The 72,089-nt window shown below is 41.1% G+C and overlaps 1 protein-coding gene across 1 annotated transcript; it reads left to right on the plus strand.

The window, feature by feature from the left end:
• The first annotated feature begins 16,037 nt into the window (after positions 1–16,037).
• On the plus strand, positions 16,038–43,864 carry LOC124555604 (RNA pseudouridylate synthase domain-containing protein 1-like). The gene is made up of 5 exons (XM_047129573.1): positions 16,038–16,128; positions 16,241–16,761; positions 27,647–27,793; positions 28,180–28,365; positions 42,367–43,864. Coding segments are annotated over exons 1-4 (696 nt in total). The 5' UTR covers positions 16,038–16,101; the 3' UTR covers positions 28,181–28,365; positions 42,367–43,864.
• Positions 43,865–72,089: the final 28,225 nt, after the last annotated feature.

Here is a 72,089-nt window from a genome sequence, read left to right on the forward strand (position 1 = left end):
CTGTGTGCTTCTCAAGAAAGACGAAAAATGGTCTATCGGTTCAAAAAATTGCACTGCTCGTCATAAGTGTTTATGGAATGATCAGCTTCCAGGTTGTGGTGGTTTTGGAACTGTTGTAAAAATGCGAATCCCTTAACGTGATAATTCAATGTATAGTACTACTGTATGTCAGACATACACCTGTTCTGTGAGTTCGAAGTTATAGTAGAAACATAAAATTTATTGTACTAGGTATCATTGAGTTGGTGCATACAACCAAAGATCTACATCGCTAATTGGCTGCTCACTTTTGGAAAGCGTCATATGTCCTTTTTGGAGACAGAGTAATATCATGTATTTCATCTCTTTCAACCTCAAGAGCTTGTCCAGTCCATTTAATCCAGAATGGCGACACTGTATTTGGTATGAAAAGAGGTGGAGAGGTGAACTACACGGCAAATTTCAATGTTGTCAGTACAATATTCGTTTTCAAGGCATAAGGCTACATCTGGAAAGGAATAAACACTTATTTAGGTGGAAACTTCATTGACTTCAATTTGTTATTCATTGATTTCACCATTGTGTAACACAGAATTGATGCGGTAATGTATACCGATATGCTATTCAATAGCTGTTCCCATTTTTGAATAACTCATAGTAAATGTGATATAACTTCCGTAGAAATGATACCACTTTGCTTGCATTACTTCAACGTCCGACTTACAAATCCAGTCTTATGGGACCCTTAGAAAATCTCCTATGTATACTCTGCAAACATTTATTCAGTGGCAACTCATCTTGGGAGCCGCATGCGCGTCCCAGCAGCCAGAGCTCACTGCCCGGTGAGCTCGAGGGCAGCTTCAGTGCTGGCGTGTCCGCCCCGGTAGCTGAGTGGTCAGCGTGACAGACTGTCAATCCTAAGTGCCCGGGTTCGATTCCCGGCTGGGTCGGAAATTTTCTCCGCTCAGGGACTGGGTGTTGTGTTGTCCTAATCATCATCATTTCATCCCCATCGACACGCAGGTCGCCGAAGTGGCGTCAAATCGAAAGACCTGCACCAGGCGAACGGTCTACCCGACGGGAGGCCCTAGCCACACGACATTTCCATTTTTTCAGTGCTGGCGTGCATTAGTCATATGCGATCGCTACAGATTTCACACCCTATTCTTGCCAGCCCTCTGGCTGTACTCCCGAGGCACGTCTTTCATATTCCCTCCACCAGATGGACTTGGTGGCCTGTGCTGCGTCGGAAGCGAGGATACAGTTATGTGCAGTCAGTTGGAGCTGCAGTCTGGTATGAAGGTAGTTCAGTTTTTCTTCTCGAAGTGTCGTGCACATGTATGGTACTGGTTACAGTTCTTGTAGAAAATATCGTACTTTCCCATCATACATATTTGACACGTTTTGATGGCTACGATTCAACTTGTCAGTAAGTATAAGTGCACTTTATTCTCAAACGTTGTTGCTACACATTGTCGGTAATCAGCCACTATCCATTCCACACCAATTTACTTTAGTGGTAAATTTTACAAACATAGCACTTTAACAAATTATATTTATTATATGATTCAGAGACACCGAAGAAGTGTACACCGCACCTTTAGGTTATCAAATTAGTAGTATGCATGTGGTGTCCCTCTCTGCCCGAAGCTTCCACTGATGGACGGTGGGCCGACTACCGACTGTCTGACTCTTACGCCTTAGGGGAGACAGGCAGTTGACATCTCTGACCAACCTTCTGGGCGAGCAGGAGTGGTATGCGATGGCAGGCTTCCCAACCATGGAAAGGGAGCTCTCCATGAAAAGGTTTGTTTAAATAAAGATGCAAGTGTTCATGCTACAAAGCATACAGGTTCGACTTCAACACAGGGAATAAGTCGAGGCAGTGCATCTGGAGGGTCTGTCCCTCCTGGTGTTTGTTTAAATAAAGATGCAGGTGGAAGGACTCAAACTTAGAGTTAGGAGAAGCAGTGATCATACACGTCTTAGTGAATAGTAGCTTACAGTAGGACTCAGCCAGTATCTCAAGTGTGGACCAGTATGCCGGAATTCTTCAGTGTTATAAAAGTAGTCATGTCATAGAGCCACAGGCAGCATTTCAAGTCAGCCAGCATGACAATGCGCCATTTTAAATTTCCTGCCAATTTATACTTAGGACAACCACCCTCTTTCCATAGGAAATACACCAGCGCAGTTGCTCTATTTTTTGAATTTCTCGCGATTTTTTACATAGGGCAATTGGCCTCTTTCAGAAGGGGGCAGGCTGGAGGTAGGGAAAGCCCATGATGTCACTGATGACGTCGTCGGTGACCTACTTTGTCCGCAAGTTCCCCTATACTATTATACTTTCGTAAAGCAAACATCTATCAGCGGAAAAGTGCTCGTATTGGAGTTCAGAAAAGGCGAATATGCTCCTGTTTAAGAGTCTAAGAGAAAAGTGGGGTACTGTCTTCCTCGGCACCTTTAAAAATTCTCCCAAAAATTTTGGCATGTGAACATATGCACACTCTTTTTGAGATGCGGCTCTCACACCCATAAGCTCCCCTAACTGCTCTCTCACACGCGCTAGTCCATCACTGTAAGTCGCTCATACTCACCCACTACTAGTTGTCCTTTCTCTCTCACTCATTCAGAAGAACTCATTGACATTAACTCTTTGTATCTCTCTGTCATTTTCTCCTGTCTCACTGCCACAGTCTCCTTCGTTCTGTCCTACTACTACTACTGTCTCCTCTGTCACTGTCTTCTTCTTACTCTATCTTACTGCCACTATCTCATTCATTCCTTCACACTCCTGCTGTCTCTTCTCACCGACACTATCTCTCTCTTCCTCATTGTCATTGTCGTACAATTTGCCTTTTATTATCACTGGCTGTCACCCACTTCCACTTTCTCCTTCTCTTTATTCCTCTTCCACTGACATTGTCTCCTTCATTCTTTTCCTAGCGCTGTTCTGTCACTGTCAGCTATGTTCCACTGCCACTGTGTCCCTCTCTTTCCCTCACACTGCAAATACCTCCACGTCCAATATTTATTAATTTTCCATCTCTTTACCATTGCCACTGTCTCCTTGTCTCTCAACATATAAAAATGCGAATATGTTCATACGCCAAAATTTTTGGAAACATTTTTAAAGGTTCAGAGGGAGGCAGAATGAGGCAGCTGGTATCCCACTTTTCAGTTAGAGTCTTATAAACCAACAGGAAGATATCCGCATTTTTTGTGCTCCAATAAAAGCATTTTTCTACTGATTCTCTTCCTTCCCCTGCTACACCAGGGCTTGTCACTCAGTAAAATTTTGACAGTTTACTTATCTTACATGATATACTACGAACTATGTATGATGGGCACCAGGCAGATTCCAAAAAAAATGGCTCTGAGCACTATGGGACTCAACTGCTGAGGTCATTAGTCCCCTAGAACTTAGAACTAGTTAAACCTAACTAACCTAAGGACATCACAGGCATCCATGCCCGAGGCAGGATTCGAACCTGCGACCGTAGCGGTCTTGCGGTTCCAGACTGCAGCGCCTTTAACCGCGGCAGATTCCATATTTTTAGATTTCTGGGAAGTGTTGTAGGCTGTTAAAGAAGGTATGAGTATATAGAATGGGTTCACGTAAATGTGAGTAGCTAGAACACTTCTCAAGTTATACAGCTCAGTATGTTGTCTTCGATGAGAAGTGTTCATATGAGACAAGGGTATCGTCAGGAGTGCCACAGGGAAGTGTGACAGGACTGCTGTTTTTCTCCACATACATAAAGGATTTGGCAGACAGGGTGTGCAGAAATCTGAGGTGTACAGTAAGGTATCGAAGCTGAGTGATTGTAGGAGGATACAAGATGACTTAGACAAAATTTGTAGTTGGTGTGATGAATGACAGCTAGCTGTAAATGTAGAAAAATGTAAGTTAATGCAGGTAAGTAGGAAAAACAAACCCCTAATGTTTGGATGCAGCATTAGTAGTGTCATGGTTCACACACTCACATTGTTTAAATACCTGGGCGTAACGTTGTAAACCAATTTGAAATAGAATGAGCATGTGAGGGATGTGGTACAGAAGGCGAGTGGTCGACTTCGGTTTATTGGGAGAATTCTAGGAAAATATGGTTTGTAATGTCGCTAGTCAAAACGCAATAGCATTTATTGCACTACTTTGCAGTACGGCTCGCAGCTTTGTAGCTGTTGTCGGTGACAGAAACAGCCGCTTGTATCTTAGCGTGACGCATTCGCACCTGTCGCTAACCTAGCCGTGGAAAGCGGCACCTGTGTCAATTCGAGCGACAGTATATTCAAGAACCCTAAGAATCTAAATAAACTATATTAAATACTATTCAATGTAGTTAAAAGTCAATATACTGCCCTTCATTATTAAAAAGGAGATCATAAAAAAACTCAGCTTTCTAGCGGGAATACTTTCATAGTTAGAGAAAATGACCTAAAACACCCCAAACCGACACTTGTAAAATTAAAGTCAGTTAGGATTCATAACAGTTTGTCTTTTAGTATCATTTGGAATATTTACTGAAGTACACAAAATGTTAGGTCAATTTGTTTTAATTTTAATAATTAGAAATGTTAAATATTTTTCATTTTCGTAATATAAAATTCAGAAAAGATCAGTATTTATTTAATGTGTTGTTGTGTGAGTAAATGAGAATGAGTGAGAGTGTGTATGTGGGACGTACGAAAAAATTCAATATTATTTCATGTTAAACATTACGTAACTATGTCATGGGAATATGTTAAGCAAGCAAGTTGCAATGAAAAATGTAATTTCCCCACCGTGCTGATGACGTAGCTTTTGTAAAAAGGCAGCTAGAATGGCCATTTGCAGAGTAACAGTTTTCTAAAGTTATTTCAAGATTAGTTTTCTTTTCGTTTGGTTTTCTTAAACATTTTATTAATATTTGCATGATGAAGTGACATAAATGCATCTGTAAATGTTAATTGGCGTAAGAAAGTTTTAGCGCGAAAAAGAACTGGAAGGATTGTTTTGATTTGCTGGTCATTTTGAACAACCAACCAGAGTTAAACAATACCCGCACACTGCTAGGTAATTATACCTGGCGAGAAGCAGACTGAAGAGGAGTCGCTAGTCAGCTATCGGACATGCGGGTCATGATGAACTTTTCCGTCTTCATTATGTGTAAAATGAAGAAATAATTGGCTTCTCGCGTCCAGATTGATGGCCAGAATAGCAGTTGCATTTACGGACTGTGTCATGAAGTTTGGAAGTTTTTGGATTGTTTTTTTTTTTTTTTTTTTGGAAGGAGAACCGCGTGTGAACTTTCGGCCTTATTAAAATTCCACGTGGCATGTTTCATATTCGTTTATGGAATATTTGGCGAGCAGTTTCTGTTTAAGAAATCCTCTGAAAAGGACCGAATGTGAAGCTCATATATAGCAGCAGAGTATTGACTGTGAAATCGCGTATTCAATAGGGTCGGACTTACGTGCATTTCTGGCTGCTTTGTGTGTGAAATGTATGGCATGACTGTGAACTGAGAACAGTGATCTGGTTAGCTAAGTAATTCGGGCTGATGGCATGTGTTTATTTTTGAACCTAAAGAAATAAAACAACTCGTTGCAGAATTTTGCCATTTTTCTAAAGAGATGTAGAAATCACCCTCCACCCGAAATTTGTTATAAGATATTACAGGACAGCTTGCTACCAGAGTTTACGCGGACTTTGCTAACGTTAGTATTGACGGTGGTTTTCTTCAACGCTGCTTTTAACATCGTCTGGACAGTATCTACGTATGCAGAAACACGGGCTGGTGATCAGACGCCGTACTGAGGTAGGCGGAACTTTAGTAGTGCACAGTACGACGAGAGTCAGTGAACATTTACGCCACAATCATAACCCGCCCCGCCGCAGGTTCATCTGCAAGGGAGACCGCATGTAGGACGCTAGTGCAACCTATTCATGTGTACTGCTCGAGTGTTTTGGATCCGTAGCAGACCGGACTGAAGGAAGACATCAAAGCAGTTCAGAAGCGGGCTGCCATATTTGTTACTGGTGGGTTTGAACAACACGCAGATGACTGAAGTTAAGTGCTATCGTGTTTGGAAGGGTGACCATCTGGGCCTGCCGGGAGATGTTGGCAAGTGAGGTGCACTCGCCCCCTTGTGAGGCCCATTGAGCAGCTCCTTAACTCAGAAGTAGCGGCTCCGGTTACGAAAGCTGACAACGGCCGGGAGAGCAGTGTGCTGACCACATGACCCTCTGTATCCGCATCCTGTGAAGGCTGTCGGCGGAGGATGAAACGGCGGCCGGTCGGTACCGTTTGGTCTTCCTAGGCCTGTTCGGACGGAACTTAGTTTCTTTTTCAGGGCTACAACATGGGATTCCCAGAGCCCCTCTGATGATAACGGAGACACTTTATAACATATTTCTCCGTCCTACATCACTTTATAAGCTATGTTTTCGCGTCATATTGGATTTTACGTGCGTGTTTTACGTGTGCAAGTAGAATATCTCTCAAACGGATAACATTCTCCATCTATTTCCTGTGCATAACAGTTTTGGAATCCGCGGCTCGATTGTAGTACCCAGAAACCATGTTTCTCCATAGCAGGCAAAGATTTTTGAAAATGGGGAGATTGCGCTTCTAGATCCACTGCTGCTGGCGAAAAATTGATAAAAAACGCTTTTTTTCGGGTTTTCTCAGGTTTCAGTTATGAACTAAATGGTGGCTTCATAAGTCATAAGCCCCTTAAGGTGCACCGTAGACGACATCTAATGCAAAAGAACCAACCTATTTGCTCCATTTGCCTAAGCTGGGGTAAGTGTGTAATAGTCAAACTTTGACCTTGTACTATAGGATAGTTACACTAAGAAGACCCTTCTGTTAGTTACATAAATGGTGCTTATCCCGAGGGCTATCCAAAGCAGTTGACCATGCTTTTATACCACCTGTAGAACCCTAGGTACAAGCCCCGGAATAATTCCGTTTTCACGCGGAGCGTTTTGGAACTCATTGGTAGCTGTTGTTGTTGCATGCATACCGATGACCATTAACACATCTTACTGTGTTGACTGTTGAGATTGTCTTCGGTTTTTGTTGAGGATTTTTTCTAGCAGTTTGCAGTTCCATTAAATAAAACTGAAAATAAGAACTCGAGTACACTGGACAGCAGCACCCTTATTGACAACACACATTGCTCTTGCACCGCAAGACGTAAAGAACCACTGGGCTAATGAGACACTGCTGAGAGCACGTTTGTCTCTTCGCAGTATTGGTCTCTGAGACTCGTGTGTGTGTGTGTGTGTGTGTGTTTGGGGTTAATGGGCGCTCAACGTCGAGGTTATCAGCGTCGTACAAATTGAAAAAAAAAAGAATGTGAGTAACATGGCTAAAACTGTTGTCACAGTGAGGAGGGATACCGACAAGAAGACTTTCACTGGCTGCCACCTCATTTGTGATGACCCACACAATCATTGTATCTAGCACGTCTTGAGACAACGGAGAAAGTGCGAAAGATGCTATACCTGGGATTCAAACGTAAGTAAAACAAAAGAGGAGCTAAACTATTGCCGCAGTGAAATGTGACTGGCTGGCCACTTCCTTAAACCTCTCACCATATTCGTTCAGCTTAACCTAAAATAGGGGGCAGATTTGTCGGCAAATCTGTAGCTGCCCTCTGAACTGAAAATAAAACGCAGTCTAATAAAATGTGATGCACAGTGATCTGAACGCCTCAGCCACCACACACTGAAGGGTCCTTTCGCCAGAAAAGGGTTGTGGCCTTTGAAAGGAGGATCTCATCCCACCTGCATGGGAGGGATGTATACCTCAGCCATATTGTAGGCTTTACTAGAGGCAGCTTATTGTCTGCCACTGCCAGCCACTCTTCTTCCCATCGAAACATGACTCTGTACGTCAACAGTGACGCGATAGCATGTAGGGGGATGGCACAGTGAAGTATCTGAGGGTCACGACATGTCTCCTTGACTGCTACATCTAGCAATACCCATGTGCCCTGGAACCCAGCGGAAAGGCACCTCCTTCTACATACATACTCTGCAAGCCTCCATACGCTGCGTGGGGGAGGATACCCTGTACCACAACTAGTCGTTTCCTTTCCTGTTCTACACGCAGATAGAGCGAAGGAAAAACGACTGTCTACATGCCTCTGTATGAGCCCTAATTTTTCGCATCTAGTTCATGAAACTGGCGAAAAGGCGGTATAGCATTTTGTGCTGGTGTAGGCGTTGCTTGGACTGCATTAGTAGTTTGGTTCGCCAGGAGCTGTTATACCGTGTTTCGCAGCGAGGCTATTTGCTGGCTCTAAAACTGAAACATCTGCATTGTCTACGTTGCATCTAACGCTGGGATACGTGGGGTGGGCATGTTGGAAGAGACAAATGCAAGAAACAGACAAGGCAAGCAAGAAAATTAAGTACAAAAGCAAAGAAAATTTCTGCAATGCTCACCTGAAAACTCTGATTAGCAAAAACAACATACGCGACTGTTAAAGCAAGTAAACACACTTGCAAAGAAAAGACAAGAGAGAATTAAGGCGCCAGCAAAACACAAAAGAAAATTCCGTGGCCTCGAGACCCGGGGTTCTTGTTACAACTCGTCGCCAATGTAGTATCCTGCCCACTCGTCTAATATGGGTGCCTAGGAAGCTGTTTTCTCGGATCGCTAGACAACAGTTAAAGCAAATCGTATTAATGAAGTTCATTTCGGCAAATTAATTGACAATACTTAACTTTGCGTACTCACAAAGGTGAATGTCCTTCAATATACACAATTTCAATGCAAGCAAATAATACAGTTCATAAGTCACTGCTGTAGGGTTTGTATGACGGCTTGTCTTTTACTGCGGCCGCGACTCGGCGGGACGGCGCTTATATTCTCTTCGTATAGATGCCGCTCCAGTCGTAGTATCGATATAGTCAGCGTACTATTGGCTGACGTCTTCTCCCAGCTCTCTCTACTCTTGCGTTCTTCATCGTCGCTCTGGCGCTTGATGTTACGCCTTTAGCTGTATTTCATTGGCAATAATGTATGGTCTAAAACGTATCTAATAGTAAGTTACCCCCTATCATACCATTCGCTACAATATTTGTAAATCAAGTGCACGTGTTTCACAAATAGCTTTATTTCACAATGACTGTTATGGCTTATAAGGGGGCGAATGGTTTACTAAGAAGCTAAAACGCTACAATACCACATGTACAAAAAGAACAGATTTGTTAAGAGCATACTTCTTCAAAATCGACTGAGAACGTTACGAAACTAAAAATTCATGTGGAACGAAAGTAGGCGTTTTCTTTTCTCACAAGGAAATTAAAGTTTTAAGGAAAAAATAAGTTCATAAAACGATGTTTCGAAGTCTTATACTCTGCCACGAATTTGCACAATGTAAAAATCAGGAAGTGGATTTTACTGCTTTTTCCCGTCCCTGCCCGGTTTGGGTCAGTGCAGTTCTTGCCACAACGGCGTGCAGCGTGAACGCAGCCTCACAGGGGAGGTGCGACCGCGTTTTGTTTTTATGCAGTGTTATTTCCTGACATTTTGTACGTCGCGATCTGTATTTAAGGTAGTCTGTTACCTCTAATCTGGAATTCCTCATTTTGGAAGCTTTGCGGCGTGGAAGAGGGTTGTTAACGGCGCCGGTGTCATAGTTCAATTCTTTTATCTTGGCGGCTCGCGCATGCCCGCCCAGACGCGGGAGATAGCTGCGTTGCCAGTTGCAAACGACGCACGAGACCAAGAGAAGCAGCGCCGTAGTATAGTATAGTTCGCAAACTTACGTTTAGGAGGGAGCGCGCAGTTTATGAAGTAGAAGCCACCACCGCCGCATTAACCCTTTCGCTGCTACAGACGTGCTCCCCGCATTCCGCGCTGTGCGCGATTTTGTCATCACTGCACTGCTCGCCTGTGCTGACACATGGTGTTCCGACTGCTTTGACACGCTTATCATTCGATTTCACAAAAACTATTTAGCCGAAAAATCTGATTTTTACACATCTTCTTGACCGATACCTTCCCCCCATAAATGACTTAATTTTGTTTCTATGTTCAACGCAGTTATTGTGCAGCATTAAATGTAGTAAAACATTGCACGAAATATTGAAGAGTTTGCAGAGGTCCATAGCGTATACTTTCCTTATGGTCGATTTTAGTTACCACAATGTTGAGAATGAAATGTGGACAATATACCTAAATTTCATATAAAATTTACTATATAACAATATCTCATTTAATTTAAGTACCAGATAGGTGTCTATGTAATATTGAGAAATATTCTGTCTTTCGCAACTGTAACAAAAGTTTTATTTATACCAGAGTCGTTTCGCTTTTTTCTAAAAAGTTCTGATTAAAATTGGCGAAGTACACAAAACTGAATTGTGGACGTAATAAAACATAGGAACTAAAATATATTGTCAGTGAGGCGCAATGCGCAAAAAATTTTTGTTTGTCACAACGGACAGCAAATACTTGCCAAAACATAGATCAGTTGACGAAAACATTGAATATGATGATGTTGCCAAAGCAGCGAAGCAAATAATTGCGTCAGCCAATCAAGTAGCTCGGCAACGTACGAGCCGAAATTCTGCTCTAAATAATACTTTTAATACTGTAGAAAGAATATATTTCAATATGAATAGTAAAACAGTGACTGCAGAAGAGAAGATATACAAACAAAACAGATAACATGAATATTGTATGTATGCCTTTTCATTGTTTTTAATTGCTGTGAAAAATATTGGGGGACAAAATTAGAAAAACCGAAAACTCATTATGATTATAATGAAGAGACAAAGAACTAGAAACTTTTAAAAATTACGTTCAAACGAATAAAATTCATGAAGTAAGACCCTTCGATATTGTTTTTAAATAAACAAAATACTGTTCACCTAACAGGGTTTGAACTCAAAACCTTTCACTTGGTAGTCAAATATCTTACCCATTACGCTAATGCAGCTCGTCTTATAATCCCTTTCTGGAGGACTCTAAGCAGCACGCAAAATACCGACAAACACTGTTGATACGACTATGAATTATTCCCGTTTCGTCGAAGTACAATAGGAAATAAACAATTACCACTGTTCTTTATTGCGAAAAAGCGGTTCGTGAGAATGATACGAACACTTTTCCTTGCTATCTCCTGAATTAGGAGGCTTATTGCTTGTTTGGTTTAATTAATCAATAGAATATGAAGCAATTGGTATAGAGAATGCTTTTTCCAAACTTTCTATAAAGAAAGTCTGCTATCAAGACATTGCTTTTGTTGAATTACTTTATTTATGACTGAAAATTTCTAAAACTGAAGCCACTAGTCCATAGTCTGCACTGCAGTCAAGCTCTGGCAACGTCGTTCTCTGTTCATTGGCTGACTGTGTTTTGTGACGTCAGATGCGCAGAACGAACCTAAACTCGGCCGCCGTCGTCAACGACGCGCACTTTAGTGAAGGGATAGCAAAACTAGTGCTCTCACTTTCCGCTCATGTGGTGTGCGGCGTGTGAAATATTGAGGCGTTAAATTATGTAACAGAATTGCAAATTTGCTTAGGTACAAACGAATAAAACACTTATATTGACAGTTTGCAACGAAAGCTTATTTCAGTGGAATAAAAAGTAATTAGAAATCAACCTCAGAACAGTAAGACGTCAAACACCTTGCACCTCGATATCGCCTGTGTCTACGAGCAGTCCTGTGACACACACAAATGCGAGGACGTGCTGAATAGTAATACCCCAGAATTTTTTATGTGAAAACTCTCGAAGCTTTTTCAATAAAACAAACGTTATTAACATTCCACACCTTTATTCTTCATGTCTGCCTGTTTATTTTTCAACATAGTCAACCTGGCGACGATCAAATTTGTCCCAACAAGAGAGCACTTTGTTGATACCGTCACTGTCGAATGTTTGACTTTATTGATGGAGCAACAACCTCACTCCTGTCTGCACCGCTTCATCACTATGAAAGTGAAGTCCTGGAAGGTGCTCTTTAAGTTTTGGAAAAAGATTCTGTCTTGGTTTTCGGCGTCAAAATGGTGAACACAGCTTTCAGCACTTGTCAAAACGCAAAAGAAATTGTTGACAGATGTCGAATATCGTCTGTTTCGTGTCAGGATTGATCATTCGGGGTCCCCACCGTGCACACATTTTTCTGCACCACAGTTCTGCAATGATGGCCTGTACACGCTCTCGTGATATGCCACACTTCCCTGAGAGCTATTTCTGTGTTATCTAATGATTTTCTTCGACGAGCTCATCAAACCGATTGTGATGAGGCTGATCGGTTCCCGTACGCGGTCGTCCACTCCGAGCTCTATCACACACATTGAGGTGAGCACCATCCTCTCTTTCATTGCGAGCACGAACGCCTCGGCGTCGCACATGACTGACATCTGTGTACACAGCTTCCGTTCCCCTATGGATGAACTAGATTTCAATTGGAGACACGTTTTCTACTGTTAGAAACTCGATCACACCACGCTATTTCTCACGCAGCGACATACTCGTTGTTACGTTAAACACCGACTTGTTAAACGCTACAATTCTTAACCCTCTGGAAGCAGAAGGTTGCGACTTGTATCAGCAAAGCCGGAAAGTCGACCGAGTAACATGCGTGACATGTGATAACCGATACTGAGGCCAGAATAAAAAATTCGCAGGCATTACTTTTCAGCACGCCCTTCTAGAATTTCACGACTACGACGAGAATGCAGAAGTATGCTGGTGGGGATGGAAGCAAGAAGAAGCGTAGTTAACAAATTATTCGATGCCACGCTGTAATCAATTCATTTGACGATTCAGAATACAAGAAACGGAAAATGATGTTCATTAAAACAGAATTTAACTGTAAATATTGACAATGTGCCATTCTGCGCCTGCGTGTGTTTTTCGCCTTGAGATTAATACTTATAATGCGTACTAACTAGCCTGTTCGTTGCCTTCGTAATGTCCCCCCTCTTGCTTGGTCCCTAAATGAGGTAAAGAAATTAAAACAGTGTCACTGATGGTTCCTTCGTATCTTTCCAGCGACTTTTTTTGAAGTGTTGTTGTTTGGTATTAGTAAAGTACACCATTATTCTGCTCATATGAGGTACTGGATCGAGGTTGCTAGAAGGCTTATAAATTGTATTCGAAACCCAAAGTCTCAAAGGAAGTGTGTACTTGATTATCCGAAATTTCCCTGTTAGTTTACGTAGCTGTGTAAATAAAAGCCAGAAGAAACCATAATTTATCCATTGGTGTAGCTCATTCGAACAGCAGCGGAACAAAATATCAATCATAATCTTCCATTGACAGTTGTAACGCTATAACCAACAGCTGAGTCAATGGTAAACCATGGCTGTGATCACAAATTCATAGCTATCTGTGGCTGTGGCATAGTCCATACGACATTTCGATTGTTGGGTAATATACTGCGACACGAATTTGTCTGTCGTCACGGTGTTAAATCAACAGAAATTGTTGCATAGTTCTACCTGCGTCACCGGCTTCTCGTTATCGTCTTTTCTTGTTGGGCTTTTCCTATTGCCTGAAAACGAGACACTGAGGTAAATGTGCGTATTCTGCGTGACGAAAATTCCAACATTCCATTTTTCCAGGTTCACTGATCATGTGCATCGGTACCAAATAGTAATTGGAAAACTGAATGAATAATATTAATTGTAGTAACAATAACAAACTAATAATGACTGCAGTTTACTGCTTTATTGGAGGTTGACAACTAAAAATAAAAATAAATAAAAGTAGGATGATCCTTCAGTTGTTACAATGCAAGGGTTTTGTTAGCGTTTGTTTTACTGAATTCCGTTCTAGCTATTTGCAGGACAAAAAGAAAAAGAACTGAAGCGATACACATCGGCAGTCCAACGAGATTTGTACCAGCAACTTCACTTTCCTTACAAGGGAATGGTCCAGTTGGACTGTAGAAACCCATTCTGAAATTTTTCACGCAGCAAAAACACACCCAAAGAAACGCTCTGTCAGAACTTTAATTGCTAAGGAGCACTGCAAATCTTTTAAAAAAGATGTACAAGTTACTCATTTTTACCGAGCACTAGCGCGCGAATCGGCGAATACGGAGACAGCCGCGGCAACAGGACGTAGCGCCGCGTAGGGCGAAGTCCAAAGTGCACACATGTCAATTTTAAGAGTTAAACCATAGAAATAATGTCTCAAATTATTAATTCGTTGAACAACTTGGAATTCATATCGACAGCTAACGTGTTGTAGATGCAGATGTTACACAAATGACTAGTGGAGGAAAAGTAATCAAAGCAGCGTATGATGCTACATTACAGTCCATTTCCATCAGTCAGAACTTTAATGTGATTACCTTGAATGTTTTATAATAATTCCTGTAGCATAGATCGTGTGATAATTTTAGGGTAATTTAGATTTTGCCAGTTGTGAAACAGCTCCTTGTTTATTTCCTGTGGTCGCCACAAAAATGCGAATTATGTATTCGATGACGAAAACAAACGTTTTCCATTTCGCCAGGCGCAACTGACAAAAGAAAAATTAATGTATTCAGGTTTTTCACAGAACTTATCAGATTTATTTAGACAGAATTGTAATGGAGTAAAAGATGGTCGTAGCCGTTGTTATGCTTATTGTGCTGCGTACCAGGCATACTTCGCCCAATTCGTAAACTGTGGTGATGCAAACTGAAAATGAAGAAATCACTAAGTATAAGAATATTGTTCCACTGATAAACCGGAAGTGACAATGAACTATCAGACACGTTATCTTCTCCAAGGGAAGTGGAAGTCTTACAACGCAAATTGTCGAGCCTGAATGCGCCTACTTATAACTCCCTTAGAGACCATGAACGGATTGGCCTACATTGTTGCATGAAAAGAGAACAAAGTCACCTGGTTCAGAGACGGCTTTTCTGAACAAGGAAGTGGAGTAAATTGGTACAGCATAAACATTTCGGAAACCCATGTACATCTGAGGTACAAGGCCTTACTGTATCTAAAATACAGCCATTAGAGTCACAAAGTTTACACGGGGCCTTTAGTTATATGTTTTGTAACATTTCGTAGTGTTTTACAATCGATATTGCAATTCAGCTCTTGCTGTTAAGCCAAGTTTACATTTAATTGCAACTTTATTTAATTTTAGTTAGTTTTTATCATCATGCCTCCATGGTTATGCCTTATATATTCTTCCAGTAATATTACAGTCACTGTGATTACAGTTTAATGGTCGGCTGTCAAGATCACTCTGTCTTTATGTTGTGTACTGCGGATTGCAAGCTTAAATCTGTATCACTATTTTTTATTAATTGAGAAACATAGTGTTTCATTACTTCTGAACGTTTTGAGACGTCAGAATCATCCTAAAGCAGGAAGCTTAACACGTTTGTTTGATAATATGTGCGATGTACCCGTAATGTTGGCAACAGTTGTCTGAAGCTCCGAGTAGTATTTGGCGTCGCTATTCGAAAGTGCATGTCAACCAGCATAGATGTCAGTTATTAAAGCACGTTGTAAATATTATTGCCAGCTTTTGTTTTATCATCAGACGACTTAATAAATTTATGAAGTTGTTTGTGTGTCAACAAAAAGAGTGTCGTTTCGCCAGTAGGAAGATGGTAGTTGCGATGTGACTGAAATCTATGTATTTAAGAGTATGTGAATTGTAATTTTTGCATGCTAGGAAACAGTAGTTATTACACAGCACCAAGCAACAGCAGTGTTTGTTGACGGGGAGTGAAGTACATCTGACGACAACCAACAGCTGGAATAGTTTGCCATGTTCTGTAGCCACCAAACACGTCTGGGAGGAAGCTTTTGTGTACCTTCCATGTAAATTGTCATTGTGGTATATTTGTTCGGGTTTTTTGTCCTTTTGCATCGCCAGCAGAGTTCATAAATGCCAAAACCCTACTGCAGATTACAGTCACTGCATGTTAAGAATAAGAATCACAAAATAACCTTTAAATTTTATAGGACTTAAGTGATATCGACGAGGATTAATAATGAAGATTAAAAAGTTTTTTCTGAATATAGTATTAAAGATGTGGCACAGTTTTCTCGCATTTTGGAATTGGTTCCGCGATACGAAGGAAAGTTCAGTCCAAATTCTGCATTTAAGTAAAAATTTTATTATTGCAAATAAATCTTATGACGTTGTTATGAACAGTGATGATCCATCTGTTAAGGTCAGTATGTTACACTATAACTGTGAATATACTTATGTCTCAGCAATATATTGTTGTTTATACTGATTTGTTGTGGTAATGGTCTTCCTTCACTTCTCAACCGTCCATCCAGGTTTCTTTACAACTGCAGCTACGAAAGTTGCATCCAGAATTAATAAACCAGAAGCTTGCACATGACTTTCACTTCGTGCATCGTTTGGACTTTGCAACAAGTGGTGCTGTTTGTATTGCTTTACACAAACGTGCAGCGAAAGCAGCTGCAACAGCTTTTGAATCAAGAAAAACGAAAAAGTATTACGTGGCCATTGTTCGAGGACATGTTGCTAAAGAGCTTATGGACATTACAGATCCAATTGGTGAAGACAAAAGGGAACGACATGGTAACCATCGCATGTGTCTGGCTTCTGATCCTAACAGCTGTTACGCAAAATTTGCACATACACGATTGCTAGTTCTTCAGCGTGGGCTTTATGGAACATATCCAGCCACAAAAGTATTGTTAAGGCCAGTCACTGGAAGAAGGCATCAGCTGCGCGTTCATTGCATGAGCATAGGTCACACCATTGTTGGAGATTACACGTATAGTAATAAAAACGATAGTTTACCAACTCGAATGTATTTACATTCTTATAGGTGAGTATGGGCTGCCATAGAATATTCCAACAACATTTTGCTGTGATAAATTTTTTTATTATTATTTGTTAAGAGAAGTATGTTGAATAATAAATTTATATTTTTTTTTTGGGGTGGGGGTGGGGGGGGGGGGGGAGAGAGAAAATATGTGTAAGTCAGGGATTTGCTAAAGAAATTGCGTATATTTACGGTATCTTGCTGTAAATGTGTGATGTTTCAATTCCAGACTGGTTTGTCATGCTGTAATTGCACTTTGTGACCAAAAACTTCCAGGCATTTGGGGTTTGGCTTTGCATATGAGGGTATAAAACACACACAGATATATATATATATATATATATATATATATATATATATATATATATATATATGTTGTTTGTGAGCACATGGTGGGACTTACAAATGGAGATGTGCTGGCTGTCTGGTTTATGGTATTGTGTTAAGAGTCTAATTCAGTGCAGGAAGTTGACAGTTTGAAAAGGCTTTGTCTGTTTGAGTCCAATATTACCTTTGGTAGATGGGAAAATGGATGTAGGTATTCTTAAGTGTGTTAGACAGTTACATGCTTACTATATGGTGGCAATGGTTAGGAAATGTAAATTTTTCTTATTAGTGTGATTATATTCTTGTCCAGAAAGCAGAGATTGTTGTATTATAATTTTGAAGAAAATTAGAATTATTTGCTGGAACTAATGGTACTTGTTCAGACATATAAGCTGAACATCTTACACACATGGCTTTTGGATTTTTTTAATTTTTATATTTATTTTACTTTAAGTTCAGAGCTCCAGTATACGTCTCCCAAAGTGCTTTGATGAAACTTTCAAAAATACTCGAGAAAATAGGCTTTGAAGTTTTCTGACCATTTTTTAATATGCTAAACTAAGAGGGTGGTCTGTCAACAAGCAGTGTGGCTATTTGATAGTGTTTACATGATGTGTGGGTGTCATGGGTTTGAATCGTAGCAGAATCAATTTTTTAAACAAAGTTACACATTCTGTGATCTTTTACATGAAGCATAAAATTCAAAAAGATAGAAAAAATATAATTTGTGATTTTTAAACTATACAATCTTTTATAAAAGATTGGTAATTAAGCATTTTTGTTTCCAGTAAAAACTGGATTTTTCTGTGCAGTATATAATTAGAAATAATAAGACATGCATTTTTCATAAAACCATAATTAGATGTGTTAATTAGCATATATTTGATGAAGTTTATATTAAAATGACAGGTATTCAAAGTGAATGGAAAAAAAACAGACTGAAAGAAGACTCGATTTAGCAATTACAAGTCTTGTGTGCTTTATGTCTTCTACACGTCACAGAAATGCTAGTAGAACATGAACCTTTGTTTAAAAATTTGATTCCATGTGGAATTGAAGCCAGGCCACCCACACACTGCTTGTTGAATAATATGTAACATATTTTAGCATATTAAACATGACTGGAAAACTTCAAAATCAATTTTCTCAAGAATTTTTGATAGTTGCATTGAACAGACTGGGGGGAGGGGTATATTTGGGTTCTGAACTTCACATATTATAAATATAAAAAATTACAAAAATCTGATTGCCATATGGTCCCCTTATTGATTGTGAATGAAAGTAACAATTATAGGTCTGATCTCTCTGCATGAAAATCTTGTAACAAATATTTACTACACTTCAGCCAGTGAAAGGTAAAGTTTTCATCAACCCGAAGGTTTGATTGAACACCATGGCGCTGTATTAGGCATGAACCTATTGGAGATGGTATGCTGCTGCATTCCTCCAACCTTTTAACTGCCATATCTAGCCAGTTGCAAGAGACCTATAGTGTAACATAGACTCCGAAACTATGTTGCTACTCAGTATTTTTAACTGTAGCAAACTTTGCCAAAGGTGAAAATAAATTACATATAAAAACCCTAGGACTAACTGCTTCCAAATGTATGGCAGCAAGTTCTTTGTACCTGAGCATGGTACCGAGCGAGGTGGCGCAGTGGTTAGCACACTGGACTCGCATTCAGGAGGACGACGGTTCAATCCCGTCTCCGGCCGTCATGATTTAGGTTTTCCGTGATTTCCCTAAATTGCTTCAGGCAAATGCCGGGATGGTTCGTTTGAAAGGGCACGGCCGATTTCCTTCCCCATCATTCCCTCGCCCAAGCTTGCGCTCCGTCTCTAATGACCTCGTTGTCGACGGGACATTAAACACTAATCTCCTCCTCCTCCTCCTCCTCCTGAGCATGGTGCAAGGCTACAACAAAATTTAAATGCTGTAGCATTAGCAGTTAGGTGTGCCTCTGTATATTATTATTATTAGCATCATCATCACTTATTTATTTACCTCGAGACGCTGTAGGATCACGCAAAGCATTCTGCTTCATTTTAGCATTCTTTCTGACCTTCCACGATTTTCTCATTTTTTTTCTTCAGCGAGTCTCTTCCCATCCTCAGTCACTGGTTTCTTTGAGACTTCACTCTCTGACCTAACATTCCACTTTCTGTCTTGAATTTCTATTGGATCTCTTTTTTTGTGCTTTTTCTAGGCCAGGTTTGACTTGTGTGATCCATCATGTTGTTGAGTTGACCACTTGTATATGTGTCAGAATCCTGTTGGTGAATGTGGTTGGTGGCAGCTTGCTGATGTGCCCTTAGCGATTTGAGCATTCTTTTTCTGACTGCTGCTAGGTTTGACATCTTCTCTGTGGTTGTCATAGAGTGTAATGTGTATCCTTCTTCTATCAGCTTTGGGGCAAGAATTTTTCTCCTTGTTTTGCGTTCTCCCTACAGTATGCTTTCCATTTTACGTTTCATATGGAATATTAGTGTCTTACTTGCCTATAGTATTTCAGGCTTGATTACTGTGTTGTATCTCATCCTTGTTTGAATGGACGTGAGTTTATTATTATACATGTCTTGCATTTTGCCGTAAGCTCTATTCATTTTTTGTGGTAGAGTCTTCCATGAGATGTTTTCTGCTCTTGTAGGTTGAAATATTTCACATAGATATTCATAATGTGTAACTCTTTTTGTCTTGCTGTATTTTGTGTAATTTTTGGGCGTTTAATTTTGAGAAGAAGAATTCAGACTTCTGGAAAGATATTGGCAGGCTTACTTTTCTGCACATTCTTTTAGTATTTCTATTTGTCTGGTTGCTGTTGATTCATTATCAGAATGTGTGGACAGGTCAACAGCAAAAGCTGTGTTTGAGATTTCTATCTTGTCCCAGGTTGTGTTGGTTTCCAGTGTCCTTGGATTTTCAGTTCTTTTTCACATTCCCTCATTACTTTGTCAAGGATCAGGTTGAACAATGGTATTTATTTATTTCCCCCCTCTCTCCTGTTGCATTTGCAAATGGTATGCAGGAACAATTAACTAATGGGAAGCTTGTTTTCAATCTCAAATTTCTCTCGTTTTACTATTGTGGTCTTTCACAAGCCACATGTGGGGAGGGAAGTAACATGTTACTTGACTCTTGTTGGAAAAGACACTGTTGCTTCGATCCTGAGTAGTTCTTTCTGCAGTTTTCTGTTGTGGCATCTTTCATACATACAATAATAGCAGTACCAAACAACCACATTGAGCCTCCAGTGTTATACTCCTAGTCATTTTTATGTATTAAAAAGAGTAAAAGTCCTATAACACCCTCTTGGAGTACACATGGGGGGAAAAAAATAAAAAAAATTATTTTTTACACCAGATGATTTCTCCACATTAACAGTAGCATGCAGAGTTATATGTACTAAGAGACTGTCAAATCAATCCCAGAGTTAGTTGCATAATATGTAACATCGAATTTCGTTCACTGTGTGATCATTCAGAACTTTTATTATTATTTCGTTTGGCATCAAGGATACATTACTTGAATTGAACAGCAATGATGTTACTGGTAACACAATATGCATATACTACAAATAGAATAGATTACATTCATTTATGGTAATAAAAGTCTTAGATTAGATTGATAAATCAGTAATATACATATGGATAAAATCACTAGGATGAGTTACATGTAAAAGAGAAAATGTAGTTTTTATAAACAGTAATATTGACAAACAGAGCTTCAAGTTGTAATAAAAACTATAGGTTAATATCTAAAGTATCCAGCCAGAAGATTGCTTGTTCAGAGACCTCATGTATGCTGGTCAGAGTTCCAGCATATTTCCGTAGGGGACACTCTGTGACTATGTGGTGTATTGTTTGTCGTTGGTGTCCGCAGTCACACTTGGCACTTTCAGCAATTCCCCACTTATGCTTCAAGTCCTGGCAATTTCCGTGCTTGGTGCGTATGCGATTTAGGGTGATCCACGACCTCCTAGGTAAGTGGAATCCAGGAGGGACTCGTGTATGATCAGCAATGAGACCTGCAGAATCGGGATTGGCTGCAAACCATTCTTCCCGCCATGCTGTTTCTGGTTGGAATCCTTCAGAAGTAAGCCTTTTTCCAAGTCTCCAGGAGGGTTTCCTGGACTTAAGACGTTGCCTTTGAGTGGCATCACAGTCCTGGTGTAGCGGTAACTCGGGATTCTTGGAGCATTTCTCCCATTCCCTTTTCAACGCTGCTTGACATCGTAACTTCGGTGGTGCAATATTAGACAGAACAGGTAGCCATTCTGTGAGTGTGGATTTTATTGTCCTGGATACGCTTCTCATGGCTACATTCAGCTGTGTGTCTACCATGGCTGTAAGAGCGCTGTTCAGCCATACTGGGCTGCAATATTCCCCAACAGAGTATACAAGTGAGAGGGCAGTTGTTTTGAGTGCTGATGCCTTAGGTCCCCAGCTTGTTCCGGAGAGTTTGTGTAGTATATTGTTTCTGGTTCTCATTTTTAAAGCTGTTTCAGTTAGGTGTTTTCTATATGTTAGCGAACGATCCAAGGTCACGCCGAGATATTTTGGGAATGGGTCATATGACAGCAACTGATTTCTAAAGGAAATTTGCGGTTTATAGCGAGCATGCCTATTACTCAGATGGAAGGTGGAGGATTCAAAATTCATCTAGAATTCGCAGATCCTGAGTGAGAGTCATTTCTGAAGTTGTAAAATCTTTAGCCTGCGTCACCAAGTCTATGTCATCAGCATAGATAAATGTTCTTGCTTTCGTTTCTGGCAAGTCAGCGACATATAAATTGAAAAGTAGGGGGGGCCAATACTGATCCTTGTGGTAGTCTGTCATTTAAATTGTATACCTTGCTTACTTGACCTTTTAGGTGAACTTGGAATTTCCTGTTCGACAGCATGTTATTGAGTAGTTGTGCAATTCCTTTACATGGAATTATTCTTAAGAACTTAAGAAGCATGCCTTTCCGCCACACTGTATCATATGCTGATGTTAGGTCAATAAACACGGCCATTGTTTTCTTCAGGTCTTCGAAGCCCTTATCTACGTATGTTGCCAACGCTAGCACTTGATCACTACAACTGCGGTCTCGTCTGAAGCCAGCCTGTTCTACAGGAATGTGTTTCAGGATAGTTGGTGCAATTCTATTATAGAGTACTCTCTCCAGCAGTTTATAGCAGACACTTAGAAGTGCAATGGGTCTATAGTCTTCAGGATTGTTACCAGATTTTGACAGTTTCAGGATGGCAATTATTTTAGTTTTCTTAAAAGATTTGGCAGTCTTCCTGTTGCGAGAATTTCATTAAACAGTGCAGTTAGCCACTGCACTGCACCTTGGCCAGCGTGTTTAAGGAACTCCGGGTATATACCATCACAACCAGCCGCTTTACCAGATTTCAGAGTATCTAGGGCTGAAACAACTTCGGCTGCAGAGATTTTCTGTGCAAATTCGGAAGGCTGTGCTTGAGACATTTTAGACTTTAGCTCATGTTTTATTTCTTTGGCTTTCTGTTTGTTGTTGTTGCTTGGTGTTCTTGTTATATTAACAATCCTGGCTGCTATTTTGTTTGGATTTATTTTGTCCGATAAGATATTAACTTTTGTGGCACTGCCAAGCTTTCTTACTCGAGTGTTGGAAAGACATGTTTTCAGTTAGTTCCATCCATTTCTTTTGCCTAGCTGAATCTAGGGCCGAAATCAATTCATCTGCTACCTTGGTGTCTCGAGTCGTTTTAAATTCGTCATACAATTCTTGACATCTAGGGCTCCATCCAGGAATGTAGTTCTCTCTGTAGCCTCTTGGAATATGTTTTCTGGCAATGGAATGAATTAGTCTAACAAAGTGGTCGTAGTGCCTAACTTTAGGTGGAATAAACTGAATAATATGATCAACCTCTTCAGAGAATTTTTCCCATTTGGCTTTTTGGAAGTTCCATCGTGGCTTTGGTATAGACTTCACAACTGGGATTTCGAGTCCAATTTTCACCAGTACAGGTCGGTGTTGGCTTCTAGGGAAATCACTGAGCACCTTCCTGCTGCTCTGCAAGGGTAATCCTTTGTTTTTAGTGGTAATGAAACAGAGATCGGGAGTGTAGTCCTGAGCCCATCTAGCTGAGCGGAATGTCCCTTTGTCCTTCCCGTCAAATAGTAAGAAAAGGCGTTCCATTTCAGCCCATTCTGATACTTTCTCACCATCTTCATTCGTGGTGCTGTAGCCCCATTGTGTGTTATGGCCGTTGAAGTCTCCAATTACTATTCCTGGATGTGGAATATTTTGAGCAGCTTCATTTACCCATGGTTGTGCTGGAGGCTTATAGATGTTCACAATCTCTGTGTTGGCGACTTTCAGCCTGATGGTATGGATGTTATTCTCCGTTTTTCTTTGGACATCTATTACCTCTTCAACATCATTCTTGATATATGTTGCAGATCCGTAACTTGCATGGTATGTCGCAGCAGCTAACGAGTAGCCGGGGAGCTTACACCTGGAATGAAGTTGGGTTTCGTCTGAGCAGTGGGTTTCCTGTAGTGGAACAACGTCCACCTTGTTTTCAATCAACATTTGAGTGAGATACTCACTTTTTGCTCTGCTTGTTCCCTCTATGTTTAGCTGTAAGAGCCGGAGGGTATTCCCTAAGTCCTTTGTCAGGTAGTTCTTGGCAGAACTATTTTGCTTCATTGCTATGTATCCTCTAACAGCTGGGATATCCTAAGGTAATTTGTAACCACCAGAGGTCCAGCAGCCTATATCTGTAGATTATTTAGATTCAGAACTGAATCTACATCTTCATCTATACTCTGCAAACCACTGTGAAGTGCATGACAGAGGATACACCCTATTGTATCAGTTATTAGGGTTTCTTCCCATTCCATTCACGTGCGGAGCATGGGAAGAATGATTGTTTGAATGCCTCTGTGCATGCAGTAATTACACTAATCTCATCCTCACGATCCCTGTGTGATATGTAGCAGGGTGTTAGTATATTCCTAGAGTCATCATTTAACACCAGTTCTAGAAACTCTGTAAAGAGGATATCTCGGGATAGTTAACGTCTATCTTCAAGAGTCTTCCAGTTCAATTCGTTTGGTATCTCAGTGACACTCTTCTTTGGATCAGACCAACCTGGGACCATTCATGCTGCCCTTCTCTGTATATGTTGAGTATCCTCTGTTAGCCCCATCTGGTATGGGTCCCACATACTTGAGCAATGTTCTAGAAATGGTCATGAAACTTCCCCATTGGTCTACCAATAAACCGAAGTCTACCATCTGCTTTACGCACAACTGAACCTATGCGATCATTTCATTTCATATCCCTACAAAGTGTTACACCAAGGTATTTGTATGAGTTGGCCGATTCCACAGTTACTCATTGATATTATAGTAATAGGACATTTTTTTTTAGATTTTACATTTTGAACATTTAGAGCAAGTTACCAATCTCTGCACCACCTTGAAGTCTTATCAGGATCTGACTAAATATTTATGCAGCTTCTCTGAGATAGTACTTCATTATAGATAACTGCATCATCTGCAAAAAGTCTGAGGTTGCTATAAATATTGTCTGCAAGGTCATTAACTTACAACGTGAATAGCAAGGGTTCCAACACACTGGCGTGGGGCACACTAGTAGTTACTTCTACATGTGATGATGACCCTCCATATGAAATATCATTCTGTGTCCTCCCTACCAAAAAGTCCTCAATCCAGTCACAAATTTCATATGATACCCTCCTATGATTATATTTTTGACAATAAACGTATGTGCAGTACTAAGTCAAATGCTCTTTGGAAATCGAGAAGCATTGAATCTACCTGGTTGCCTTGACCCAAAGCTTCCATTATGTCATATGAGAAGAGTATGAGTTGGATTTCACATGATCAATGTTTGCAGAATCCACGCTGGTTATCACTGAAGAGGCCATTCTGTTCAAGATACCTCATTATGTTTGAGCTCAGAATATCTTCTAAGATTCTACAACAAACTGATGTCAAGGGTCTTTAATGGTAGTTTTGTGACTCAATTATTCTACCCTTCTTTTAGACTGGTGTGGCCTGTGCATTTTACCAAAACCAGACACGGTTCTTTGTTAGAGGGATCTTTGATAGACTATAGCTAGAAGAAGAGCTAACTCAGCCAAAAATGCAGTATAGAATCTGACAGGGATTTCATTGGGGGCTATAGTTTTGTTCAATTTTATTGAGCTCAGCTGTTTCTCCACACTGCTGACACAAGTATCTATTTCACTCATCTTTTCAGTGGTATAAGGATCAAATTGGTGCAATGCTCCCAAGTTTTCCCTTGTAAAGGAACATTTGAAAACAGAGTTGTGCATTTCTGATTTTGCTTTGCTATCCTCAATTTCTGTTCCTGCCTCATTCACTAGGGAGTGGAGATTATTTTCGGTGCCACTGACATCATTTATATATGACCAGAATTTCTTTGGGTTTTGTGAAATGTCATTTGACAATATTCTTCTGCGGTAGTCATTGAAGGCATCACACATTGCTCCCTTGACAGCCAAACATGTTTCATTCAACATCTCTATACCTGTAGCCCTATGCTTTATTTTACGCCTATTAGAGGAGTTTGTGGCACAACTTGACTAGAAGAAGGGATCGGTTGGTAGGGCATATTCTGAGGCATCAAGGGATCACCAATTTAGTATTGGAGGGCAGCGTGGAGGGTAAAAATCGTAGAGGGAGACCAAGAGAGGAATACTCTAAACAGATTCAGAAGGATGTAGGTTGCAGTAGGTACTGGGAGATGAAGAACCTTGCACAGGATAGAGTAGCATGGAGAGCTGCATCAAACCAGTCTCTGGACTGAAGACCACAACAGCAACAACAACAACAACAACAACAACAACATGCAGTAATCTCTGTTTCTTTAGAAGTTTCCTTACAGTGACTGTATACCATGGAGGTTCCCTTCCATTATGAACAGTTCTACTGGGTACATATCTATCCAGTACATGGTCAACTATTCTTTTAAACTTGAGCTGTAGTTCCTCTACATGCTCCTGCCCTGTGCTGAAAGTTCAAAGTTCCCCAAAGAGGTATGAGACAACTGATATTTTATTTAGGATACTGAATGTATATATCTTCCTGCTTATTTTAGCTGTCCTTTGTACTTTGATAATCATTGTTGCCACGATTACGTCATGATCACTGATACTACTTTTGATGTGGATATCCTCAAAAAGGTTAGGTCTGTTTGTCGCCATTAGAGCCAAAATATTTTCATTATGAATGGGGTTTCTAACTATCTGATCTAGGTAGTTGTCGGAGAAGGCATTTAGTAATGTTTCACATGCTGTCTTATCATGCCCACCATTAACAAAAGGCTATTTTCCCTATTAATTATTGGATGATTAAAGTCTCCAGTGATTGCAGTATGATTGGGGAACTTACATACAAATGAACTGAGCTTTTCTTTGAAGTTTTCGGTTACATTAGGAGATGAGTCTGGTGGGTGATAGAAGGATCCAATTACCGTTTCATGCCCACCCTGTTTTATGCAGCTCCAATTTATATCTCAGTGGATTTGAGTTTCCTGTCTACTGTAACAAATCACCACTTCCATGTCCTATTTGTCTATCCTTTCAATATACACTAAAATTTTCTCCAAAAATCTCACTGCTGTCAATTTCAGGTTTCAACCAGCTTTCTGTATCTAGTATTATGTGAGCTTCACTGACTTTCAGGAGTGCTTCAAACTCTGGCATTTTATGTGAATGGTTGAAAAACTGATACTTCTGGGTTTCCTACAGCTATCGTTATCTGGGATGGATGGAGAGTCACTTAATGTAAAAAAAAAAAAAAAAAAAAAAAAAAAAAAAAAAAAAAAAAAAAAAAAAAAAAAAAACCCTTGTGCGCATCCCACACGCAGTCAGCTACCTGAGTAGCAGCTTCTTATGGGTGGTGCACACCTGACCCCTTTAGGGGCACCCTACAGTTCACAACACTATTTCACAAGTACAGGAAGTGCAAAAGTGCAGCCTAGCTGTCAAAGAGCCTCCGATGTCTCTAGTTCAGTTCTTCCACTTGACTCAGAGCCAAAGGCCCCCGATTGGTTTTGGAGACAATGCTGAAAATTGTGAGCTTTGTTGAAACTTCATGCACAAGGCTGATCTTCTCATTATTCTCTGCCACTTGTTGGAATGACCTAAGTATGACCTAAGAGCCCAGATGGCAGGCATGGAATGTTTTTTAGAAGTTTAGAGACTTGACTTTGACCTGGGCACAGCTACCTATTGCATTCTGGATCTCGTGGATAGACAGTGTGAGCTGTGTTTCATAAGATTACTGATTACAGAATCCATATTGAACATGGAGTGAACAATAATGGGTGCCCGGACATTTTTGGTCACACAGCGTGTGTAGTGCTTGTTGGCTTTACCGTATTTGTCTGAGAATAATGTTTCACATTTTAGCACTTGAAAGTATGTTATGAAGTTTAAAATATTTCAGCTGTTAGCACCATGAGATATAAATTTATTAAATGAGTAAACTCTGTGCATGCCTACGATACAAACATTTTTTTTTAAATATTTATAGGCTGGTTATACCAAATGACATTGAATCTATAGATATTCAGACTGCAGATCCATTCGAAAATGAAAATAATCCACACACATGGATGGTGGTAGAAGCTTTAAATGACTTAGATGAAAATGTATTCAAGAAATTGGACACCCAAGACTGGTGAGCAACAATTCCATAAGTTATTGGTTAGTTACAGTGGCTAACGTGTCCATAGTATGCAGCTTGCTCTCTGTGGCTTCATTATCTTCTATTGTTATAGTTTCTGAGGAGATTATTTGAATAATATGTGCCGTACATCTATTCCTGAGCGTGTAGCATTATGATGACGATACTTACACATCTGGGACCGTAAATTCTGATGTGCCACACCTTTTGCTATTTGGCCTCTGTGAAGTAACATTTTGGCCAGAGGGCTATAGTTAATTAAATTGTGTGAATAAGAATGTGGTATTTGGGAATGTCCATATGTAAGAATCAATCAGAATAAGTTTCCATAATTTTCTTGTCTTTTGTTAATGCATAATTTGACTTATTCCTCATTTCAGAAGGTCTAATTTCTTGATGGGATCTATGGACATGCGTGAATGAATGAAAAAGATAAATTTACTTTCCATAGAGGTGATTGAAGTGACACACTGGGTCAGACAGTGGGTTTAATTCCCTGTAAAAGTTAATGAAGTGTTGTCCATTAACGTATGTCTCCCTGCTGCAAGGAATTGTTCCAGGAAGAAGTAAGTATGTTGTTAGGTGTTCTTATAAAATTTGAGATATTACAAGTGTGACAAACTATCAACCCATCTTGCTGTTTACAATTTTTCTGATGTTATTGAAAAAGGTGTATATAACTGGATTCTAATACACCTTGGAAATGTAAAAAAAATAATCAATGGCCAATATTATGGTTCTCATAAAGCGATTCTGACACATCAAACACTCTTCACATTGACCGATGATATGTTGCAATGTCTAGACTGTTCTGTTTGCATTATTTGTCCATAGACCATTCAGTAGAACAGTATCAGACATGTCAGATACATTACAGAAACAATATATACATATACAAAATATTACCAAACCACGATTGATTAGGTGAGCATAGGTCAGGAAATTGGACATAGAATCATACCAGCATTCACCTTAAGAGCTAATAAACATACAAACACCTGCCAATGCTGTGGCAAACATAAATCTTTTCGCAACAGATTCTCTCCTCTGAGGTGTATTGTGTTGCAAACAAAACTCAGAAAAGTGAGCACCAACAGCAGAAACATTCTTGTGCAAAGAAACAAACAGCGTAGATCAGGCTGTTCAAACAAGTGCCCCGTGGATGGGAGGGCTCATTGCCTCAGCTCAGAGCTGCGGCAGTGCCGGGAGCTCCACGTTACGCTTGCTAGTACTCTGTCCCCCGGTGGCCATGGTGCCTCCTCTCGAGATTGTCCCATGTTTCTTGATGAGTGGGCTGTCCAGGAGATCCGGGCAAAGGAAAAAGTACCATACCCAGTCGCTCGCAAGTTATTGGCTAGTTGCAAACCCTGTGTTCTCTCATCTGGCACCTATAGTTTTGTTTTTGTTACCCTCTCGCTCCGTGAAGAATATGGCCATGCAACCTCAAATTCAGTGCTGAGGTTGTGAAATTGCCCAGTGTCAAGGTAGCATCGCTATCCCCCTGTACAGCTGTGCAATGAGCCACCAAACTCTTGCTTCAAGGGGCGAAGCCACCAGCTACACAACCGGTAGGCCGGAAAGGACAAAAGGAGTACTCCCATGAAGACTTCCTATGTCCCTCCAGCTAGACAACACCTGAGTCTTCCTCTGATAACTGGAAAGGCTCGAAGAAGTCCACCAAAGACAAATGGTCTTCTCCTTTGCAGACACAAAGGTCCTCTTCGACAGTGTTCCCACATGATACCTTAGTCCGACCGACTTCTGTGTCGGCGGTGCGCACCGCCAACAGTTTTTCTGTGTGGAGGAGGAGGATATTGGTGTTTAACGTCCCGTCGACAACGAGGTCATTAGAGACGGAGCACAAGCTCGGATTAGGGAAGGATAGGGAAGGAAGTCGGCCGTGCCCTTTGAAAGGAACCATCCCGGCATTTGCCTGGAGTGATCTAGGGAAATCACGGAAAACCTAAATCAGGATGGCCGGACGCGGGATTGAACCGTCTTCCTCCCGAATGCGGTTTTTCTGTGTAATGGAATGTTCGCGGTCTTCAATCCAATAAAGAGGATTTACGGCTGCTTTTGGCATCACACTGTCCCCTTATACTCTGCCTTCAGGAAACTAAATTGTGTCCTCATGACCTCTTTAAGCTTTCACATTTCCTCCCAGTTTGTTTTGACCTTCCCCTTGACGACCTCAAGGGGAAGGTCAAAACAAACTGGGAGGAAATATGAAAGCTCAAAGAGGTCGTGAGGACACAATTTTGTTTCCTGAAGGCAGAGCATTCCGTCACATGGGGGCATCATGCTGCTCATATGGTTTGATGATCATAGTCAGCCCATCTCCCTGACTACCCATCTTCAACCTTTTGCTGTTCGCCTTTTCCTTCCACACCTAACATTTTCCCTTTGTACGAGGGTCACTCCAAAAGAAATGCACACTATTTTTGTAAAAATACAGTTTTCATTCTGCACGTGTGAAAGTTTTACAGTGTGTAGATACATTCTTCCCGCTTGTTTTCAACCTTAGTTCAACCTGTTCCCATGAGTGGTGTCGTCACAGCATGTCTTCAAGATGGCTGCTACACTTGACATTCGTCAGAAGCAACATGCTCTCATAGAACTCCTGTGCTGTGAAAACGAGACAGTGGGAAACATCCACAAGAGGTTGAAAAAGGTGTATGGAGATGCTGCTGTCGATCACAGTACAGTTAATCGGTGGGCAAGCAGGTTACGTGATGAAAGCGGGTACGGCAATATTGAGGATTGTCCTCGCAGCAGCAGGCCTCGTACTGCACATGCTCCAGACAACGTGCAGAGTGTTAACGAATTGGTGACTGCTGACAGACGCATCACAGTGAACGAATTGTCACGCTACATTGGGATAGGGGAAGGAAGTGTTTGCAGAATAGTGAAAGTGTTGGCATTAAAAAAGGTTTGTGCCAGGTGGATTCCCAGGATGTTGACAGTGGCTCACCAAGAAACAAGAAAAACGATATGCAGTGAACTTTTGGAACTGTACGAGAATGGTGGAGATGAATTTCTTGGAAGAATTGTGACAGGTGATGAAACATGGCTCCATCATTTTTCACCAGTGACGAAGAGGCAATCAATGGAGTGGCGTCATGCAAATTCACCCAAGAAAAAAAAAATCAGAACCACACCTTCTGCTGTAAAAGTTATGGCTACTGTGTTTTTTGATTCCGAAGGACTCTTGCTTGTGGTCATCATGCCAAGTGGAACCACCATAAATTCTGATGCATATGTGATGACACTGAAGAAACTTCAAGCTCGACTGAATCGTGTTCGACCACATCAGCAAAAGCAGGATGTTTTGCTGTTGCACAACAATGCACGACCACATGTCAGTCGAAAACCATGGAAGAGATCACAAAACTAGGATGGACAACACTGAAACACCTGCCTTACAGTCCTGACCTGGCTCCATGTGACTATCGTCTATTTGGGAAACTGAAAGACTCTCTTTGTGGAACAAGGTTTGAAGATGACGACTCCCTTGTACACGTTGCAAAACAGTGGCTCCAACAGGTTGGTTCAGAATTTTACCGTGCAGGTATACAGACGCTGGTTCCAAGATGGCGTAAGGCAGTTGAGAGGGATGGACATTATGTGGAGAAATGAAAATATTGTTCCTAAAGGATGTATCTACACACTGTAAAACTTTCAAACATGTAGAATAAAAGATGGATTAATAAAGAAGTTAGTGTGCATTTCTTTTGGAGTACCCTCGTACCCTTTATATCCCTCCATCATTCAGTGTCACCAGGGCAGACTTCCTTCAGCTTATTGGGCAGCTACCTCACACATTTCTGCTACTCGGTGACTTCAGTGTGTATCATTCCCTTTGGGGTACCCTCTTGGCCGATCTTCTTAATCAACTCAACCTCTTCTGTCTTAAAACTGGAGCACCCACATTCCTTTCTGACTCCTCGCACACCTATCCCCATTTGGACCTATCCTTCCACATTGTCCAGCTTGCCCGTCATCTTGAATGGTTCATTCTTTCTGACACCTACTCAAGTGACCATTTCCCATGTGCTATCCATTTGCTGATTCCTACCACACCTGCGTGCACACCCAAATGGTAGCTTACTAAGGCTGACTGGTGGCATTAATCCTCCCTGGCAACCTTCAGAGAACAAGATTTCCCCAGTTGTGATGACCAGGTGGAATATCTCACAAACATTATGATTACTGCTGCAGAAAATTCCATTCCTCGCACTTCCTCTTTACCACGCTGTGTTCCAGTCCTTGGTGGACTGAGGCATGTCACAATGCAATTTGCATTCCACATTTCAACCATTGTCCTATGATGTCAAACTGCATTCATTATAAACAGATGTATGCACAGTGTCGTTGCGTTCTTTGCAACAGCAAAAAAGCTAGCTAGCTTTCATTCATTAGCTTTTTTAACAGGTCCACCACTTCCTCTGTCATGTGGGCCAACCTGCGCCGGCTCTCTGATCCATTTGCCAATTTCTGGCCTGACAGTAGTGGATGATGTCATCGTGGACCATATTGCTATCTGCAACACCTTGGGCTGCCATTTTGCAGAAATTTCGAGCTCTTCCCACTATCAGCCTGCCTGCCACCAGAGCACTTGCCTGCAAAAGGCAAAGGTCCCGAGTTCGAGTCTCGGTCCGGCATACAGTTTTAATCTGCCAGGAAGTTTCATCTTCAGTGATGTCTTGATCGTCTTCACTCGTGGAGCATCGACAGTTGCTTTTGTTTTTCCACTGACAAAACTGTCTGTATGAATATCTGGTGGTGCAGTTGGTTTCTCCCACCATCTTTACATCTTGGGCCTGTTGCTCTTCCATTCGTTGAAACTACGAAATTCCTGGGGCTCATGCTCGATAGGAAACTCTCTTGGTCCTCCCATGTGTCTTACCTGGTAGCCCACTGTACACGGTCCCTCAGTGTCCTACGTGTCCTCAGTGGTACATCCTGGAGTGTCAGTCGAGGCACCCTCCTCCGTTTGTACCGGTCCCTTGTCCGTTCGAAACTTGACTACGGGTGCTTTGTTTATGAATCTGCACCTCCGTCCCTCTTACGCCGTCTCAATGCTGTCCACCATTGTGGCAGTCGTTTGACCACCGGTATGCTGAAGCTGTTGAACTGCCACTGTCCTACCGATGTGGCTTTTTCCTCAACAGGTGTGCATACCGTTTGTCTGCCATGCATGGCCACCCATCCTATGCCTCTTTGTTCGGTGATTCCTTTGATTGCCAGTATGGGGTGCATTCCTCTTCTCTGTTACCTCCTGGAGTCCGCCTTCACCACTTGGTCCGGTGGCTTAATTTTGACTACCTGCAACTTTACCGGTGGGTGTGATCCCTTCACCACTTTGACTTTGTGAAGCAGCCTGTGTTAACCTTGGCCCTCATTCGCTTCCTAAGGACGCTACTCTATTCTCGCTCTATCGCCTTCAGTTTCACAACCTTCGCATGGAACTTAGTGATAGTCCTTCTGTATACACTGATGGCTCTTGGACTGACCATGGTGTCGGGTGTGCCTTCGTCATTGGTGCCCATGTCTTTCAATATCGGCTTCCGGCACACTGCTCAGTATTTACAGCCGAACTCTTCACCCTGTATCAGGCTATGCAGTACATTCGGTGACAGAGGCTTTGCAATTGTGTCCTCTGCTCAAACTCACTCAGTGCCCTTCAAAGTCTACTTGTGCTGTACACCACCCATCCCTTACTGCAACAGGTCCAGGAATACTGTCACTTGATCACTCTTGGTTGAGCCACTGTGATGTTTATGTGGGTTCCTGGTCATGTTGGTCTGCCAGGAAACGAGACTGCTGACACTGCTGCCAAGGCTGTAGTCCTCATATTTCAGCCCACTAGTTCCTATATTCCCTCCAGTGATCTGTGTATTGCCATCTGTCAGAAGGTGGTGTCCTTTTGGCATCGCCATTGGTCCTCCCTTCATGGGGATAAACTCTGGCTTATTAAGCCTCTCCCAGCAGCTTGGATGCCCTCCCCTCGGCCCTCCCGCCAGGAGGAGGTCATTTTAACTAGGTTGTGTATTGGACACTGCCTTTTTAGCCATCGTAATTTGATAAGTGGCGCTCCCCCACCACTTTGTACACATTGTGCCCAAGTTTTAACTGTCCACCACCTCCTGATGGAATGCCCATTTTTTAACCGTTTACGTTCCCACGTGGGTTTGCCATCTGAGTTATTGGCTGTTTTAGCAAATGACGTGCGGGCTGTCAACTGCGTTTTACTTTTTATTTGTCAGAGCAATATGGCAAACGCCATTTAATTTTTAGTTGTGGACCTCTGTTTCTGCATTGTCTCTTTTGTAGCCCTTTCTCCACATCCCAGTTTTTAGCTGTCTTCTCTTATGTCACTTGGAATTGACATATAGTCTTTTTTAACTCCTCTGTGTCTTCGTGTTGTATAGTTTTGACTTGGGGGTGTAAGACCCCAGTTATTTCTGCGCCGTAAAACAAAACAAAATGAGTAACTCTGTCCCTTCAAGTAAACAGATTCATGACTGTCCTTTTTAGTTCTTGGGGATGTGTAATGATCTACTCGCTGAAGCCCACTGCCTGCTTCATTAGAGGAAATGTATCTTTAGTGTCGGAGGTGGATGCCCACAGTGCGTGGTGTCTTGCAAAATGCTTGTTTCTGCAAAGAAATAAAATTTACAGTGCCATTACAATTGAACAGAAGGGCCTGCTCACAAGGAAATGGTTTCCAATTTGAAGAGCAGTATACAGGAAGATGTAAGTTAAAAAAAAATTGTGATTGAGGATTTTTTTAGAACTCTAAAAAAACTTCGTATACTACTGTAATGTGTTTATTAATTTCATCTGAATGCTGATGAAGAAAACCTAAATGAAGCTGTAATTTGTGCAATTTATAAAGTAGTCCTCCTCATAGCACTGACTGGCAAAACATTCTGTTTGGGACCTCCCATTAAATCATTTCTGGTAGCAATAGAAGAATGAGTAGTCCCAAGGGGATTAGCAACTTTTGATGGTTTTTTTCTCTCAAAGCAAATGGCATCCCATTGAATCCTCGACATGGGAGGTGATCTGGAGCCACAACTCAGCAATAAAGCTCAAGGTCCCACAGCATTTTCTCTCACCATCAGTGAGAGCACAGATGTATGTGAATGTGCTCTACTTGCTATTGTTATATATGTTGTAGACATGCAAATTATTGAGAAGTGGTACCACTGGATTACATGACAAGAGGGCTCAACATTTTTGAAGTCATTTGAGAGTCAGTTGATAGCAAGAACATTCTGTGAGAAATCTTCATTCTGTGGCCACAAACAGTGTACCACAAATGGTTGGGTATCAGCAGGGTTAAAAAGTAAACTTAAGAGGGACTTTGAAAAGGAAACGTGGGTGTAATGGACATTGTAATGAATTGTGTATGCAAGGTTGGTGTTATCCATCATCAGTTCAAAGGGTTTCATTGAGATATTGACCTTTTTTATTTATTTAGGAAATTGCAATGTTTTTAGATGGGAAAGTGAAACAAATTCCTTGCCACAGGAACCAAAATGGATGTTGCCCATGCTTTTCTGGCTGATATGATGATTTATCTAAATATACTGAATGTGTCACTATAGGAGAAAGATTTGTTGATAGTACATGGGGCATGACAAACTAGGGATGCTCATCAAGTTGAAATAATTGCTTAACACTAATAATGTGACAAAATTGCTCTGATCATAGTACACATTCAGAGATAAGCTCTATTTGAAGTGTTGATGGAGAACAGAAATCTGATGTTTTCACTTGTGTTGATTCTCTAAAGTTAACTTCTGACATATCGTTTGTAAACTGTGGACATATAGTTAATCAGCTAATAGATAGTTTTGAGTCACAGTTCCAAAAACTAAATTTTCTGGAGATGCAGTTACAATTGTTTAGTGTTCCTTTTTCAGTCGTACTTGATGATGTGTCAGCTGCAATGCAATTAGAAGTAATTGACTTACAAAATTCAATTTTATTGGAGGACAGGTACTTCTGCACTATGCCAACGGCCGTGCGCAGTGGTAACACTGGTTCCTGTCAGATCACCGAAGTTAAGTACTGTTGGGCTGGGCTAGCACTTGGATGGGTGACCATCCAGTCTACCCAGTGCTTTTGGCAAGCAGGGTGCACTCAGCCCTTGTGAGGCAAACTGAGGAGCTACTTGACTGAGAAGTAGCAGCTCCAGTCCCGTAAACCGACATACGGCCGGGAGAGCGGTGTGCTGACCACATGCCCCTCCATGTCCGCATCCAGTGATGCCTGTGGGCTGAGGATGACATGGCGACCAGTCGGTATCGTTGGGCCTTCATGATCTGTTTGGACGAAGTTTAGGTTTTTAGGTACCTCTGCACTATGGTGACAAGTCATGGGGTAGCGATATGCGGGTATACAGATGGCAGTAATATCACGTACAGAATGTATAAAAGGGCAGTGCATTGGTGGAGCTGTCTGTCATTTGTATTCTGGAGATTCATGTGAAAAGGTTTCTGTTGTGATAATGGGTACATGACTGGAATTAACAGATTTTGAACATGAAATGGTAGCTAGAGCTACACACATGGGGCATTCTGTTACAGAAATCTTTAGGGAATTCAGTTCTCAGAGATCCTCTGTGTTCTGACCAGGGGCAATGCAGTGGCCCACTGCCTTCGCTTAAGAACTGAGAGCAGTGGCATTTGGGTAGATGTCAGTGCTAACAGACAAGCAACATTCCATGAAATAACCACTGAAGTCAATGTGGGATGTATGACGAACATATCTATTAGGACAGTGGGGCAAAAATTGGCTTAAACACACTATGGCAGCAGACGACTGATGTGAGTGCCTTTGTTAACTGCACAACATTGCCTGCAGTGCCTCTCCTGAGCTCAAGACTGTATCAGATGAGTCCTGATTTCAGTTGGTAAGAGCTGAGGGTAGGGTTCGAGTGTGGCACAGACCCCATGAAATGATTCACAGAGGAATACACACCAAACTGAATCTTTGGAGAGTTTTATAACATGGTTTTTCCAGTTTTTCTTGCTCAGCATATATTCCTAAAAGTTTTGTTCATCATACTCTTTCCAATTCATTTCCAACCAGTGCCATAAGGAGATCGTGGGTTTGATACATTTTTTCCATATTGAATGTAATTTGTGTTCTTCACACTGTCAGCCTATTGGCATTGAATCATGACTGCAGTGACTTGAGGACTTGATCAGTTGTTACAGACAGAGATGCCTCAAAATTGCTCACTATTATCCAAGTGTCATCTGCAAAAAAAAATGATTTTAGCTGCAGGTTCTGAGGTCTGTATGTCTTTTATACCAATAAGGAATAGAAAGGGGCTTAACATACTTCCCTGTGGTACACTTATTTTGACTTTCTTTGCATCAGATACTAATTTGATTTTATAATCAAAATGAACTGATGTGAGTTCCACAATCTGTGATCTATTTTGCAAATGGAAACCACTTGTTTACTATAATCTTTTATTCCTGTTGCTTCCACATTGTCTAAAAGAAATTCCTGGCTCAGTATTGAAAGCCTTACAAAGATCTGAAATAACTCCTACAATACTATTGTTGTTGTTTTGATTTATAATTATTCCATTTGTGTAATCTGTTATTGCTGTTTTTGTACTTCCACTTCTTCGAAATCCATACTGATTACTATTTAGTAGCTTGTAGCCGTTGAAGTACTTGGTGATTTGTTGCTTCATCTGTCTGCCAAATACTGAAACTGCTGAAAGCAGTGATATGGGTCAGTAATTTTCAACTTTATACCTATTACCACTCTTGAATAAAGGCATTATTGCCTAAATTTGAATCTGTGTGGGAACAGTCCAGCAGTGAAAGCGTCTCGAGGGCTCACCATTCTTTTGTGAGTGTGTTTGTGGCAAGCAGGGACCCCAGGCTGTTGCAACACCTACTTCCTGTTCTGTGTTGCAATCTCTCATCTCTATCATTCCATTCCTTACTCTCCTTTTTATTGTGGCAGCCTTTATGTTGACCACCTATTCTCTACATTCTGCTTTCCTTTCTTCTTGGAATATTCATTCATTTACCTAACTTCACCTTTTGCCTGAAGTAATTCCTGGTTCCCTTCTGGGTTTCATCTTCATTTTGCAAATTTTTCTTGTTGTGTGGACTAACTGAGAAGAACATCTCAAATAGCACCTTTTGCATGCAGTGTTGAATGTCATCTGCCCACAGTATCTGCATAGACTGCTATATGCGCCTCAAAGCCAACATGGTGGCCGATCTGATAGGGTCATTATGTACCTTTCTGGTTGAGCGCTCTGACAACATGGGGATCACACTACTGATGCCTGAGCTGCTAGCTTCTCACACGTGCCAAGGAGTAGATATCCATCTTCTTGGGACATCAGGACTCCCAGCAATGCCTATCTTGCCAGATGGCCTTTGCTGTATCTGTTTGGGGCCCATGGGGATAGCCCTTGATTGGGGGAGGTGGCATCAGGGTGGACATTTTGCACATTAGACATATCACATTACATGAAAACCATGGCCATTCTGATCCAACCATCTCATCAGACAGGTATAGACATTTCAGTGTGGATACTTAATAACCCTGCTGCTTTCTATACCCTGGAAAGAGAGACAAGCCAGACGTCTGGGAGTGAAAAAAATTATCCAATACTTTGTATGTACTCAAACTGATGGGGTACTTTTACTGCAACAATGTATTGAACATAAATTTGGAGAAGTTTCAATATTTGGGAAAAATGTGCAGTGGATTGCTATTGATTAAAGCCTCCTCTGCTGCACAATCTACAGCTTTTCAGGTATGTGATAGTCTTCGTGATATATCAGTGATCATTGCCCCACACAAGATGAATATGGTCCAAGGAGTCATATTCCTCAGATTCCTTTGAAGGCAATGTATTTCCACAAAAAGTTAGTCATAGTGTACAGGTGTGATGTCAAACCTTACGTCCCATCACTCATGAGGTGCCTCTGACACATATGCTTTGGTCGTATGTCATACCACTGCATGGCAGACCAAAATGCAGCAACTGTGGATAATGACTCCATGTAGGTAAATCTTATGAACAACCACCATCATGTGTCAATTGCATGGAACACCATCCTCCACTTTCACCAGTTTGCCAAGTTTCCAAGACAGAAAAGACTGTCGTATACTGGGGGAAAAAAAAGAAAAGAACTGGACACCTACATCTTACTGATATGATGACCAATCATGCGAAAGTGACAGCCATCTCCATCACTACCTCAATTTTTTCCAGACCAGTTATCCCATCACCCACCTCTCATCAGGAATCACTTCTAGAACCTGCCCAGAGAAGGAGCTTCTTCATCCAGCATCTACCATTGAGAAAGCTCCCTCTCAGAAACCCTCTCTCCTCAGACTCACAGATCAGAGGCACAACAGCTCCCTAGGATTGAAGCAAAAGCAGCCACCAAAGACAGTGAAGGAGGAAGAGGGGAAAAATGAGACTAAAAACTTGACCATTCAGTGGAACTGTTGCTCTGCAAGAAACATGCTTCACTGGTGACTCTTCCTCAACACACAGTGGTTATTGTGCATTTTGTCAGACCCGTGCTGGCCCTGAGAGTGCATCTCGATGGGGGTGTATTCATTGGTTCACACAGATGTCAGTGAGTGGATTCCCCTTCATACCATGTTGGAAGCAATAGTGGTGCTGGTGCAAATGACCTCCACAATCGCCATTTGCAAAGTTTATTTACCTGGAGGCAGACCACTTAACTCCCCCCCCCCCCCCCCCATTCTCTTCTGCTACACGACTTCATTGCACACCAGCCCATGTGGGGAAGTACCGTTTCATTTTCTTGTAATTGGCCAACTTCTTACTGATCAATAACCTTGTCTCATCAGTGATAGTACTTGTACCCACTTCAGTGCTGCCAATGGCACCTTTTCAGCTATCAACCAAATAATCTCTTCCCCCAGCTGCATCGCTTCATTACATTGATCACTGCATGTCAATCTTTGTTATAGTGACCAGTTTCCGGTGATAGTGTCGCTTCCTAGTCAGTGCCAGGTTGACCGACTACCACATTGGATGGTTTGAAGAGCCAATTGGCAGTTGTATGTATCTGCTGTTACCGTCGCCCCCTATCTGTTGGATTGCATTGACAAGGTTGTGCAAGACACCTCTAATGCGATCATCCATGCTGCGGAAACTGCTTGTCCCCTCTCTACAGTTCCCCTCCATCGTCGGCCGATGCCTTGGTGGACCAGAGAGACATTGCAGTAGATATTCAGGATTGCTAAGAGCCCTGCATCAGGCCAACCTTACCACTTTTAAACGACTTCGTGCTAAGGCTCACTTTCTAATTAAATGTGGTAAAAAGGAATGCTAAGACCACTATATCTCTCCCTGGGAATATATGCCTCTTCATCCCAGGTGTGACCAAACTGTGTAGTCTTCTGGACCACCAAAGACCCACAGTTATACCAAGTCTCTTCCTTTAGGATGGGCTCTGTACTGGTATGTCGGAGCAACATGCTGAACACCTTATCGGTACGTCGTGGGGAGTGGATCAGATGACCTTCCCTCTGTTTGCGCCAAGCTCTTGACTGTTCGAAACTAGTCTATGGCTGTTTCATTTATCCATCTGCACGTCTGTCCATATTGCACTGTCGTAGTACATCCCACCATTGTGGAACACGTTTACACTAGCCCGGTTGAGAGCTTTTATGCAGGCAAACACTCACTGTTCATTGACAGCTACTTTCTGATTAGCCTCACCAACATACTCTGCAAACTGCTTGAAATGATGGCAACCCACTGATTATGCTGGGTTTTCGAATCAAAGAGCCTTTTGTTCCCACTTTCAGAGTGGTTTACAGCAGAGATGCTCGACAGCTGACCATCTGGTTAGGTTGGAAACAGCAATCTGGGAGGCTATTTCTAACTGCAAACACCTTATTGCAATCTTTTTTGACCTACATGTGGCATATGATACCATCTGGTGCCATCAGATTTTACTTACACTCCATAACTGAGGCTTTTGAGTGTCCCTACCAATTTTTATTTGTCTATTTTTATCATACCAGTTGTTTCAGGTCAGAATTGGTACTTCTCTTGGCTCTCCGTGGGTCTGAAATAATGACCTCCCCCAGGGTTCTATCACACTCTTATTGATCGCCATAGATGGGCTAGTGACCTCTGTCGGCCTACTGGTCACCCTCATGCTATATGTCAGCAACTTGGACCATTGTTGCTAAGTCTATGGCTCGGTAGTGCCTTGAGTTCTGAAATTGTTAGACCCAGTCCATCATCATGGAGTTTGAGTGGCCACTGGTGCTTTTTGGACTAGTCACATAGACAGTCTCCTTGCTGAAATGGGGATCTTTGCTCTTCAGTTCTGATTATACCAACTCTTGCTTACCTGTGCAATTGCCATTCGACAATTTCCTGATCATCCAGCATATCCTTATCTTTTTGCATACAGGGGGCATCAACTGCCTGCACCCACCCTCTAGTAGGATTAGCAGTTGGAATGTGCCACGCAGCCCTCCCTCTGCCAGGACCTCGATCTATCCTCCTCAGAATATACTGCCCCCTTCCCCATACTCCCCCTCTTTGCCCCCCCCCCCCCCCAATTTTTGCACACTTTCTCTATGTTGGTACCCAGGTCACACATTGAGACCAAGCTGTGTCAAGTTACTAAAGTCTCAGTCGCTTCAATGACCTTATGGTGTCTGTCCCTTTCATTTCTTCAGGAGTACCAGGGTGCTACCATATTTTACACTGACAGCTATAAAACCATGGATAGGATAGCTTATGCTTTCACATCTCCTCCCTGGAGCGGGTAGTGTTTTTAAGGCATAGCTGATGTCCATTAGCAGATACCTCAGTTTTATTGAAGACCTGTCCATTAACAGAGACCTGTGACCTCATTTTAATATGTTGTGACTCATTGAGCAGTCTCTAAGCCAGGTCATGCCAATTTGGCCACTTAGTGCTTGTGCAAGTAGCACAGGTGCTTTTCCTCCTCCCTTCCCTCTTTCCTCCCACGTAGTGGGTGTAGCAGCATGTGTGTGACAGAGACAGTCCTCGCTTTAGTGTCGTCTTCAGTGTGCTGAAGTGTTCGTTCGGAATCTTATCAAATGGGACACTGTGAATCAGTCTTGTGAGTATTTAGCATGAGCAGAAAAGGTTTGGATTTAGGTGTGCCTTTTTTTAATGCTCAGTGGGGAGATTTGTATTTGTTTCTAAAGTCTGATGAGAAAGCACTGTGCTTAATTTGCCACCGTACTGTAAATATCCGAGCATTGAAAATGTACTGTCACTACGAAAATAAACATTATTCAACACACGAGGGGATTATTGAACTGAACAGAACTGATTAAAGTCAGAATTGCCACAATCTGAAGAGGTAAGCCTCTTTTATATTGTTCATTTTAAAAGAAAAAAAAAATATTCCTTTTTGTAACTGTACTCATATCTACAGAAACTTGCACTATTTCCCTTTAGATATTGTGCTAAGCTAAATTATGAGACTGTTTAGTGTGGTAATATTTTAAAGTTAATTATTGCTGTTGTTATCCTGCAGATATGTGAGCTGAATTGCACGCCGGAAAGTGCAGTTTGAGCAAGCTACATTATTGCACTGAAAACTGCAAAAACTGGAAGACCTTTTATGAATGGCTAATTTGTAAAAGAGTGTTTTGTAGAGTGTTTGGAGGTAATGTAGAGTGTTTGGAGGTAATACACCCATCTGTAGTGGCCCAGTTTGAGGTGGTAAGCTTGTCTGAACATACAATTTCTCGAAGAGTGCAAGAAATTGGTGCAGAATTAAAGGAGCAGTTTTGCAGTAAATGTTGTATGTTTGTAGAGTACTTGATTGCCTTTGATGAGAGCACTGACAATCACAGCATAGCTCAACTTACAATTTTTGTAAGGGGTTTCAAAAAAGATGTTATTGTTACTGAGGAACTGTTGCATGTTATTTCTTTGAAAAATACCACAGTCAGGGAAGATATTTTCCTGGCTGTAGAGGTGGTTTTGAACAATATACAGTTGTTACTAGAGTGCCTATACAGCATTGCAACTGATGGGGCCCCTGCAATGTTGTTGGAAGGGGTAGATTTTGTAGGACATATGAAAAAAAAGTACACGAATCTGAGCTTCCCCCAGTTTTGACAGTACACTGTCTTTTACATCAAGGACAGCTAAGTGCAAAATTTTTCCACAAGTTAGGTCCATCGTAGATAATGTTGGAAAAATTGTGAGGTTTTGTAGACAGCAAAGCTTGAATCATCGGGAATTTAAAGGATTCTTGGAGGATATTTAATCAGTTCACAAAGATATGCCTTTTTAATTGCGCTGCACGATGGTTAAGTTGCTCAAAAGTACTCTGTCTTTTTTTCATTTGAGACAAGAAATAGCTCTGTTCGCTAATAGGAAAGGTTTTCTACAGTCAGACTTGGATGATGATCAACATATCGCTAACCTCGCTGTCATGAAAGACAACATGGGGTTGCAAGCTAAAAATAAATTAATCAGTGCTATGTGTGACTATACTGAAAGTTTCATATTGCATCATGTGCTTTTTAAAAGCCAGCTTCAAGGAGGAAATTTGTACAATTTTCCCCTCCCTGAAATTCTTGAATTTAGGTACTTATGAAGACATAAACTGAGTAAAATCTGCACCCAAAGTGTTTATGATGCCATTTTCAGTGTGTGCCCACAGGATGCCCCATCAAGCGTCCAAGTTGAGCTGATAAAACTAAAGTCCAATTCAGTTTTGACAGACTGCTATTATCATTACAATGGTGATTTGATTTTATTGTATAAAGGCACTGATCAACAAGAATTCCTGAGGATTCACGCCCTTGCCCTGAAATATATAGCTATGCTTGGGACAACATTAGTTTGTGAACAAATGTTTTCAATTAAGAGTATTAACAAAACAAAACAAGGTCAAGTTCATCTGATGCTTTGTTGGAAGCTATGCTTCAAATTTGCAACTGCCAAAATGATTGTTCCAAATATCGGAAAATTAGTTGCTTCAAAATAGTGCCAAAGATAAACAAAGAATGTTGTAAATTAGTGTAAAATAAGGAGTGCAATAAAACTATTCTTTTTGTCTGTACACAAAATTGGCATTGTTATTATTATTATTGTTGTTGTTATTATTATTATTATTATTATTATTATTATTATTATTATTATTAATTTTACTACTGGTACACTGCCTGACACATACTGATTGGCAGAGCCCCATTCACCAAACACCACCCCAACTCTCGCCTCACTAAGTGCTGTCATAACTCATTCCTCTCCTGCCATTGCCACAACAGTGCGGTGTCTGTCTCCTTACCTTCCCCCACCCCACCTGTGCCACAGCAGAGCACTGGTGCTTTTGCCAGTGCCAGCCGGTGCTTGCGGAGCACCGGAGTTGGCGTGGCCCGCTTGAAGCCATTCACTGCTTTTACTATTGTCACCCTGTGACATCTGCTATTTGTGACCTTCTCTGTGAACTTAATCATACTATCTGCCCAATTGCCTTTCTCTGGGTCCCAAGTTGAAAGTACCCTAGGGAATGAAATGTCTAGTAGTTCAGCTAGATGCCACCCTCCCCATTCACTTTCACAATCCCAGGTGCAAATTTGTAGGTGCGACGAAGGGCTCTGCTCACGCAAAGATGACATGACATCTGGTGTGCTACCGCCCCCTATGATAAACTCTGCACTGTCAAGGAGACTACTGCTGCATGACATTCTCCCTCGTGTGAAGGAATCCACCATTACATATTGCCCACACACTGGTCATACCAGAAGTAACCCCTAGTATTCTTTTATGTAACAAGCCTCCCACACATCCTGGTTGAATGCCCCTACTTCCTGACCCTCCATGTTAAGCATGGTCTTCTGAATTCTTTACCTCTCATATTTGTGGCCAACTCAAGCGAAATTGAACTGATTCTCCGTTTTCTGCATGACAGTGGTTTTTATTCTGAGATATAATGTTTAAACTACCTTTGGGGTTGAGGGGGAGGTGTGGCTAGGGTTGGTCGGTGGTCTCTCGTGTCACCTACTGGTTCAAAGACCCTTGACCCTGCCTTCTTTGCCTGCTTCTTCTCTTATTTACATCTGTATCTACACTATTCAAGCCACCTTACGTTTTATGGTGGAGGGTACTCTGTTTACCCATGTCACTTCTCGAGTGTCCTGTTCCAGTTGTGTATGTTTCATGAGAAGAATGATTGCTGGTAAACTTTGCTATTTATTGCAGCTCCCAGCAGACGTGTCTCCTGCAACGCTGTCTTCAGCGTTTTCTGGACTATCTCTATTCGTGGAGTGTCACAAATAATTTTTGCTTTTGTGGTACCAAATCAGTTTGTGTCAACTTGTGGCAGTACAAGGCATTTCTTCCACCATCCGTACGTCTGGGCCAAAATGCTCTTCCATTCGTGGATACAATTACGTTCGATAGGAAACTCAGTTGGTCTCTCCACATGTCCTACCCGGCTGCATGCTGCAGCCGATCCTCAATATCCTTCGTGTATTGAGTGGTACCTCTTGGGGAGCTGACCAGACTGTCCTCCTCCGCCTCTATCGATCTCTTGTCCACTCCAAGTTGGATTATGGATGCATTGTCTACTCTTCTGCATGGCTGTCTTATCTTACGCCGTCTAAACACAATCCACCATTTGGGGATCCGTCTCGCCACTGATGCCTTCCGTACTAGCCCAGTTGAGAGTCTGTACATAATAGCCGGTGAACTACCACTGTCATATCGGCACGACATCCTGCTCAGTAGATATGCGTGTCGGCTTTCTTCCATGCCGGCCACCCAACCTGTGACCCTTTTTTTGATGACATTCTTGACCGCCAATACGAGATGTATGTTTCTTCTCTGTGGAATCCCGGCGTCCCCTTTGTCACCTGCTTCAGCAGCTGCAGTTCACACTTCCTGCCACTTTCCGAATGAGTGAGAGCCCTTCACCACCTTGGCTTCAGGCACAGTTTTGTGTTCATTTTGACCTCAGCTCGTTCCAGAAGGATTCAATACCTGAGCTGGCCTATCGCTGCAAGTTTCTCGAACTTCGCTCACAACTTGCCAATCACATATTTTTGTACACTGATGGTTCCAAGTCCGCCTATGGTGTTGGCTGTGCTTTTGTTGTCAGGGATGATAAGTTTCAATACTGGCTTCTCGACCAGTGCACAATTTTTATGCAGAGCTGTTTGCCCTCTGTCAGGCTGTTCACTACATCCAGAGGCACCAGCTTACTTGCTGTGTGATCTGCTCTGACTCCCTCAGTGCCCTTCAGAGTCTGGACGATCCAGCTCCAGTCCACCCCATCGTTTGACAGATCCAGGACTGCCTCCATTTGTTCCCGGATGGGTGAGCCCAAGTGATGTTCATGTGGGTTCCTGGCCATGTTGGCGTGCCTGGGAATGACACTGCTGATGCTGCACCCAAGGCCATAGTCCATCTCGGTCAGCCCACCGCTTACTCTGTTGCCTTGCAAGATATTCGTAATTTTCTCTATCGGCATATCACGTCACTTTGGCATGACCATTGGTGCTCCATTCATGGGAACAAACTCAGAGAAGTCAAACCTCTCCCAACAGCCTGGTCGCCTTCCTCCCGGCCGTCTCGCCATGAGGAAGTAATGTTACCTCGGTTCCAAATAGGGCACTGCAGCTTTAGTCACCGCAACTTGTTGAGTGGCGACCCTGCACCCAGCTGTCCTTTCTGTAGCCAGCCATTAACAGTCAGACATTTCCTGATCCTCTGCTCCTTTTTTAGCCACTTATGTCTCAGGGTCGGGCTGCCGCCCGCTTTGCCGGACATTTTAGCGAATGACGTGAGAGCTGTGGCTTGTGTTTTACGTTTTTTAAAAAGCAGTAATATGACAAGAGGTTTGATTTCTACCTGGTGACTCCGGTGTCTTGTCGATGTCTTTTAGATACCCTTCTGTAACGTCTTGACGCTTTAGATTTGTTTTTTCTTCCTTTCTGTATTAGACCTCGAAACGGTTTTTTACCCTTGCAGTCCCAGCATTCTGTGGTTCTATATTAGGCGCTTATGACCTTAGATGTTTTTTGTCCCCCTCCCCCATAAAAAAAAATCTCTACACTGCTGCAGCTCTACAGAGCCCTTGTTCAATCCCACCTTGACTATGGGACTCTGGTTCATTGTATGGAGGCACCCTCAGCGTTGTGTTTACTCGACCCAGTGCGCCACTGTGGCATTTGCCTAGCGGCAGGAGCTTTTAGGACGGGTCCAGAGACCAGTGTCCTTGTGGAGGCTGGAGTCCCTCCATTGCAGGTTAGGCATGCACAACTGCTGGCCAGTTACGTTCCACATGTTCATTGTTCTCCTGCGCATCTGAATCACCATTTCCTTTTCCACCCACGGTGGTTCATTCCTGCATTGGCCAACCAAAGCAGGGCTTGCAATTGCAGTTCGTGTCCGATCTCTTCTTTCCGAACTGGAGTCTTTGCCTTTACCAGCTATACTTGAGGTCAATTCACGTACACTTCCATGGTGTACACCTAGGCCGCGGCTTCGCCTGGACCTTCTTTCACACGGCCCTAAGGACTCAGTTAACCCCGCAGCTGTCCGCTGCCACTTCCTCGCGATTCTTGACATGTACCGAGGCCACGAAGTGGTTTACACTAACGGCTCTATGGCTGATGCTCATGTCGGCTTCGCGTATGTCCATGGGGGACATATTGAACAGCATTCCTTGCCCGACAGCTGCAGTGTTTTCACTGCTGAGCTGGTGGCTATATCTCATGCTCTTGAGCACATAAATTCATGCCCTGGGGAGTCATTTCTTCTGTGTACTGACTCCTTGAGCAGCCTACAAGCTATCGACCAGTGCTACCCGCATCATCCTTTGGTAGTGACCATTCAGGAGTCCATCTATGCCCTGGAATGGTCCAGTCGTACAGTGGTGTTTGTCTGGACCCCAGGTCACGTCAGAATTCCAGGTAATGAACTTGCTGACTGGCTGGCCAAACAGGCTAGCGGAAACCGCTTATGCAGATCCGCTTCTCCGCAACTGACCTGCGTTCAGTACTACACCACAAGGTTTTACGACTTTGAGATGTGGAATGGCATAACCTCAGCATGCACAACAAACTGCGTGCCATTAAGGAGACTATGAATGTGTGACACTCCTCCATGTGGACTTCTCGCAGGAAGTCTGTGGTTCTCTGCCGGCTCCGAATTGGCCATGCTTGGGTGACACACGGCTACCTACTGCGCCATGATGACCCACCTCAGTGTCGGTGCGGCACCCAGCTGACAGTGGCCCATATCTTGGTGAGCTGTCCTCCTTTGGCTGCCCTGTGATGGACTCTTCAGTTACCGGACTCGTTGCCATTAATTTTAGCTGACAATACCTCATCAGCTAATTTAGTTTTACGTTTTATACATGACGATGGGTTTTATCATTGTATATATGTTTTCGCGCATGTCCTTTATCCCTTTGTGTTCTCCACTCTAATACTTTTTGTCTGGGTGTTTTAATGTGTTGTAGAGTGGCTGGCCTTTCCTTTTTATTCTCGTGGTTGGCCAGCCACGGTCTTCTGCCCTCTTGTTTTTATCACTTCTACCTGTTTCTTGCTTCTCTTTGTGGTTTTCTTTTCCTGTTTTGTCCATAGTAGTGTTGATGTCCTTCTGTTGTTCTTCTGGTTCCTCCAGTCTCCTGTTATTGTGCTTTCATTTCTTCTTTCCCGTGTGTAATTATTTTACCTGGAACAAGGGACCGATGACCTTGCAGTTTGGTCTCCCCCCCCCCCCCCCCCCCCCCCCTCTGTTTGAACGAACCAATCAACCAACCTTGCCCATCATTGCCCTGATGTGGCACCAGGGTCAGACTGCACCCACAATCAAATGCTGAAACATCTCTCAGTGGATTGTCAGCATCACATTCTTGCCCTCTTTAATTGGACATGGAATGAGGGTGAGTTCTCACCTCAGTGGCAAGAAAGCACTATAGTTTCGGTACTGAAACAGGATAAGTACCCGCTAGAGATGGATAGTTATTGTCCAATTGGTAAGTAATATGTAAGTTGCTCGAATGCACAGTGAGTAAGCGGCTACATTGGCTAATTTGGTTCACCTAGAGTCCACCATCTGGGCAGCTTTTGCACATCGTCAGCACCTCATCGTTGTCTTTTCGACCTACAGAAGGCTTATAGCACGACTTGGTGTCACTACATTCTCACTACATTATGCTGGTGACTATATCTCGTGCTCTTGAGCACATCTGTTCATGCCCTGGGCAGTCATTTATTCTGTATACTGACTCTTTGAGCAGCCTACAAGCTGTGGGGTCTACTCTCAATTTTTGTCAAGAACTTCCTCTAGGTCTATATGTTCTGGGTTCAAGTGAGTTTTCTCTCAGCACCCTGATATCCAAGAGGACAGGGTCCTGCAGGGCTTTGTACTGAATGTCCCCCTCTTTCTGGTGGCCACCAATGGTCTAGCAGTGGGTGCGGGGTCTTCGGTATTGCCCTCCTTATATGCCAAAAATTCTTGCTTTTATTATTGCTTCTCTAGTATGGGTGTTCCTGAGCGTTGTCTACAGGGTGCCATATGAAAGGCACAGTCTTGGGCTCTCACCCATGGCTTTAGGTTTTCAGCTAGCAAGACTCATGTTATGCACTTGTGTCACTGTTGTACTGTGCACCAAAACCCAGTGCTTTACCTAGACGATCAATTACTACTTGTAGTTGAGACATACCGCTTCTTGAGACTGGTCTTCAATTCCCGGCTGACGTGGCTTCCCCACCTTTGCCAACTTAAGTGAAAGTGCTGGCGACACCTCAATACACTTCACTGCCTCAGTTACACTAGGTGGGGTGCAGAGTGCTCTACCCTTTTGTGGCTTTACAAAGTCCTGATTCTGTCCTGTCTTGATTATGGGAGTCTTCCATATACTTCATCATCATCCTCACCATTGCACATATTGGACCCCATTTATCGGTTTAGGGTCCGACTTCTGATAGAAGTCTTCTGAATGAGACCTGTAAACAGCTAACAGCCTACTAGTAGAGTCTGGAGTCCCTTCATTACCCATCAGACACCTACAACAGCTGCTGAATTACACAATATGGATTCGTAGCTTGCCTGAACATCCCAACTACTGTGTCCTTTTCCATGGAAGGGAGCTCCACTTCCCACAACAGCGACCCATAACTTGGTTTACAATTGCTGCATGCCTGCAGTGTGTCTATTTGGAACTGGAACTTCCTCCACTGTCACTTCTGGTCAGGGAGACATCACATCTGCTCCCATGGATTGTGCCCCGACCTTGGATTAGTCTTTAAGTCTCCTTTGGTCTAAAAGATTCTGTTGATTCCATGGTTTTTGCTGCCTGTTCTTAGCTGTCTTTGAGAAGTATCCGGGTTCAGAAGTGGTATTCACTGATGGCTTAACAGTTGTCAGACGAACAGGTTTTGCGTACACACATGTGTGGTGCAATGAACTCCCTCTCTGCCAAACGGCTATAATGTCTTCATTGCTGAGTTGATTGTCATTAAATTAGCTCATGTTTGTACGTACATTGGCAAGTGTGTCCTAATCTGTAGCGACCATGCACCTCATGGTTGTTTGCAGATAATAAATGCAGATTTAGATGTAGATGTAAATGAGTGTGGGGTTGTAGGTGCATTTGAAGGTGGCTTTTGTTCGTTTTTCTTGAACAATTCGAAAACCGTGGCATCCAGTACAAAATTTAACTAGATTAAATTTCCTACAAAAAAGGTTCTGCTCATTTTTCTATAGGACTAGTGGTTAGCATTTAGGGAGCGAGGGAAAGTGAAGATCTCTCACGTGGTTTTCGAAGGCCAACTATAACGTTGCGTGTTGCATAAAAGACATCGGTAGGGGCAGCTGAGTCGTCCTGTATATTCGGAATAGTTTTAATGTATTATACAGCACTCAAATGTGCTGAACGCAAAATATTTACAAATGCTGTGCAAAACACGACGTCATGTCTAACAGCAACAAAAACGTCAGAAAATGGGAGAAACTACTTACGGAAGTCGCTAGTGCGCAGTCCTTCACCTGATTCTTCCATCACTTACTAGACTGAAGTACCGGTCAAAAAAATCGTGTGTTTCTAGGTACACTATCTTCTGCTCACAATACCCCCCCCCCCCCAATACACTTCTTACAACAAAATCTTCAATTGTGAATTGCATGCAATAATTAAAATTGTGATGAGTGGGATGCTTGTTTTTCAATTTGAGTTTTCGATGAAATTAGCCTGAAAACTCATATTGAAATTTTATAAGTCGTTTCCAAGAAATAATTAATCTACAGAAAATTAAGTACTTTATACCTCGTGAAAAAAATTTCTGTCAATTTTGCCAGGACATATTTTGTGTAACTAGATACAAAAAATTTGTAATGTGTTAATGGGTTTTAGGGATCCTTGTAAAAATATTTGCTTAGTTAAAATTGGCCATTGCTACGAAACAGACAGCTGTTTTAGAAAAAGTAGGTTTCTATTAAACTGTATAAATAACAAATTTTGTGGAAAATATTTCTTGTTTGGTTATTTTTGATTAATAATACTCCGATAAGATGTTTTTCATAAGATTGTAATTTTTAATATTTCTCTAGTATCTTGAGTATTTCGTGAATTGTAAGTGGAAATATTCACCATGATATTAACCTAAATCAGATAATGACTGTAGCAATAAGAGCTCTAAAGTTTCAAAGGTAATTATAAATGATGTTCAAGTAAAAAGTCGTATGTTGTCTTATAAAAATAATGTTTTGTAAAATGCTTGTACATATAAAGGGAATAGTCATTTGAGAATAATGTATATGTTTCACTCAGTACCATAAACTAGCTGCTAGGTGTACCGAGTCACAACCAGTCTTTAATTAATGATTAGTCACAGTCAGTTGGAGTGAATTGCGTACAGGTGTAGGTTTGTAGTAATGAATAATATTTATAAACACTGATATCTTATTGTATGAAAACTTCATTTTCCATGTTTGCCATTCTTTGTTCCTTGATGACTAGTTTTGGCAAATTAAAACTGCCAAAACCAGTCATCACTGCACAAACAACTGCAATCTTGACAAATCAAATACACTCGTTCACCTGTACTTGAGTATTGCTCATCAGTGTGGGATCCGTACCAGATCGGGTTGATGGAGGAGATAGAGAAGACCCAAAGAAGAGCGACGCGTTTCGTCACAGGGTTATTTGGTAACCGTGATAGCGTTACGGAGATGTTTAGCAAACTCAAGTGGCAGACTCTGCAAGAGAAGCGCTCTGCATCGCGGTGTAGCTTTCTCGCCAGGTTTCGAGAGGGTGCGTTTCTGGATGAGGTATCGAATATATTGCTTCCCCCTACTTATACCTCCCGAGGAGATCACGAATGTAAAATTAGAGAGATTCGAGCGCGCACGGAGGCTTTCAGACAGTCGTTCTTCCCGCGAACCATACGCGACTGGAACAGAAAATGGAGGTAATGACAGTGGCGCGTAAAGTGCCCTCTGCCACACACCGTTGGGTGGCTTGCGGAGTATAAATGTAGATGTAGATGTAGACTATAGACCAGTGCTACTCTCCTCACTCACCGGGTACGGCTCGCCGAGATCTTACCTCTGACTTCCATCGAGCTGGACGGCCAGCCAGTTTCATTTGGACCCCCAGCTGTGTTGGGATTTCAGAAAATGAACAACCTGACTGGTTGGCCAAGTTGACCACCAGGATGCCTGTTCTGGAAATGGAGGTCCCAGAACTGGACCTTCGTTCATTTATGTGCCATAGACTGCTGGAAATATGGAACTCAGAATGGTCTGCCCTGTTCTTTTCAAACAAACCGAGGACAATTAAGGAGACCACGTTCATGTGGCAGTCTTCCCTGCATACTGCTTGCAGGGAATCCACCATCCTGTATCAATTCCGCATTGGCTTCACTTGGCTGTCCCTTGGCCACATTCTCAGACATGAGGATCCCATTCACTACTAATGCGGAGCCCACCTGATGGTGGGACACTTTCTCAAAGACGGCCCTCATTTGGCTGCTTTGAAGCGGCATCTTTATCTTCCTGACAGGTTCCCTCTGGTGCTAGAAGACAATGCCAAAACAGCTGATCTGGTCTTACATTTTGCGCGTGAAGGTGGTTTTTATTCATCCTGTAAGGCAGGACTTTTTGGCCACATTGACCACCTGAGGGGCTGGGGGAGCACCACCCCCCCTCCACCCGAGGTCCCGTGTCGGCCTTCACTATTTTTCATTTTTTGGTTTTAATGCCTTGTTGTGACTAATCTTTTAATGTCTTTTCTGTGCTGTCTTTTTTCTGGACTTTGATCTTTGTTCTTTATTGTGTTTGTTACACTTAGGTTTTCCAGAATTTGCCTTTTGCTTTTCCTTTAAAGACTACTCTTGGTTTGCCACTTAATAGATGAAGGGACTGATGACTTTGCATTTTAGTCCCTTTCGTTGGAGGATACAGAAAAACCTCAAGGAGGGGTGCTAAAGATATCTTGAGCCACCTTAACTTTTACTGTAATAAAAAATAATCAAGTCACATGCAAAGATTAAGAAAGTTTTATTATGAACTGATTATACACATTTACAAGACAGTGCCATCTTATGATACAAAAAAAGTTGCAATTGTGGTTCTCTCCCGTAAACAATGAATTCTGTGCACCTATTCTTCCTGACAAATTGGTTAATTACATCATCAGTAGGACAATCAATGTCAGGGTGAGTGTTCAGCAGAGCTAAGCCATTAAGTCAATCCTCCTCCATTGTCGACATCAGCCTTGTCTTTGTATGCTTCAATGTTGAAAATCTTCTTTCTACTGTAGCAATAGACTGTAGTCTGTATTTATAATGCTATGTATCGAAGGTAGAAAAACAGTAGAATATTCGCAACTTTTCTTGAACAAATGCCAGACAGAATAACGTATTGCGATCACTAGAATGGCCGCGATTTTTCTCGTTGGTATGTGTTAGCTATCTATGTGCAGATAGAAATGAGTGAAGTATGACGATGCGGATGCACGTGCTACATAGGAAAGTGCAACTACTTGATAACTTGATTCAGTCAATTTGACTAATGAAAGAAATGAGTGAACAGCGTGCGGGCTGACTGGCAGGGGTGGTGCGGTTGGCAATGCGGGTGGCTCTGCAAGGGGGGAGGGGGGTGCGTGCCCTCCATATGTATCTACCACTGGTCCCTTTCATTCCAAACAAACCAACCAGCCAACCATCTGAAATACTTGTGCCTTCACCAGCAGTGTACTATGTCGTCAAATCTGCCACAGATCCTGCTTTATATAGTGAACAAGCGTCCAACTTCCATGTTCTGTGTGTGTCCAACACCTTGTGGCTTACTTGTAGTTTCACCATTCTTCAATCGTTTTCCAAATATGCTCAAGACAGTAGCGCACAAAAGGCTGACCAGCATCAATGTTTTCTAGATGTTCATTCCCAAGTGCCAAGCCATAACAATCACACCATTGTCAAACATACTTATATCAGTGGATTTCACCATTCGCAGCCTGTATCATGGCTAGAATGATTCTCAATACGTCTGCTCCTCTTGTATACTTTCCTTATCGTGTCACATGCCTGCAGGGCCAACAGATGGCATCCAGTGCCGCAGTGTGCAGTATTAATAATGTTTTGGCTTATCAGTGTATTCTGGGTACTAGATTAGTGATACCAAATGAATGACCTCTGCTCAAGTTTTTTGGAATACACATTTCAAAATTAGTGGTGAATACTGAAGAGAAAGCATTGTATGTATTGTTAGCACATGATTGTGAAAGCACTTCCAATGAGGACATATTACTTAGACTATTTATAAAACTAGCACAGTTTGTCATAGAGAAATTTCCTCTATAGAGAAGGCCTAGCATTATGGAATCGCCGGACCTGTAGGTAACTGGTTACAATCATACCTTGACAATAAAAGGCAGAAAATATTTATAGATGGCCCAAATATCTTATCCCAAACTGTGCAGGCCTGTGATTTGGTGGTGATTGGGGGTGTGTCGTGTAAAGAATGTAGCCCCCTTAGGGTTCTGTGCTTCGGCACTTGCTGTTCCAAATACATGTGAATAATCTGCTTATGTGCATCATCCAAAAAAAAAAAAAATTATGACATTTGCTGATGACACAAGCATTATAATAGATAACACATGAGTTACCAAACTGGAGTCTAAAGTCAAAGACATACTTCTGGAAATTCTGTCCCATTTTGCAATAAACTCCTTACCAGTTAATCCAAGATAGACTAGTCTTATTTACTTCCACACAAATCACAGGGACCCGGAAGAAGTAGCACCTTAATTACCTAGCATAAATCAAATGGATTCTTCTAAATGTCTGTATTCATGTAGATGGCAGACTGAACTGGTAACACGTTCTCCAGACACTGACACGTTCGTCATATGCAACATTTGCTCTAAGAGTAATCACGTTTTGGTGACAGTAGTATCTCACTGAACTTACTTTGGTTATTTTCATTCAATAATGTGTCAGTGCATGATTTTCCCAGAAACGTGGAAGAATTAAAAATGCATAACACAAAGAAGAGCAGTATAAATCGTGTGGGATACTGCCTCAAACCTCATGTTATAATATTGTTAAACAACTCTGTATAATGACTATAACATATGAATACATTTACTCCCTGGCATGATACATTTTGTCACAAATAACCCTACTCCATGTGAAACAAATTGCAAAACCATGGCCATAACACTAGAAGGAAAGATGATCTCATCTCTGAACTGAAGCATGTGGCACTTGTACGAAAGGGGTTAAGCACACTAGTGCTAAACTCTTCAATTCACTGCCAAATAGTATCAAAGACACAAGAAATAACATATGTCTGTTTCAAAATAATTTGAAGAAGTATATGCTTGACACCTCGTTTTGCGCTATGAAGAATTCTTTATCAGTGGTAAGCAAAACCTTTTGTTATGACACACTCATACATGCGAAGAATTTAAAAATCCCTTTGTCTGTATTTTAATTGACAGTGACAAAGAAAACATATTGCAGAACACACCACTGTTTGTAAACTTCATTATTAGTACTGCATAATTATTTTTGATTTACTCGTTGGTATTTATGTTCTTTCTATTGATATTTATATTTCATGTATTATATGTATTAATTTATTCATGGCTGTAATTTTTCAGCAACTGAAGAGAGAGCGTATGTGGATAAATTTCAGTCTGCAGTTGAAAATATATTTTTATTATGATTTACCAGTTCTGACAGATTAATCTGCCATCTTCAGAAGCCTACAAAATCTAAAGATTTATAATATCCCTAATTTTGTAGGGTTGTGAAGCTGACAAATTATTTTGTCAAAACTGGTGAGGCATAATAAAAATATATTTGCAACTGAAGACTGAATTTTATCCTGAAAAAATATATGTTTTCATATTCTGTGTGTTGACTTGTTTTCCATCCAAGCAACTTGCTCACTCATATTGATCTACAGACCATGTATACCATAAGTAAAAAAGAAATAGGAAGTTATGTTATACATTAACATGCCTTCATTCTTAAAGGATGTAAACACACAAAAAGTGAAGCTGAAAATGTTCTTGCTTAGCAGGTGCTTGTACTCTTCTCTGAGGTATTGGAAGATATTGTCTTTTTGGATCATGTTTACTGTCTGTTTAACTTATATAAGTTTACTCTGATCTTATTTAACTCCTGTAGTTATAAATTAATTGTATTACTTGTATCATGTACTGCTCATGTGTACAAACAGTGTACTTATATTAGCCACTGGACTAAACTAAAAATAACCAAACATTTTCTTAACTGCTGCTACAAATTGATGATGTGTACTTAAGGTGGCAAAGCAACAGCAGAGTCTCTGTGGCAAACAACGTAACAATAACATGATAGCCTTTTGGTTGCAGAAAAAAATAACTACATGTTCGTAATATAAGGCAGTAATGCTCAATGTGAGAACAAATTATACAACCAAAATGTCAGTACACCACAAACATAAAATGTGAAGGAAGGGCAAGCCACCCACTGCAAGGACTTGGTGTTTTACAATGTGTAGATGTCACGTATCTGGGCTGCCGAGCACTGTGGGAAAGCAGGGTGCACTCAGCCCTTGTGAGGCCAACTGAGGAGCTACTAGATTGAGAAGTAGCAACTCTGGTCATGAAAACTGACAGTGGCTGGGAGAGTGGTGTGCTGATCACATGCCCCCATGCCCCTCCATATCTGTATCCAGTGATGCCTATCGGCTGAGGATGACACAGCAGTTGGTCAGTACCATTGGGCCTTCCGAGACCTGTTCAGAACGAGTTTGTTAGGTGGTTAGTTTGATGTAATGTGTGGAAGAACTTGTATGTACCATCTTTGCAATGGCTGCTTTCAACATGATATGACATTGCTAATGTTTGTTCTGCACTACTCACTAGCAACACTCGTTTAAACCCATATTAAACTCTTAATTGAAATCTTTCTTTGGTCATTCCAATATGGGATTGCAATGCTATCCAAAACCTTTTTAGATGATAGTTTCCTCCTCCATTCTGTCCTGCCTCTTAAATTACAACATGTTAAATCTGTCTTTTCATTTGTTGAAAGCTGCATATTTACTGGTGAAGTCAGGAATACTGATTTGCTAGGAGCTAGTATATGAAACTGCAGATGTTCATATGCAGAGAACCTTAAAGTATTTCATATAGTAGGACAAAATATATGAGTTTATAAACAGTTCTTAACATACTCGAACTCAGAATGAGAGGCACTGTTTTAACAATTTGGCTAAGTTTTAGTGCCTCATTTTGGAGGCTTACCTCGTATGAGGGATCTTGAAACATATCTCCTCAAAGTGCTCACTATTTTATGATGTAGGCGCCACCATAGCATTTTCCATCTCATACCATGAGGAGTGTTCCAAGTCACAACCAGCCACAGACGTTTACATTTGATCTGCAGCATACTCAGTTCTGTAACACAAAGTCACATACCATTTTCCACTAAAACACTTCGTTATGGACTGTAAACAACATGAAGATACATCAAGATATATCTTAATACAAATTTAGTGCATTTCAATGAGATGACTGTGCAAATGTAACCCCAAGTACCATTGTTCCTGTAGATTGCACTATATACTTGTCCACAGAAAAACTAGTTCCAGAACCTGCAACAAAAAATGCTTAAGTTGAGATTCACTCATTCTGTGACAGCGTAAATGAAGCCATGAAAAGCAGTCAGTGTAATGATAACAGGATTCAGTAACAGCCACGCGATGTAAAAAACAGAATGAACAGAGTGTAAGGAACAAGCCCATGGAATTTCTTTTATTTATCAGACAAAAATAGAAAACTTGGGCTCAATTTGTGCAACTAATCACTGGAATACAAGTGGTAAAATTTCCTGATGCACATTGCCAGTGTGTGTACCACACACATAAGTTCTGCAGGGACAGATGTCATCAGTGTAAATTTGTGAAATTTTTAATGATAATTTTCTGCTTGCAACCAAAGTAATTTCTCTCGTAAGTCCATTTTTTGTCACTTGAATACCCAAGTATTAAAATTCTTGTGGGCTGCTAACAAAAACTGAATTTTATGGACAAACTTTCTGTGATTACAGTAATGAAATAAAATCAGCAAAATAATACTACACTAAGTACAAACTGAATGACTCGTTAGTAGTAGTAGTAGTAGTAGTAGTAGTAGTAGAAGTAGAAGTAGAAGTAGTTTATTCATCCAGAGACAATGTACATTGCATGGATTTCATCAAAAAATACATTGTGTGTGTGTGTGTGTGTGTGTGTGTGTGTGTGTGTGTGTGTGTGTATGAACAATACACAATACAAATGTGCGTAGTAGACTACACATCATCAGACCGCAATGAAATAGCATGTACAACTTTGATTAATTACATTAATGTATGAGAAAGACTTTTTACTTGGAATACACAGTTGATAATGTGATATAACACATAATAATTGTAACACTTTTGTACATATTATTTATTTAGGTCACAGCAACAGTAAGATAAAAATTACTATTAGCACAGAGTACATAAATCTAATTGTTTTGTATGAAGCTATTCCAGGTATTCATTTACACTATAATAGCAGTTGGTCACTAAAAATTTGAATACTGCTTCTTTAAATAAAGACAATTTTTTTATTTCATTTATCTTTACCGGTAGTTTGTTATACAATCTACTTTCTTGTATGTTTGTTTGTTTCTGTTAACTCTTTTAATATGAATGTCATTGCACTTTCTTGTGTTGTAAGTATATAGATCCGAGCTGGATTTGAAATTGTCAATATTTATTTTTACATTAATTACACTTTTTTGTATATAGAGACACGGTAGGGGTAGAATATTTAGCTGTTGAAATAATTGTGTTGAAGGAGTTAGCCTTGAACTGTTGGTAATTATTCTAACAGCTCATTTTTGTAGAGTGAAGATGGTTTTGAGATTTTTCTTACTATGACCCCAGAAGGTGAGGCCATAGGTAATAGCTGAATGTATATAAGCAAAGTAAACAGTTCTGCTACACTCCCTACTACATATAATGCCAATAACACGTAAAGCAAAGTAAGCAGAGCTTAACTTATGAGAGAGGTACAGGATGTGGGATTTCCAGACTAAATTTTCATCTACACTCCTGGAAATGGAAAAAAGAACACATTCACACCGGTGTGTCAGACCCACCATACTTGCTCCGGACACTGCGAGAGGGCTGTACAAGCAATGATCACACGCACGGCACAGCGGACACACCAGGAACCGCGGTGTTGACCGTCGAATGGCGCTAGCTGCGCAGTATTTGTGCACCGCCGCCGTCAGTGTCAGCCAGTTTGCCGTGGCATACGGAGCTCCATCGCAGTCTTTAACACTGGTAGCATGCCGCGACAGCGTGGACGTGAACCGTATGTGCAGTTGACGGACTTTGAGCGAGGGCGTATAGTGGGCATGCGGGAGGCCGGGTGGACGTACCGCCGAATTGCTCAACACGTGGGGCGTGAGGTCTCCACAGTACATCGATGTTGTCGCCAGTGGTCGGCGGAAGGTGCACGTGCCCGTCGACCTGGGACCGGACCGCAGCGACGCACGGATGCACGCCAAGACCGTAGGATCCTACGCAGTGCCGTAGGGGACCGCACCGCCACTTCCCAGCAAATTAGGGACACTGTTGCTCCTGGGGTATCGGCGAGGACCATTCGCAACCGTCTCCATGAAGCTGGGCTACGGTCCCGCACACCGTTAGGCCGTCTTCCGCTCACGCCCCAACATCGTGCAGCCCGCCTCCAGTGGTGTCGCGACAGGCGTGAATGGAGGGACGAATGGAGACGTTTCGTCTTCAGCGATGAGAGTCGCTTCTGCCTTGGTGCCAATGATCGTCGTATGCGTGTTTGGCGCCATGCAGGCGAGCGCCACAATCAGGACTGCATACGACCGAGGCACACAGGGCCAACACCCGGCATCATGGTGTGGGGAGCGATCTCCTACACTGGCCGTACACCACTGGTGATCGTCGAGGGGACACTGAATAGTGCACGGTACATCCAAACCGTCATCGAACCCATCGTTCTACCATTCCTAGACCGGCAAGGGAACTTGCTGTTCCAACAGGACAATGCACGTCCGCATGTATCCCGTGCCACCCAACGTGCTCTAGAAGGTGTAAGTCAACTACCCTGGCCAGCAAGATCTCCGGATCTGTCCCCCATTGAGCATGTTTGGGACTGGATGAAGCGTCGTCTCACGCGGTCTGCACGTCCAGCACGAACGCTGGTCCAACTGAGGCGCCAGGTGGAAATGGCATGGCAAGCCGTTCCACAGAACTACATCCAGCATCTCTACGATCGTCTCCATGGGAGAATAGCAGCCTGCATTGCTGCGAAAGGTGGATATACACTGTACTAGTGCCGACATTGTGCATGCTCTGTTGCCTGTGTCTATGTGCCTGTGGTTCTGTCAGTGTGATCATGTGATGTATCTGACCCCAGGAATGTGTCAATACAGTTTCCCCTTCCCGGGACAATGAATTCACGGTGTTCTTATTTCAATTTCCAGGAGTGTATATGTACACCTAAGAATTTTGTGGTAGCAACTCTCACAATTTCTTTATTTTGTATTCTGGGATCCAGATCAGAGTGTGACTTTGTTTTCCTGTAATGGATATAATTAGTTTTAGAGATATTTATGGCTAATTTGTTCATTTCAAACCAGTTTTGCAAATATTCTATAACTCTGGTTGCAGATGTTGACAATACCCAGTTTATGTCAGTTACTACAATGTTTGTGTCATCTGCAAACAGTGTTATGTGAGTACCATTTACTGGAATCTTGATATCATTTATGTAAAGAAGAAATAGGAGAGGTCCTAGAACACTCCCCTGCGGTACCCCAATTGACACAGTCTGAATATCCAATCTGTAAACAATACTTTGGTTTTTAGTGTTAGTTGTTGCAATTTCTACTACCTGTGTCCTATTATGGAGATATGACTGAAACCACTTTTTTGCCACTCCTCGTATACCGACATATTCTAATTTGTCTAGCAGAATATCATGTTGGACAGTATCAAATGCCTTTGGTAAGTCCAAGTTTATTCCTATTGTACTGTCATTCCTATCTAGCCCCGTTACAATATTTTCAACGAATTGGGTGATGGCTGACTCTGTACTCATTCCTTTGTGAAAGCTGTGTTGGTTACAGACAATAGATTGAATTTCTCGAGGTAATTTGTAATTCTGTTTTTCATGACTGTCTCTATTACTTTCGAAAATACCGATAATAAAGCTATTGGTCTATAGTTTCCCACTTCATGTATATTGCCCTTTTTATATAATGGTTTTATTTTTGCAATTTTTAATCGTTGTGGAAAGACTCCTTCTGACAATAATATGTTTATGATGGTGTGTGAGAGTGGCTCTGATATGACACTAGCACATCTTGTCATGACTGAACAAGGTACTTTGTCAATCCCTGAGGACATTTTATTCTTCATGGTTTTTATTATTCGATTAACTTCCAGTTTGTTCGTGGGAGGTAGCAATATTGAGCTAACACTTTGTTCTCCTGGGATTGGTGTTCTATTAATCCTAGAATTTTTTTTACTGAGATTGATTGGACTGTTTATGAAGTAGTCATTAACGTAATTTGGTAAAGTAAGATTTCTGACTAGCGCAACTTGATCATATTTTAAAACAAAGTCATCTAGATTTCTAACATTTTTGCCTGGGCCTATTTCTTTTTTTACTACGTTCCATATAGCTTTCGATTTGTTTGCTGACCCAGCAATTACACTGTCATTGTGTGTTGTCTTGGCTTTTTTGATCACCTTCCTTTAAATTTTCTTATATGTCTTAACAAAATCTGTGAAGTGTTCACCTTTGTTGTCTTTTTTTTTAGTTGACTGATATGTTTTAGTGTTTGACTAGATACTCTAATAGCAGGTGTTATCCACTGGCTTATGTTCTTAGGCATGACATTGATCTTTGTGAACTTTTTTGGAAAACACATCTCAAATAGGAACATGAATGTACTACAAAAAAACATTGAAAGATTCCTCGGTTGTTGTTTGTGCAAAGACATCTTCCCAGGTTTCAGGATGAAAGTATTCACTTTTTCTGTATAGGAGTGCCTTTTGTATTCCCACTTATATTTTACTGCCTTGGGTACAGAGAAATTTATGTATGCTAATAGTGCATTGTGATCCGAAAGACCTAAGTTTACATTTAGTGTCCCAGTGATACCATTATTCATATTTGTGAAAATATTGTCTAAAAGAGAAGATGACAGTTCTGTTATTCCAGTGGCATCTGTAAAAAGTGGTTTCATGTGAAAGCTGCTTAGTATACTCAAAAGGTGTCTTTTTTTCATCACTTTCAATTAACAGGTTAATATTAAAATCCTCACATAACAATAATTTCACTTCGTTACTATAAAAAGTGTTTAATGCTGCTTCCATTTTTTAAGGAATATGTTTTTGTCACCCAGTGGTGATCTATATATTGTTATGACAACTAGTTTTTCACTCTTCTTCTCAGTTTTTAACTCTATGGCACATGATTCAAAATGTTTTTTCTGTATTTAGATGGTTCAATTCTGTTTTCACTTTGATCTGCAGTCCTCCCCACCACTTTTAAAAACACTTCGGCAATAATGTGATGCTAAATTAAAGTTGCTTGTATTTATGAGACTTAATTCACTAGCCTTGCACCAGTGTTCAGACAAACAGATACAAGAGACATCAGCAAGATTGTTTAAAGCTACTTCTAGATCTAGCACTTCTTTTTTGAGGCACTGAATATTCTGACACATTATCCTGACTGGTTTGCAAGTATTTTTTCTTTTGTCGTTACCTGGTAATGTGCTGCTTTTTCCATAGTAGTTGTGACTTATCTGCAAATTTTCTTGCTGGTTTGTCACAATCTTTTCCTTTTCTTTGTTTGAAGCCATAAAAAATCCTTATTTAATGATGTAGATATACCTTGTCTTTGACTCCTCCTTAAGCAGTGTTGTGTTGCTGCAACTGTTGTTGATAGTTTTGTTGCTGCTGCTTCTGTTGTTGTTGGTTTAGTTGCTGCTGCTTCTGTTATTGTTGGTTCTGTTACTGCTGTTGTTGGTTCTGCTGCTGCTGCTGCTGCTGCTGCTGCTGACAGGATTCTTCATCCGGTTGCTGCCATTGTTTCTTTTATTGGCACTATTTCTGTTGATGGTGGATCTGTTGTAGTATCTGTTGGTTTTGCTGTTGTTTCTGCAAATGGTTTTGTTGCTGTCACTGGTGATGATTTTGATGTTGCTGTTGCTTCTGTTGTTGTTGCTACTTGTGATGAACCTGCTTTTATTGATTTTTGTGATGTTACTGTTACTGTTGTTGATGGTGCTGCAGATGTTTGCTGGTGCCTTTTTATTTCATCCAATACTTTTTGTGCTACAATTTTCTTCCCTAGGCCATTCAAATGAAGGCCATGAGAAATGTGGAATCTCCGACCAGTGCCACTAATATCAACAACACAAATATTTTTGAATTGACTGCGTATACTGGAAAAACTCTCATTAGCAGTACTAATCTCTTTGTTCACATAAGACCAGGGTGGCAGATCATAGCGATGTGGAATGTTGACAAAGAGAATGTTTGTATGTGACTAATGAGCCAGATGCTTTTTCAATTCTGAGCAGGCTGTAGAGGTTTCATTTTTATATGCATCGTTAGAGCCTCCAAACAAAGCTACAAAGTCTTTTGAAGTCAACTTGATAATTTCATCAGTGTAAACATTCGTAATTACCTCCGAAAGGGAAGCCCCAGGCTTGACATAACTCGTGGATTTCACAACTGATGCCTCATTAACAAGAGAGGCTATTCCACATCCATGGCTATCAGCTAAAATGTGCAGTTTTCCCATGTGATTATGTATTTTTTGTTGTGACCTAGGCATATGTTGACATGGATTGCGCGTAGGCCTATTTAGGGGAGCAGCAACGGCTGAAACGTGTACCTGCATATTTTCAAAAATATTTTCTGAAGCACTATCATCACTTAGCACCTTTTTTGTAGTTGAATAGATGGGTTTAGTCTGGCCCTGTAGACATTGGTATCATATTTCCATTCTGACAATGATTTTTCATGTGTTTTCGGCAACGGATCAACTTTTGCACACCAAGAATGGAACTTTGTTTCGTATACGCCATTACTGCCTACTCTCCCACACTTTTTACACACGTTATGTCTTGTATTTTTGCTACCATAGTTTATGATTCCTGAGTGAAGTTCACTGAGTGATTTATTTACACCCGTTGTGTTCAGCTGCGGGGATTTGTTGCACTCGTGTTGTGAAACGCGTATCTCTTCCACTAACACTGCAATGATATTGTTTGTGTAATCCATCTTATTAAGTTTTTGCACAGGTTCGTCTCTGCTACATTTTGTGCAGAACCATATCTTACGTTTAGGATCTACGTTAACACATGAATAATGAAATGCAGTTTTACATATCGTGCACATTACACCTTTAACCGCACGTTTTTTGCAGTGGCAGGGATCCGAACCTAATGTTAAACTTGTTTCCCCGAAAGACGATGTAGATGCTCCACATGTGTAATTCTCCTTGTTACTTCTTGTGGTTCCACAGTTTTTTTCTGTGACTTTTTTTGTTATGTAGCATGGCATGCACAAGTTTTCACAGTACACACTGATGACTATATTGCTCGATAAACACTTTTCCTCGCTATTTTTACACTTTTTTCTGGACTTTACACACTTGTGATCCTCACTCGGCGCCATTGCAAAGAGCAACATTGTAGACATGCTGAAAGTATGGGATGAAATGGTAGCTTTGTGCATGCACAAGACTAGCAGTTTGAGGAAAATTCTCGCACTAGTTCTGTCAGTTGCCAGCCATCTGTGGCCAGTTTGCAGCTACTGCCTGAACAGTGCACTGCTTATCAGGGAGAGTTAGAAGTAGTCAGTGTTGCTACATGGAATGCCATTTTCACACTGCACATGCGCATGATTATTTGGGACTGCTGCTCGAACAGCCCTACTATCAGTAACTGTAAACACTTGTTGCCTGATGGCTGTTTCATAATAACATTTTTCTGAGGTTTCTTCTAGTAAAAACCTTGTGGAAATGTTGTCTCCTAACAATTTCTGACATAGCCATCAGTGAAGAAGTATTTATGGGTTATTGAAAGTTAGACATTTATAATCGGAGACACTGCTTCACAATGGGCCAACTCTTACTTAACAGATAGGAAACAAATACCATAGTAATTGCAACTTTGAAATGAAACAGTCATTTCTCATACTCAAAGAAAAAAAAAATCTCAAGTAGTCCCACAAAGTTTGATATTGAGTCCCTATGAGTTCCTTTTCTACATAAATGATCTACTACTCGTTAAAAATGCACATTCAGTTTTATTTGTTAATGATACTTCAATTTTAATTGAAAATATGGCGCCTGAAAGATTTCCAGAAAAAGTAAAAATTACTTTAGAAAAATTTGAATTGTGGTTCTATCAAAATGAAGTAAAAGTAAATAATTAGAATGGAGTAAACGAAAATAACAGGATATCACAGAAGCAACCATATAAAGTTTTTAGGCTGAAACCTAAATAAAAATTTAAATTGGAAGGTACACATTGACTACTTAGCAAATAAATTGGATAGCTTAGCATGTGCAGTTGTATTTTCTCATGTGCAACAAACATAGGGTACCACAAAGATATCTGTCACTACTACTGTGATCTGTTATTCATTATGTCATAATCTTAAGGAGAAATTTTGCAAATGTAATGAGGCACTTAGTATTAAAAAAAATTAGGAATGTGTTTTGCCAAAAAACAGGTATGCTGTTGACCACCAATAAAAAAATTTAAAAATGCTATCAATTTCCTCTCTTTACATACCAGGTGATTATAATTAAAGTTTCAGTTTCAAAATCCTGTAAAAACAGAGTGGTGCTGTAAGCAGCAGAATATGCAAAATAAGATGCAGGGCATGTGGCTGTTCCTCAGTTTGCATCCCAGTTGCATGGCATGGCTGTTTCAATGCAGGATTGCAAGCTGCTGGTAAAGCTCTTTTAATGAGAATGCTGTCTGTGCACCAGTAACTCTGCAGAAGTTCTGGACATGAAAGGGCATGGAAAAAGGCATTGGTCCAATGTCTGTCATGGTTCTGGAGAAAAGATTACATAATTCCAAAAGTCAGATTCTTTTGAAGTGCAGTGTGGCAAAGGGAGGAAAACAGTTGATCCTACATCAGTAGATGACATGGCCAGAGCATTGTTGGAGGGGTCAAGCAGTGGTGTGCCAACATGCAGTGCAAGGGGTATTCCAGAACTTTGGATATGCCTGTGAGCACAGTGCATAAAATTCTATGAAATGTCCTGCTTTGCTATCCATATAGAATTACACATGTTCAGGAGTTGTTTCATGCTGACCTGCCAGTAAGACTAACATTTGCTAAGGAATTTCTTGCTCACCATCTCCAAGGACATGTCAATACACAGAATTGCAGAATATGGGCAACAGAAAATTCACTCTTATGTCAACCATTACCACTTCATTTGGCGAAGGTACCTTTGTGGTGTGGGTTTACAGCATCATTATTGTTGGGCTATATTTTTTCGAGAAGATGGATCTGCGGGTCGTGTTACTGGTAAATGCTATGAGACTTTTTTGCTCACCATCCGTCCAACCCTTCAACAGTATGATTGTGTGGTTATAATTTTTTTTGTACAAGATGGTGCTCCTCCACACACTGCACAGGCAGTGAAGCAGCTGCTGCAGAGGCAAATTAGAAACACTAGAATTGTCAGCTACCATTTCCCTGGCTGTCCAGATCTCTTGATCTTAATCTGTGTGACTTTTGGCTGTGAGGTTTTCTGAAAGATATTGTGTTCAGTGATTAAATTACAAATGTAGCTGAACCAAAGGCACGAATTGCACAACACATATACTGAAGGGACCCTCCGATTTGCTGTGGATACCGTTTCAACGATTTCAGTTTGTGACAGAAAACGGTGGACGGCATTGAACATGTCTTCCACTAGTCTCACGCCAGTTGTTGCTTTTTGTGTGGTTTCTGGCCTCAAAAGACAATTAAAAACAGATTTTTCCCAGTCAATGTTGTATGATCTTGCCATGATGGACAGGCTTACCTATTTAACAGTGCCATAACTGTAGAACGGTAAATTTGTATGGTCATGCACATTGCACAGTACTGTTTGTTTAATGTGTAACTACTCACACAGTAGCTGTCGTATTGTGTGCAGTGTCAAACTTGCACTACTTTAAAGACAGTGTTTCCCATCTTTTTTGCTGTAGATTTTAAAAATTGACTATTGAATGATGATATTGAGATCAATGGAAGTGTTCACTGGTGTACTAGTCACTAGCGTTTAAGGTGAGAATTATTGAATTGAATTTTATTTGATCCTGGAGGATTACATGGTGTACAGTGAACGTACATGTAATATAGGACATGTCAAAAATACAAAAACATACTTCCTAACTATTCTAACATCATTGATTGTAATTAACAGTATTTACAAATTTTATGTGAACAGTACTCACCAACACTTCAAAATTTCTTATAAACCAGATAGTCTTTTAGATTCTTTGAAAACTTATGTCATGTATGTTGTCACGTAGTTTTTTAGGCAGACTTCTTAGTAATTTGATACCTGAGTACTGAGATCCTTTCTCAAGGATTGTCAGTCGGTGTGGTATGCTTCATACGTAATTCATCCTCTGCGTGTTGTGGGTGTGTACACTAGCATTTGTTGTTCACTCTGCACTATCTTTTGTGACATATAGTGTAGTTTTATATATGTCCAAGGAGGAAAAAGTTGAGATGCCTAGTCTTGTTTCTGCATGTTTCAGAATTCTTTCTTCTTAATAGGATTCTGGCTTTCTTTCTTCCTTTTTTCTTTTCTTTTCTTTTCTTTTCTTTTCTTTTCTTTTTTCTTTTTGAGTTTCCCCTCACTACCACTCCATACTGCAGGTATGGTTCAAAGAGTTATGATATACTGTGCACTGAAGCTGTTTGTCTGCATACTGTGGTAGCTACCTTGTCATAAACATGATGGAGCTAAGTTTCTTACAGATAGAATTAATATGCTGTTTCCATTTCAGGTTGTTATGCACAGTAATACGTAAGAATCTGTTGGATTCTGCTTCCTCTAGTCTCGTTTCATCCACCTCTAATCCCATGTGCACAGCCTTCGCTTTATTTCTTAACACTGCGTACATAGCCTTCCTTAGGTTTATTACAAGTTATTTTCCAGGAGCCATTGAGCTGTGGTGTTTGCAGATATGTATGTTCTTCTCTCAAGCTGGCCACACTTTGGTCATTGTTCAGTCATGCCATCTGCATACAATATTTTCTTCTTTTTCTCTTCAACACTTGTGTCATTAAACAGCAATGGCCCCATTACTGATCCCTGTGGCAGTCCCTATTTGATAGTTTTGGTTTCTGACTAATGTGCATCCCCTGTTGATATATATTGCCTCCTGTTGCATAGGTATGGTTCTATCCACTTCCCTGCTTGCCCTCGAATACTGTAGTTTTCCAATTTTCTTATCAGTATTTCAAGGTCAGTAGTGTTGATTGCTTTGGAGATATCCAGAAACATTGCAGATACAACTTGGTTGTCATCTAAGGACTGTATAATGTAATCTGTCAGACAGGTAGTTGCTGATTCCAAAGATCTACTTTTTCTGAAACGGTGCTGTGATGGTATGAGAATTTTGTGTTTGTCCAGATAATCAACTAATCTGTTATACATAAGCTTTTCAAGGATTTTTCAGAACCCTCATATCAGTGCAACTGGCCTGTAATTGTTGGGGTCATCCTTATCCCCTTTCTTGTACACTGGTACCACCCTGCCCATCTTCAGTTTTTCTGGAAAAATTTCATCTCTGAGAGACCTGTTTCCTATTTCCAGCAATGGTGAGATTATTTGCTCACTTGCTTGCTTCATTACATGATTCAATATTTAGTCATCACCAGTTGATTTCTTGGACTCCAGTTTCTGTACAGTTTTTTCCTCAGTTCATGTTCTGTGACTGGTTTCAGGAACATGGTTCTGCTTGATTTTAGTGGTAATTTAGTAACTTTCTTTTGTGTTCTATTTCTTTCCCATTTTAAGTTCTCTTCCACATTTACATAGTTATCATTAAGTATGTTAGCTATTTCTCTACCATCTGTAACCGCTGTGTTGTTTATTTTCGTTGATCTGATTTGTTTCTTTGTTTGATACACCTTTTTCCTGTCTTTCACCTTTAATTGCGTTCCAAGCTGCCTTTGTCTTGTTTCTTGAGTTTATTATGGTATCATTAATTGCTCTTGATTTTGCCTCTCGTATTATTTTTCTAGACTTCTTCTGTAGCATTTTATAACTTTCAGCTTCACCCCTTCGTCTCAGATCCTGTATTTTCCTTCATAGTTCTGTCATTTCACTGGTAATCCACTTTGTCTGATTCTGCATCTTTTCTTGTCTCTTTACTTTGTGGAGTGCTACATTAAAATGTGTTTAATTGTTGTAATAAATGAATCATATTTTTCATGTACCTTCTGTAGGGCTTCATTCGAGCTTTCCCTGCTTAATATTGTTCTAAAGACGTTAATATTTTATTCACTGATGTTCCTGATTCCTTTGGTTGTTTGTTTTGGTTCAGATATTATGTCCTTACTTTTGCAAAAGATCAGCTGTCCATGATCAGATATTTCTGTTTGGACTACATGTGACTCATAGTTAGACCTACTAATATTAGTAATGACCATATCAATAACTGTCTGACTTTGAGAAGTCACTCTTGTTGGTGCAGATATTGTTGCCTCCATATTTTATTGTATTCACAATTCTTCAATATCTTGTCTTGGTTTTGATTCTTTTCCCGTGTCAAAACTGAAGTTTCCATGTAAAACATTGTTTATCTTCAAGTTCATTCGTAGTAAGTTGGCATATTTTTTTTCAGAAATATGATAATCTTGTCACTTGGTGATCTGTACATACAAAATAATGTAATGTAATCAGTCACTACACCAGTAATTTCAAAGTCTTTTTCTCTAGCTATAGATAATCTCACACCTTTACTGTTTGCAGTCTTTAGGTTCTTTCCTGTTTTAATATATATGGAAACCCCACCACCTTTATGTTTAAATCTACAGACGTTACTGGATAAGATATAGTCCTGTATTGTCAAGTTAGCTATCTGGGTTTGTTAGACCATATTCACTGATACACAGCATGTCTGGTTGTATTTCACTTAGGTTTACTTCTGCTTCTAGTTTCTTGTTACCAACGTATTGAATATTCTGATGTAGTAGTTTTATATAACTTATCTTTTGTTGACATAAATGTTGAGGGCTGCATTCTGAGAGCATATTCTGTAGTCCCTCCTTTTTTGTGTTGTGCTTATATTTTGCTTCTTCAGCTGCAGCAATTGGTTTTCACCCCCATCAGGATATATTAGTTTCCCTTCCTTCTGATTATTTTTCAGACATCAGTAAACATTCTGCCGAGTGTTACAGAGTCTAACTGTTTAAATGCATGCCATCCTTTCCGAGGCCGTTTTCACTCGGAAATTTGTTTGGGTCTGTGAAAGTGGCACCAAGATGATCACACTGTTCCTTGATGGCATAATTTATTTTGGAGATATATTTGTCACTCGCTGACCTTCTTTTTATCATTCCCCTAGGTATCAGCCGGAATCCCACATAGATACTTCTTGCCAAACGAACCATATTTCTTGTTTCGTTAATAATTTCTTTGTCACTGCAGCTTCTTAACGAATTTGTTCCAGTGTGCATAAAGACACCACTGTAATTATTCTTGGTTCCCCCGTGGTTTTTTATTGATATACTTTCAATTTACTACATTTTAAAAATATTTGCTATGTTGTTGCATTCTAATTCCCGGTCTGATGTTGATTTTGCAGTTGGGGACAGCAGCATATTTAAGCAGCTAGTCACCAGCTATTAGAAACCCATATTCGTACCTTTGCATAAACATGGTGTTCTCTTTTCTTTTATTGTATGTCACTGTATTCCATTTATATTTATCTACCAATTTTTGGCTTGCGGAGTGTATCGTGACATCGTAAACACTGGATGTGTTATTTTTAGTATTCGTTGGTGCACATGTATTTTCGCCATCTTCCTTTTCCATCTGTTGTATTTCACACACACAGGACTGCTTTTCATGTATTAATCTATTGTTTTCTTTCTTTATAGCGAATAATTCTGTTTTTAGTGTTTCAGCTTTATAATTTCGTTTTTGAGTCCACTGCACGTAAAAGATCAGCTGTTTCGTCACATAAACACCTGTGGCATGTCCACGGAAAGACATCACTGATAAATGGTGTCTTCTTTGTGCTTCTGTTTACATATGATGGTAATGTCCTCTCAGCAATGAGTGTAGGTAGCCACGCGCTGGTGATTTGGAGTTGTCTTCATGGTGAAAATTGTTTGGACATGTAATAATTTTGAATACTTCTCTGATTTTATATTTATGTTTGTATGGTGCTTTTGCAAAAATGTGAACATTAAAAAAATCTGTACCCTGTCAACGTGTTTCATTATGTCCAGATTTGTCTGAGTTACTGATTGCTGGAGCCACACATGCTGCTTACGCTCCTTTCTTTAACGGCATGACCCACTTCTGTTATGTACAAATGTACAGTGAGAGGCAAAAAGATTGTCTGGCCTGAATAACTTAAGAGTCCAAGACCAGAGCATTGCACACGCCCAAGTACAGAAGTGTTGGTGTTCACAACACCAGCAGTCTGTGGAGCTTCAG

Source organism: Schistocerca americana, chromosome X, assembly GCF_021461395.2.
Source record: "Schistocerca americana isolate TAMUIC-IGC-003095 chromosome X, iqSchAmer2.1, whole genome shotgun sequence".
Lineage (NCBI taxonomy): Eukaryota > Metazoa > Arthropoda > Insecta > Orthoptera > Acrididae > Schistocerca > Schistocerca americana.

Bases quoted from the DNA above. Each gene is read 5' to 3' on its own strand.
- LOC124555604 (XM_047129573.1), top strand. From the start codon at position 16,102: ATGAACAGTGATGATCCATCTGTTAAG. The intron at 16,129-16,240 runs GTCAGTATGTTA...CCGTCCATCCAG, and splicing joins GTGATGATCCATCTGTTAAG to GTTTCTTTACAACTGCAGCT. The intron at 16,762-27,646 runs GTGAGTATGGGC...AAATATTTATAG, and splicing joins ATGTATTTACATTCTTATAG to GCTGGTTATACCAAATGACA.